Raw genomic sequence first — 71,371 nt, forward strand, 5'->3', positions numbered from 1 at the left:
ACACGAGCGAGAATACCGATGCCACAACCCTCGTCGCAAGCCGATCCATCGAAGAACATAGCCCATGCACGTATGGATAGTGCTGCTATATTGGTACTGATTCGCTCAGCTATGAGATCGGCCAATGCTTGCCCTTTGATCGCTTTCGCAGGCTGAGTACCGGAGATCGAATTCGACAACGCAAACATCCACTTACCCGGTCGGCCTTTCGAGCACGAGGGCCGACAGCATGTGCTTGACGACATCCGACTTGCATATGACGAAGATCTCTGCCGTCAAAAGGATGTGATGCAGCTTGGTGCAGGTAAAGAACAGGCAGAGGCACAATTTCTCGACCTCAGGATACCTTGTCTCCGCGTCCAACATCCTTCTGCTGAGGTAGAAGACGACCCTTTCGACGCCCTCGTGGAGTTGCACCACCACCGAGGCGATGGACGTGTCAGCCACTGATAGGTAGATGTAGAACGGCTTGTCTTGCCGGGGCGGAACTAGCACGGGCGGCGTCGTCGGATACCTTTTAATTTCATCGAACGCCCGCTCGCTGTTACGCCCCCCGGTGAAATTCGTCGTCGGACTTGGTCTTCACCGAGCGCCATAAATGGCTCGATCCGTCCCGACAGATTGGAGATGAACCGTCGGACAAAATTGATCTTGCCAATGAGACGTTGGAGCTCCTTCTTCGTGGTGGGCGGCTGCATGGTGCGCACCGCCTCTTGACTCTTCAGGCCGATTTCGATTCCCCGTTCGTGAACCAGGAAACCTAGGAACCGACCGGCCGTCACACCGAAGGCACACTTCTTCGGGTTCATTCTCGGTCCGAACTTCCGAGTTCGGTCTAGGACGCGCCGTAAATCATCCAAGTGTCCTTCCATGGAAACAGATTTGACTACGACGTCGTCGATATAGATTTCCACCAACTTACCGATCAAATCGTGAAAAATGTAGTTCATAGCTCGTTGGTACGTTGCACCGGCATTCTTCAACCCAAAGGTCATTACTACATATTCAAACAAGCCTACCGCCCCCGGTACTCCGAATGCGGTCTTGTGTATATCTTCCGGAGCCATGAAGATTTGATTGTAGCCGGCGTTGCCATCCATGAAGCTCAACACCTTGTGGCCAGCAGCTGCATTGATCAATGTCTCGCCACGAGGCATCGGATATTCGTCCTTGGGGGTGGCTCCGTTGAGATCTCTCGAAATCAATGGCCACACGCCATCGGCCATCCTTCTTCTCTACGGGCACGATACTCGGAGATCCACTCAGCATACCCGCATGGCTCCGATGAACCGGCGGCCAACATCTTCTCGATCTCTTTCTTGACCTCCTCCGAATTTCGGCTCTCATCCGACGTGCTCGTTGCTGGAACGGCCGGAATCCTTTCTTAAGAGGGAGCCGATGTTCGATGATGCTTCTGTCTAACCCAGGCATCTCTGTATAGTCCCATGCGAAACAATCCGGGTATTCTTTCAGCAGAGCAATCATCTGGTTCCTGAGCTGTGGATCCAACTTTTTGCTGATAAAAGTTGGTCGCGGCTTGTCTCCATGGCCGATGTCGATTTCTTCCAGCTCATCAGCCGAGGTGAACCCATACCCCAGCTTTCCGTCCCCTGTGAGGTCGACGCCAAATGCCGGGAGAGCGGGTGGCGCGGATAACACGGTCCGATCGCTAGAATCGGCCTCCATCTTGATCATCACTAGGACTTGGTGGCGGTGTCGGAGCCGGTTGCGTGGGTCGGCTCCTTCTTCATTCTTGCTATGAGAGCAGCTGCCCTCATCACTACCCTTACCGGGCGGTACCCAAGTTCTACCATCTTGATGCTTGAACAAGTGTCCTGGTTGACCCCGGGAACGGGTTCGTGGAAAGAGCCGATGAGTTCGGCTTCGAGGACTGCCTTGATTTCGTCATGTTTCTTCTTGAGCTCATCGGGCGGATCCTCGTACGTGACCGGAGTGTCTTCCGCCATCTCGGATGTAGATGGCGATGTTGTGGATGTCGAAGGCGGTCCCACCGGCGTGCCGAGAATGTGTTGACGTCGAAACCCCCCGGCGAGGCGGAGACGGGCAACACCGTAGAGCCGGGAACAACTAGGGCTGCGGCTGGCCCCGGTCCCTCGGAGCGACGGCCCGCAAAGCCTCCTCGGTCGCACGCGCCGATGTTTATCACAAGGGCGTGCCACCCGACCTATACCTGGTCGGGAAGGTGTGGATGATGCCTCGCTTAGTTTCTGCGCGGGCACACACGTAAACATTAAATACGAGCCTCGATCGCTCTCGGGTTATCTCGTGAATCGGCTCAAAGAGCCGATCCACCCATGATTCGGACGAGGTGTCCGAATATATGGTGGTCCCGCTTGATCAAGGTAAAGCTAATGAGATCTACGACGATTTAGGGTTTTCACCGCATAATCGGATCATCCTACTCGAGGATTGGGCCTCGCGCTCGCGCACGGTGACCATAAGCCGATCCTAGACAGGGCCTAAAAACCAACACGAGGTTGATCCCCGGAACATCCGTTCTAGGACTAGCGAACGCCACCCTACACGCCGCTGGATCCTCCGAGCCCCTTGTAAGGCCTAACTATTGCGGATGTTAAACTAATCCTTGATGAACAAGGAGCAACCGTAACGGATCAGATCTACCAAACTATGATCAAGCGGGGTGCCGCCCTACACCTAAGATAGGTGTAAGGGCGGCTAGACATGCAAGGGTTGCACTACGAAAGCATGTAATATGAAGAACAATGCTAACCCTAACATGTCTAAGATAACTATGTTGCTCGCCATCAAAAAGGCTTCAGTACGAGCAACGCATGAACAACGTAGGCAGGCTTGTGCTGCCTAGATCGCAAGATGCGATCTAGGCGAGCATGATGCTACCGGTAGAAACCCTCGAGACGAAGGAGTTGGCGATGCGCCGAGATTTGTTTGTGGTTGAACGTTGGTTGTTGTTTATTCCATAAACCCTAGATACATATTTATAGTCCAGCGGACTTTCTAATGTGGGCGTGCACTAAACCGTGCACGAGATAAACTCTAACTTTTAATCTAGATACAATCTACCATAATTAAAGATACATGGGCAATCTGGCCCAATTTCACCGAGCAAGGCCGCTTCAGAGATCTTCAACGTGCAATCCTCCAAGCCCATCCTGATCGCGGCCCACCTCCTGATTTGGCCAAAATCTGGTGATAACACGTCCCCACCGCCCACCAGCAACAGCAGATCGACCCGGCTCTCCTCGCTGCCCTCAACAACCTGCAGCTACCCGGCAGCGATTGGCACATGGACACTGGTGCATCCTCTCACATGGCATCCGATCCCGGTAATCTCCACTCCCTCCTTCCATCCTCATCACAATTTGTCACCGTCGGGAACGGTGCAACTCTTCCTGTCACCCATGTCGGTTCCCAAACTCTTAATACCCTCACTAAACCTCTTTATCTTCACAACATACTCCTAGTTCCACAAATCATCAAAAATCTCATATACGTTCGTCAGTGCTGCATCGATAATCACTGCACCATTGAATTTGATCGTTTTGGTTTTTACGCGAAGGCCCTTCCCAGCGGGATCGTGATTCTCCGATGTAACAGTCCAGGCCCTCTCTACACCGTCAACCCACCTGCCTACTCCGCTGCATTCCTCGCCACCATCTCCCATGACCTCTGGCATCGCCGCCTTGGACACCCCGGCCACAGCTCCACGCCATCTCTACCCACCAGCTTGCCGAATAAAACAGGATCCTCCCTGTGTCATGCATGTCAATTAGGAAAACATGTTAGGTTACCATTTTCTTTGTCGCAATCGTCTACTACTCGACCGTTTGAACTTTTACATTGTGATCTATGGACCTCCCCAGTCCTTAGCATGTCTGGTTTTGCCTATTATCTAGTCATTATCGATGATTTTTCTCACTACTTTTGGAGCTTTCCTATTCGTAAGAAATCCGATGTCTTTGCCACGTTCGTTACTTTTCATGCCTTTGTCACCACCCACTTCAACCTCCCTATTCTAACCATCCAATGCGACAATGGAAAAGAATTTGATAACATTAAACTAAACTCCTTCTTTCAATCCCATGGAACCCTTTTTCGCTTCTCATGCCCCTACACTTCTCAACAAAACGGCAAAGCCGAACGAGCAATTCGCACCATCAAGGATGTTATCCGCACCCTTCTCTTCCAAGCCTCCCTGCCTCCCAATTTTTGGGCCGAGGCCCTCCACACCGCCACTCATCTTCTCAACCTTCGTCCCACCACAGCTCTCCGTCGACAAACCCCACACTTCACCCTGTACGGTACACATCCATCCTATGATCACCTACGCGTGTTCGGTTGCCTCTGCTATGTCAACGTCTCCTCCACTAGTTCCAACAAACTAGCCCCACGCGCCACCAAATGTATTTTTCTCGGTTATCCATCCCGCCACAAAGGCTATAGGTGTCTCGACGTGTCCTCCCGACGCATCCTAATCTCCCGACATGTTACGTTCGATGAACATACTTTTCCTTACGCCTCCACCACACAAACATCTACACCGCCTGCCATCATCGACCCCATAGACCCCCACTTCCTACCAAACCCTGCCACCATACCCACGTCGGCGCCACCACCTCCCACTCCACCCCCTGCCGCGGCAGAGAATTCTGCTGCCGCGAGCCCACGCCAGCCTGCCGCCATCTCTTCTCCTGCCGCGGCAGCCTCTTCCCCTGCCGTGGCAGCTCTTTCCCCCGACTCACCTCCACGGCAGCCTGCCGCCGCTGCGTCTCCTGCCGTGGCAGCGCCGCGGCCCAGCTTTACCCATGTGTACACTCGCCGCCCTTCGGTACCACCACCCATCATCCATCGCACTCGTAGCACCACCGGTAAACTCCCACCTCCCATCGATAAACTCAATATCTCCGCCACCGTCTCTTCCCCTATTCCTCACAATTATCTAGTTTCTCTTCGTGATCCTTCCTGGCGCCAAGCCATGCAGGACGAATATGATGCTCTTCTCCATAACCAAACCTGGACTCTCGTCCCAACCCCTCCCGGTGCCAACATCGTCAGTGGCAAATGGATTTTTCGTCACAAGTTCAATTCTGATGGATCTCTTGCTCGTCACAAGGCACGTTGGGTCGTTCGTGGTTTCACACAACAACCTGGCATTGACTTCGACGAGACTTTCAGCCCTGTCGTCAAACCAGCCACCATCCGTGTTGTTCTCTCTCTCGCCGTGTCTCAACATTGGCCCATCCATCAACTCGACGTCAAAAACGCCTTTCTTCACGGCAATCTTTCCGAAGAAGTCTACAGCCAACAACCCTCGGGGTTCATCGATCCCTCTCGTCCCACTCATGTTTGTCGTCTCCTCAAATCACTCTACGGTCTTAAACAGGCTCCTCGGGCTTGGTTTCCACGCTTTGCTACCTTTGCTCGTTCCATTGGCTTCCTTGAATCCAAATCTGATAACTCTCTTTTCACTCTTCATCGCGGTTCTGACATCGCTTACCTACTTCTCTATGTTGATGACATCGTCCTAACCACATCCACCACTTCCTTTCTCCATTCTATCATCAACACTTTCAGCCGCGAGTTTGCCATGAAAGACCTCGGACCCCTTCATCATTTTCTCGGTATCTCTGTCACCCGCCAACCCCATTCTCTTCACCTATCTCAACGACAATATATTCTAGACATCCTCCACCGTGCCGGCATGAGTGACTGCCATCCGTCCTCCACACCTGTTGATACCAAAGCAAAGCTTCCTGCCTCTACCGGTCCTCCTGTGGCCGATCCATTTCTCTATCGCAGTCTAGCCGGCGCTCTTCAATACATGACTCTCACTCGGCCCGAAATCTCCTACGCCTGTTCAACAAGTTTGTCTTCACATGCACGATCCCCGTGAACCTCACCTTCTCATTGTCAAACGAATCCTTCGCTACCTCAAAGGGACTCTTGATCATGGTCTCACTCTTCACTCCTCCACCTCTCACTCTCTCATTGCCTACTCGGATGTTGATTGGGCAGGATGTCCAGATACTCGCCGGTCTACGTCAGGGTACTGTGTGTTCTTGGGTGACAACCTGGTCTCTTGGTCATCTCGCCGACAGCCCACCGTGTCACGCTCTAGCGCTGAGGCTGAATACCGTGCTTGTTGCCACTGCCGTTCGCCGAGACTTGTTGGCTCCGTAATCTTCTGCGCAGAGCTCCGGCGTCCTCTTCACGGCGCCACGATTGTCTACCGTGATAACGTGAGCGCCGTTTATCTCTCGGCGAACCCAGTTCAGCATCGGCGTACCAAGCACATTGAACTTGATATACATTTTGTGCGTGAGAAGGTGGCTCTTGGGGCTCGCGAGTGCTACATGTACCCTCCAGTTCCCGGTTCTGTCGACATCTTCACCAAGGGACTACCATCTGTCTTATTTCATGAATTTCGATCCAGTCTTCACGTCGGCGAAGCACCGAGTTCAGACTGCGGGGGCGTGTTAGGGAGACATTGACGAGGGATCACCTCGGCAATGCCTACGTATTGTAGACTAGGTTTCGGGAGAGAGCGACGATGGAGATTCCGGGGACGAGATTAGGCACACGACGTACCCAGCTTCGGGTCCCCTCGGTGGAGGATCCCTACGTGCTGCTAGCAATCCAGTATATGAGCATAATATGTTTACATGGTGCCGCCATAGGCGGAGCTATGTTGTCTATATTCTGTCTATCTGTTGTCCTCTCTCTTTCGGGTGCCCTGGCTAGCTTTATATATGCAACCAGCCTAGGGTTTTACAAGAGTCCTAGTCGATTACTTCTTCGGGTTGCCTTGTTGGGCCTTCTCCATATTGGGTCTCCTCCATATTGGACCGAGCCTGGTATACTAATAATGGGTACCCGAAGGGTATGCCCATGTCAGTAGCCCCCGAGTTTATAGGGAAGTCGAAGACTTGCGTAGAAACTCCAAGCATAACCATCTTCGAAGTCGAAGAAATACAAGGCGAGGTCCATGTCGTAGATCATGTGTAGCGTAGATGATGTCGATGATTCTTGAAATTATCGGGTGCGCGGCGGCGCTCCCGATGGGAGTAGCCCCGAGTCTATGGGCAAGTGCTTGCACTTAGGCATAGACTCAAGTTGTACTACTCGATGAAGAACTTAACTATATTTCTGGAAGACTTGATGAAATCCATGTGCTCCCGATGGGAGTAGGCTCCACTCGAGTCGTAGAATCGAGTTGAGTCTACAAACCTTAATTGCCGTAGATGATGTCGAAGTTATCTTTCTATCGGGTGCGCAACCAGCGCTCCCGATGGGAGTAGCCCCCGAGGCTACAGCCAAGTGTTTGCACTTGGGTGTAGGCTCAACTTGCTTTTAATCGACACCACAATTTTTCCTCTTTCTTGTATTTTATCGGGAGAGTGAACAATACTCTCGATAAGAGTAGCCCCCGAGCCTATGAGCAGGTGCTTGCACCTAGGCATAGGCTCAAGTTGTACTACTCGATAAACAACTTGGCGCAACCCCTCTTTTTATCGACTCCAGGCCGTTGCTATTTTTATTTGACATCCATATCTATATTGTACAGGGATAATGGTAATTGGGGCTAGTTCATCCGACGGATCGGGTACTAGTTAACTGCTCTAGTGGCAATCCGCAAAAACCTACTTCAAGATCACGTCCCCGGACATGATCCCGGGATACCGGTGTTAACTCGACGAGTGCCGCTTAAGGTCTTACCATCCGTCGAGCCCCGGTCATGTTTTATCGGGTACCTAACGCGTCCGTTAGGATTTTTCTTCACATCCGTTGATGTGGAAAAAAGTAGCAGAGCGCGAGTCTTTGGCGATGCCACGCCACACAGGACGGATCCCGGGGTCTTACCTTCGCAGAGTTTTGCGGCATTCAGAGATTATTCGCGACTTTGGCGCTCTGAGAATATTTTGTCAAGTGCCTTATTCGGCTGATGCAATGACCCATTTTGCGGGCTCTTCTATTTTTCTCTCGGGCTTGATGAGACAGCCGGATATATTGGTTCTTCTATATTGTCGGGTACATCACCGATGCTCTTGCTCGGAACAAATGACGAGTCAATGGACCCGAAGATTTGTCCACCCTCTTTTTTTTTTTTTTTTTGGGTTCCTCCTTGATGAAAATTTCGTCGAGTTCCTCCTTCAGGAAAATTTCTTCGGGTCCTACTTGAGGACAATTCTTCGGGACCTCCTTGAGGAAAATTCTTCGGGTCCTCTTTGAAGACAATTCTCCGCGTCTTCCTTGAAGATAATTCGTCGAGTCCTCCTTGAAGATAATTTTTTGTCGGGTTCTCTCTTATATACTTTGAATTTTGCTTTCTCCTGCACAAATAAACAAACTTTTTCTATCTTTTCCTTGACTCTTTTTTTTCGCATACGGTGTGAGATGCTCAGATTCAATTATATGTAAAGTGAATATATGCCGCGCAGCCCCCGAGTGTCGGGTGCGACAAAAGTAAACAATAATCAACTTTGTGCAAAATAAAAGAACACTTAGCTTTTTGGACATGACGAAGTCAATGCATGATGAAGTCTTCGAGTGTAGATAAGAAATCTAGCCAAAGTAGAAACTACCAAATAGCAAAAGTGGAGGCCTCGAAATTATTGATGAAGAAATAGCCGAGCCCCCGAGCGTTGCTGAGGTGATGTGATGATTGTTGTGTTGCAGTCGTGACCCGAGGCGAAATCGTTGTCGAGCCCCCGAGCGTTAGGCGTGACGTCGAAATAAGTTGATGGAGTCGCGGCGTCATATTTGGTGAAGCCATTTAAGATGAAGCCATAGACAATAAGATGAATCCCATATGAAGTATTTGAGATGAATCCACATTGAAGATTACGCCATCAAATATGAAGCATATATTGAAGAGGAATCCGCCGATATCATAGAGGATGAATCCATTGACCCGAAGAAAATAAATCCAGTAATAATCATAGATGATAAATCCACTGACCCAGAAATGCGTCGGGTAGTATTATATTGGAGAAAATTAATGATAACCTTATAAGATGAATCCGCTCTCCCAGAAGTGCACTGGGTAGTATTATATAAGAGGACCCGAGTAATAACCATATAGATGAATCCACCGAAAGTGCATCGGGTCAGTGTCATATAACCATAGAAGATGAAACCATTGATAACCATATAGTAAGAATTCGGAAGTGTATCGAGCCAGTATTATATAAGATGAATCCAATAATAAATATATAAGACGAAGCCGACAATAACCATATAAGATGAAGCCGACAATAACCATATAAGATGAATCCACTCGCCCGAAAATGCATGATGTAGAATTATATAAGGAAGAAAAAAAACCAATAATAATCATATAGATGAATCCACCGATTAACCATAGGAAAAATTGAGGTATTTTTCGGGTTGTCCGAACCTAGTGACTTGTCGATATACTATACTTTTTTTCCTTTTCTTTTCGTGTCAAGGTATATTGCTTTTATGATTGGCCTTTACTTGTCGCTGGCTACGAAATCCATATAGGCGATAACTTAAGGCACATCTGCATGTATGGTTGACTCAATACTGTATTGCTTGTACTCGGTATTGTGGAATCAGTTTCCTTGCAAAGTGATTAATTTAACAGGGTGTAATATTCAGGTTTAACTAAACTGAGCTAATAATCACAAGATAAATCAAACAAGCACTCGCTGTGTAAACAAGAAAATCAAGTACTAGCTGCGGAAAAACTTAGAATAATAGCACCTGATTTTCTTCTTGTAAGGAACGATGGTGGAAACAGATTCTCTTCCCTGGGCTTGATCCGTTGTGGTGGCTGTTTTTTCCAGCTTTGGAACTGACTTGATGTGTTCGGAGTTTTGCAACGTGCTGCCGACCGGACTGGACAGCAACTCCCAACAGCAGGAATTCATGTAGTCGTATTTGGAAACCACTATCAATACTTTGGCTTTTTCCCTTTTAACTTGACCAGTCCGGTAGTCGATGAGCTCCATCCCCAGATTTATTTCTCGCACAAGTTCACAGAAAAAAAAAACGATGATTATCATTTACTGTTTAGCCGGCATTAATTTAGTTTATAGAAGAAAAGACCAAGGTGCATGTGATCGAGAGTTTGGTACAAAACTGCAATTACCAACTAAATTATTACAAACTTGTACTAGATTAAAAACTAGTCCGTACCTGGTTTGGGCAGATGGATTAACACTAGCTGGCACGTAGATCTTCACGTGGTAGTCATTATCATCTTGGGACTTGATCCTTGGAGCATGACGCAGCAGTGCGAAGGCCACAAAGCTGCCTTACGAGGGTATTCCATTGATCTTACTTTCTTTGTGCGTCTCCGCTGGTACGATCCGACGAGAACGGAAACAACGATCCGAGCGACGCACTAGAGCACACCGCCGAATCGAAGCAGATCCGTATCAATCCTTTCTCGAATTGACTGCCCGGAATCGTACGTAACACAGGCACGCACGTTTCCGATTTTGCCGCCACCAGGACAATCTCTGATGAACTCGATGAAATCGATTACGCTAGATGCCGATGAGCTTGCTAGATGCCGATATAGATGATGGATCCCGCCCGGATAACGAAATCCGATCGTCGAAAGTCCCCACGGATGGCGCCAATTGACGAGGGATCACCTCGGCAATGCCTACGTATTGTAGACTAGGTTTCGGGAGAGAGCGACGATGGAGATTCCGGGGACGAGATTAGGCACACGACGTACCCAGCTTCGGGTCCCCTCGGTGGAGGATCCCTACGTGCTGCTAGCAATCCAAGTATATGAGCATAATATGTTTACATGGTGCCGCCATAGGCGGAGCTATGTTGTCTATATTCTGTCTATCCGTTGTCCTCTCTCTTTCGGTGCCCCGACTAGCTTTATATATGCAACCAGCCTAGGGTTTTACAAGAGTCCTAGTCGATTACTTCTTCGGGTTGCCTTGTTGGGCCTTCTCCATATTGGGTCTCCTCCATATTGGACCGAGCCTGGTATACTAATAATGGGTACCCGAAGGGTATGCCCATGTCAGACATCCTCCCGTGCGGCTAACCAAGATTAGTTAGGGATATATCTTGTGTAACAATACTTGTAAACTTGACTTGTACCTCAAGTCCTTGTGCATATAAATAGAAACAGAGGGAGAGGAGGCGTGCCATCGAGCAGCCCATTGTTTCAGACTCCACTAGATGGAAATATCTTGTTGGCCTACTCCAAAGAAGAGGTTTCCCGCTTCTATTTAACCTCGACATTAGGAAAGTCTTCAACTCCATTAGATGGAAATATCTTGTTGACCTACTTCAAAAAAGGTGTTGTGACTTTGCTTACCACATATACTTCTAGGGTCATTCTCAATGACTTGGCTCGCACTCCCATCTCCCATGGCCGCGATTTGCGTCATGGAGATCCGCTATCCCCACTTCTCATTGTCATTGCCATAGACCCCCTCACACAAATCTTGGAAGAAGCCACGACACATGGCGTCCTCCATAGGCTTCGTGGTAGCGGTGTCATTTTAAGGATTCAGTTTACGCGGATGATGCAGCGGTGTTCATGGCGCCAATAAAAGAGGATATTCAAAAGTTGGCTATGATTCTTGAGGAGTTTGGGGATGTTACCGGTTTGTGCAGTAACTCCAAAAAATCTCCGGCGTCCCCATTCGTTACGCTCACATAGACCTCGATGGTGTTCTTGCGGGCATCCCCGCGACGCACACTTCCTCCCCTTTGAAATACTTGGGGCTACCTCTCTTGGTTTGGTGCCTCAGTAGGGTAGACTTTCAACACCTTGAAGACAAATGCGCCGGCAAGCTTCCGACTTGGAATGGGGAAGCTTGTTACCACCGCCGGTCGTGCGGCCTTGGTGAATCCGACATTGCCTTTCAAGCTATATACTACATGACTCCACTTGTGATACCGCCGGGAACTATAAAATTCATCAACAAGATTGCGAGAGCCTTTCTTTGGTCCGCTAAAGACACAACGACCGGTGTAAAGTGCAAAGTCAACTAGGAGACGGTGTGCTGCCCAAAAAATTTTGGTGGCATTGGGGTGCTTAATATGGATAGGTTTGCGACGACGCTTAGACTTCGTTGGCCATGGCTTGAGTAGAAATACCACCCGAAAATTTGGATGGGATCCGGGAATCCATGCAATTAATGAGAAGGATATGTAGATTTTCTGTGACGCAACTACTATCACGCTTGGTAATGGGCGCAAAGATCCATTTTGGCACTCCCCATGGCTACATGGGAGGAAACCAATTGAGATCCTCCCCTCATCTTTGAGATGTCCAAGAGGAAGAATTGGAAAGTTCACCAAGCTTTGCATGACAACAATTGGGTGAATAAGATCGACTTGGAGAAAATAATCAACTTCGAGCAACTTAGGCAATTCGTTGAGCTTTGGGGACTTTTTGACAACATCCATTTACAAGAGAACGTAGAGGATGATATTGTTTTGAGGCTCACGACCAACAATGAGTACACTTCAAAGATGGCTTATGAGATTCAATTCTTGGGCTCTATCACCTTCAACATGAACAAAATGGTGTGGAAGGTTTGGGCACCGTCAAAGGTTAAATTCTTCACTTGGCTTGCTACGCTAAATAGTATTTGGACGGTGGATCGCTTGCAAAAGCGTGGCTGGCCTAATTGTGATCGGTGCCCGCTTTGCAAGCAAACTTTTGAGACCGTTGATCATATCTTCATCCATTGTCAGTTCTCTATTCGTCTTTGGGACGCTATCAAGGGGTCGATTGGCATCCCCACCATACATCCGAGGCAATGGACGAGTCTTTCTATCTATGGTTGGTGGAACATGATGGCGGGTGGCATTTCACCGGATAAGGAGCCATCTCCTCACTTGCTTTGTTGGTCACTTGGGAGCTATGAAATCAACGCAACGTGAGGGTTTTCCGCAACAAGAAAGCACCCTTGCATATTGTTCTAGATAGAGTTAAGAGTGAAGCTCGATTGTGGATAACCGGGGGTGCAAGGCATCTGGGCAACATTATGCCGGGAGAGTAATAATAATAATAATTGTTACATTTTTGTAAAACTCCATGCTTAATCAATAGATTGATGTAAAAAAAATAAAAAAATGCAATGTTTATTTTGGCGCCGATGTTCGGGGATTATGTAGACGGGTAGATGAGCGGAGATGGACATGGATCATGCATAAACAAGCCAGCATACGCCCACGAAACAATAGTGGGTAAGTTTCTTTCTTTTTTTTCGAATCAAGGCGTTTTTTATATTACTCAAATCGTTACAATCTTTCTCTAAGAGCATCTCTAACAGAGCCCGTAAAAACGCGAACCGAAAAACCCGAGTTCAATGCACCGAACTCGTGTTTACGTGCCGGAAAATGGCAGGCGCAGCGCCTGCGGGTTCCGAACCAGTAAAAACAGGGTTTTTCATATGCAACACATAGAACAATGTATCTTAATTAATCAAATAATCATCCAAATTATTACAACACATAAGTAATTGTCTGAACCAAATTATTACAACAGTTCTGGGAAAATTGAACAAATGTAAAATGTCTCAATGAAATTACAACAACTTCGGGAAAATTGGACAAATGCACAAATGTCTCAACAATGATACATGTGACAAGCAAATGAATGGAATGATAGGATTAAAGGCGACGGCCATGTCGCTGCCAGTGGTGCATCTTCAGATCATAGACGAGCTGGGCATGGGTAGTGGAATTCTCAATCTGCCGATGTGCCTCAAGGAAAGCTTCAATGCGATCCGGATTGCGTTGGGGTTCCACTCGGGTGCCAACATTGTCATAGAAGCAGGGCAAGCTCATGTCTCTTTCATCCTCGATAATCATGTTGTGAAGAATCACACAACATGTCATGATGTTGACAAGGGTTTTCTTGTCCCAAAATCTGGCTGGGCCACGAACAATGGCAAACCTTGCTTGCAAAACACCAAAAGCTCTCTCAATGTCCTTGCGAGATGCTTCTTGAGCCTTGGTAAATTCAGCTTCTATTCTATCTTGGGGATCCTTGACAGACTTAACAAAAGTTGCCCAATCCAGATAGATGCCATCGGCTAGGTAATAGCCCATTGTGTACTCATTGTTCATGACCTTGTAGTTGCAAGTGGGTGCTTCCCCATTTGCTAATTTAGCAAACAAAGGAGACCTTTGCAGGACGTTGATGTCATTGAGTGTCCCCAGCAAACCAAAAAAACAGTGCCAAATCCACAAATCTTGTAATGCTACGGCCTCAAGGACAATGGTTGCATCTTTGCTCTTGCCACGAGCATCGTCCATGCCATGCTTTTGGATAATTCTTCCATGTCCAATGCATACAATCGAGACTACCAAGCATTCCAGTGCCAACCTCTTTTCTCATTTATCTCCATCAACCGTTTGGTGTCATCCTCGTTGGGAGCTCGGAGATACGTAGGCCCGTACAACTTGATAATCATACGAGCAAACCCGCGGATCGACTCCGTGGTAGTATCTTCGCCAATTCGAAGATACTCGTCGGTGTAATCCGCAGGGATGCCATACGCAATTACCCTCATGGCAGACAGAGATCTTTTGGAAAGCGCCGAAACCCATCACCCCGGCGGCATTCCTACGTTGCTTGAAGTAATTCGAATGCAATTCGCAGCCTTTTGACGATTCGGACGAACAAGCTACGCCGCATGCGATACCTCCTACGGAACGGATGGGCAGGATAGGTAGGTACCTCGGCGAAGTAGTCCTCCATCGAGCTGCTCGTGGCCGAGGAGGCGATTCCGCCGGATGTGGTTCCGGCCGAACACGGAACCGCGCCTCCGATTCGGCGAGCTTCGCGCGGTCCTCCAGGTCCTTGACGGCGAGGAGGAGCATGGTGGCCTCCAAGTCGTTGTCCTGGAGCAGCTCGTCGAGGTCGGAATCGTCGGAGCTCGACGAATCCGACAGATCGAAATCGTCGTCCGAGCTTATCCTCGATTCCGACGGAGCGGCGGCGGCGGCGGCGGTGGGGGCGGCAGCCGGAGTTGGGCGAGGAACAGCGGACGGGGTGCGGGGCGACCGGCGCTACCTCCGGGTTGCGGGGCTCGGGCGAATTGGGCGGGGCGGCGGTGGCGGAGTGTGGTGGCGGCGCGGGGAGCGTGGGGGAAGGAGCGAGCGAGCGGTTGCGTCGACCGAAACTTCCAGCGCGCCCTAGATAGGGATCGAGCGTTCGGTTCGCTCGATCGACCCCTACAAATACAGGCCGTTTTGAGTTTTCGGTCTCGGCCCGAAAAAAGTTTTTCGGTTTTGGCTCTTTTACGATCACTGATCGGCGCCGTTTATCGTCCCGAACCTGTAAAACGGCGGTTATTTTTCGGTTTTGGCCCGTTTACGGGCTCTGTTAGAGTTGCTCTAAGATACCACACGCTATAAACCGAACCAAAGGCTACACCTTGTACAAAATCGATCGAGCATGAAGCCCATATCTCGACCAACGCCGATCACCTAAGCGAAAAATGACAACTTCACCAGAAACCAGCGGATTGGGAGACTCCCCAGTCCAGAACCAAGCGCGATTTGCTCTCTCTAATCTAATCCGTCCGTCGCCGTCGTGACAGCACGGAGATCGCGGAGATAACGGGCAGATTGGGTGAGGCGTTCATGCCGGTCTTTATGGGTCGCTTCTGTACTGCAGGTTCAGCTACTACCGTGTTGAGTTCCACCGGCTTCTTAATTGGTTTCTCGTCCTTCAAGTCCTTTGCTCGTCGCGACGCTTCGCCCGGCTTCTATTTATTTTCCTTCCTCTTCCAGCTCGACGAGATTAAGTTTTGTTATCATGAGTCTCTACAAACCATCGTCAAGCTAGCAGCGATCTCTTTCGCGGAACCATTCCGCCGTACGTTTTCTCTAATCGTCTCCACGAGGGCCGGAAAATGACAGGTTCGTATAATCATATACTTCCTCCGTTTCTTGATAATTTTTGACATAAAAAATAAAAATCGCATATTTAGAAAAAATTACACCATGTTTAAGCGGGATTATCCCTAGATAATTAACGTGAGAAAATATAGAACTTTACACAAGCTAAGGAAACGTCCTGGAAAACTTGTCCAAACCAGTGGCACGATGCAATACACCTATATTCTAGTATTTTTTCCTCAAAACATTATATATCTAATATCTAGAAACGGAGGGAGTACTACTTCACACAAACACGTATGTATTACTCGTAAGTAATCAACAGCTGCCAATGGTTTTCTTGAAAAAAAAATACTACTATTATAAGAAGAAAACGTGTCGAGGTCAGCTGCTGCCTAAGAAACGGCTCACCGGCCAGCACCGGCCATAGTACTATGCTAGTACATACAAGTCGCCGTCTTGCGACGGGCGTTGGCTTTGAGAATTGAGAACGTATCGCACGATGTGTACGTCGCCGAGAGGGACAGAAATACCGATGCCGGACGCCGTGCTGTCTGGCCAACGGCCACCACCGCGTATTCTTTGACAAAAACCTTGTACTCCCTCCGATTCATATTACTTGACACTAATATAGATGTATCTAGACATATTTTAATTATAGATACATCCATTTTAGTGGCAAGTAATATGGATCGGAGGGAGTAGGAAAACTGATGTCTCGTCTCGTACTGGCAAAACTATTTCGGAAACCTATGGGTTCGGGGCCAATAAGAATATTGTTGAATTTGTGCACGTGGACGCCAAATAAATTTAACTCGCCATCAAGAAAAGTTGCCACGAATTTGTTAAATGCAGAAAAAAAACTGAGGTAGGTCGATTTTTAAAAAATGATGAAAACATTTAAATAATCGAAAACATTAATAGTTGCCACGAATCTTATTCGCACGAGTCTCTTAAGTCAAGACAAAAGATGTTTTAAATCAACTATGAAGATACCTCACTAGACCTATGGTTAAAATTGGTGGTAATAGAGTCCATAACAAAAGAAAAGAAGGTATCCGCACTATAAAAATAATCGGTAATGACTCGTGCTGACTCTTTTCATGATTCCACCGGTAGTTACCATTCCATCCATACTTAGGATTATGATGTAGTTGTATGCGCAAACTGACATCTTCTAACAGGGTCGGTCAACCACAATTTTTTCAATTGAGCAAACATGTCCTCATAACCCTAACAAAATACATTGACTGAAAAGAAACGACTAGAGTTGGTTTATGTCACACCCCATGAACCGGCGAAGTACCCTCAACCCAACCAAGGACATTGTTTAGAGCCGGGTTTTGTTAGATCAAAAATTAAATATCGCAATTAGAAAGAGTTGTTTGCAAATATAGTAGATCTAGCCCCTGTTAGTATTAAAAAAGGTTTTGCCCAATGTTTATTAAAACAATCATAATTTTCTCATATGAAGTCCGTTTGACGTATGATCATTCAAATTGTTCAGAAAAAACACGCGTATCTGAAAGTTTTCAGCAAAAAATTGCCGTACCTTAGACCATCTCCAACTCCCATTGGGTACGGACATATGTTGTCCGTCGTGGTCCGCGTAGGCCAAAAACGAGGCGCAACATCCGCGCAGGCCAAAACGAGGCACACCGCGCTACCGCAAACAGATCGCGCGCGTCGGACGCCTCCTAGCCCTAATTTGGGCCAGGTTGTCGACAGCGCGAAAATCGCGCGTTTGGGGAGAAATTGTCTGCCTCAGGCATGCAACCCTCCACACTTCTCCTCTCGCTTGCACTCTCCCCACTCTCACCCCCGTGTCGTAGCTTGATCCATGGAGGCCGCAACACTCGTTGACGAGGCCGTAGCTCATGACAACGCCATGCACGACTCCGCGGTTGAGGCCGTGGTCATAACTCCCGTCGCCCAGGTGAAGACACCGCCCCGTGAGTGCGGCCCTTCAAGAAAAGCCACCGTCCCTGGCGCGGAGGACAAGACGAAGAAGGCGCTCACGTCGGGGAGCGTGCAGGGGAGTCGAGGAAGAGAGCCAACCGTCGGGTGAACGTGAGGACCAAACTAGGGTTGGCGTAAGCGGCCACCGCCTAGGCGCGCGTGAACGCTGATGCCCTAGCGGTGCAAGTGGCGCTCCTGGTGGGCGGCTAGGTGCTGGACAACGCGTCGGCCACGAGCTGTGGCTCGATCGCGTCGAAGCTACCGATAGTCATGGGACCGACGGTGTCCCGGTTGTCAAGGGATAAGTCACCAAAGGTCGGCGAGTCGTTCTCGGCCGCGGCACCGCTCCAGAACATCGACCTTGAAGTCCCGGTGGTACCGGGCAAAGAAAGCACGCAAGGCGGCAGTCTCCGGACGGTGGCCCCATCTCCCACAACATGCTCGACGAAATTGTGATGCGCCCCAATTCGCCCTGGCACCCGATATGAAAACATTTTTCGCTTCCTTTGTTTCCTTCGTCGATTTAACAGTCCTGACATGACCCCTTGACATGTTTGGCAGTCATACTTTGATGGGTTCGTGACCATGGAGATCACCATGGCGGACATGATCAATGGAGATGGAGGCACCGAGACGTAGCATAATGCCGCCTAAGGTGCCATGTAGGCTGCCCCTATCTCCATCGACGATGCCCCCTTGTTTGAGGACGAGCACACTCAAGTCGCCAAAGGAGCATCCCGTTGAACCGGGAACTTCACCGAGTATGAGGACGCGTGCCTTTGCAAGGTATGCATGGAAGTTGGGCAAGATCCAATATGTGACGCCAACAAATGGGTGGTGTATTCTGGAAGAAGATGCACAACTACTTCCACAAGCACAAGAATTTGGGCGATACCCCTTTTGTGAGCGACCGGAGTGAGGCCTCGCTCATGAAGAGGTGAGCGTGGATCCAAGAGCAGACCACCAAGTTCAACGCCGCCTATGATAAGATGAAGACGCGTAAGGTGAGTGGTCTTTGCGTTGCCGACTTGATGCCAATATCATGGCGACCTCCTTGACCGACGACATGGACCCATCTCATCGGGCATGGCCCGAGAAGAAGAATATCATTTTAGCTCGGGAAATGTGATTCGTGTATCGTACTTTTGAAACTCCGGTATTGCCGACATGTTGTACTTGAAGTGTTTGTGTTTGAACTATCATTTTGAGCGAATTATTGGAAAGTGTTCTTGGCTCTCGAGCTCCAGTGCTCCCGCCATTTAAATAAAATAAAATATATTTTTACAAGTTACTAAAAATCTGAAAATAATTGGAAATTGTCAATGATACATCTCACAATCATGCAGAATCTTAACCCGAAATTCGTTTTATTTTGCGCTAGACTGAAATAACAAAATCTGATATGTTTGAGAGATTTGAAAATGACTACTCAGATATACACTTTTTTCATTTTTGTGAAGATTAGAATATAAAGTATTTGAAGTTGATATTTTACATGTTTGTCTAATACAATATTGACTATATAACGATTTATTTTCAGAATTTTTTGAAACTTAAAAATATGATTTTTATGTTTTAAGAAAAAATAGGATCACTGGTGCCTACGTGCACCAAATCTCTGTCTTATTTGCTATTTACGCCGAAACCAGTGCAAGGTTTCAAAATAGTTTTACCTAGAGATTAGATGAAAGGTATTTTAGCTTAAATCAAAAAGTCAGATTTTGCTATTTGCACCCGCCCGTGTTGCGCTTGGCCACACAGACATGCCTACTGTCGGCTAAAGCCGTAGCGTGCACGAGAGAGAATACGCGGTATGTATGTACATGTATGATCAGAAGTGAGTTCTCTACATTCGTACAGCCAGATCAAAACATCTCGAACTGTATGCAAGTATACTAGAGTAACATATCCACCACGTGGATTTGAATTCGATCATGGTCCATGTCAGAAAATGGTCGTCGGGCGAGTCCATCGTCCGTCCGACTGCAGGAGTGCAGGTGCACCCAGCAATAAGCACCATTTTAAATGGGAGGCCCCGCAGTTAAGCTAATCAGTCGTTGGAAGGTAATGACGATGATGATTTCCAGACTAAACTAAACCCGCAGTATCTCTCTGTCTCCTCCATTCCTCTTCCTCCGCTTCCGGTACCACTACGCCGTACTCTTCCTTCCCCTTTCCCCTTCCTTCACCAGTTTCTTTCCCTCCGTTGCGGCCGGCCGTCGGCATCAAGCTCGCAGCCGAATCCCGCAATCCAATTTCGAACTCGCCACCGGCCAAAAAAGGAATCCGTCCACGGGATCGAAAGCAACAGCGCAGGCCCGATCCATCCAGCTTTACTAAAAGCAGGAGGTCGGGGCGAGGGCATTAAAACCCTACCGGAATCGTGCGGAGGAATCCTCCGGCCAGTTTGTTTCTCTCCAAGCCTGGTGGCAGCTGAGTGCTCGAGAGGATTCTCAGGTCGTCGGACGGCGGCGGGCTGCGTTGGGAACCTGGTTCTGCCGGCGGTTCTGGAGCCGCATATGAGGTGAGGATCCCGGTTGCTGTGTCCTTTCTTTATAATGATGCTTGGCCGTGTTATTTTTTGTGCAGTAGAATTTTCTGTGGGGGGAAAGGGCGGCGGGATCGTAAGTTTGGATTTTTCAATGTGATGAAGCGGTGTTTTTTGGGGGCCTTCGGATGTAAATTTGGTTTTGCGAGGGCTAATCACGGTCAAAGCTGTTTTTTTTTTGTGTTTGATATGAGTACCTCCTTTATTTTCTTTGGATTTTATGCAATTTTGGGAGGCCTTTTAGTTGCTTGCGTAATTTTCTCTATTCGTTAATCCTTAATTTGTCGGTTGCTAGCTAGAGAACGTGAAGTGAGAGTACGAAAACAAAACATGGAGTGAGAAAAGCGTATACGACATGTCTTCCTGTCCCCAAATTCGTTCCTTTGAAGTCTCATCGACTATGTTTCTAGTTAGTTAGTTAGTTGGGTTGTATTGTCAGGTTGTTATAACGTTGTCCCCGTGCTGCTGGTAAGAAATTTGTACTCTTCCACACAAATCAGCACGGATTTTGTCATCGCTAGCCCTGAATCCATATATTGTAACCCATTAATTTAGCTGGCTCTTTGCTCAAATTCCATCGATAGTACCTTTAACAGTAGAGCTTAGCCTGCTCCCTGTCTTTGGCTTAATCCTGTTTCTTGTACTCACTGGAAGATGCCAATTCAGTAAGTTTCGATGAGCTAGATACTTTTGCCTCGAGCTAGTTGTTTGCGCTGAGACATGATCAATATATCCTCAGCTAGTACATGGTTTACTGATATTACAAGTTTATGTTGTGTAGCACTGAAAATGTGTTTTCTTCTTCTGATCTGTATCAGAGTACCACATATGACAAGGGTCATCCATGACTCGGGAGAAGGCATGCAGAAAGAGGCACTTGATATGGTGTCGTCCGATGTTAACTTCCCCAAGGGCCATTTTCCAGACTACAGGATTGGGCCAAACAACCAAATCATTGACCCAGAGGAGACGCACGAGGTTGTACCTTTAAAGGAGATTGTCGCCAAGGAAACAACGCAGCTGCTAGAGCAGCGAAGGCGGCTGTCCGTGCGTGATCTCAGGGAGAAGTTTGAGAAGGGTCTGTCTGGTGCCTCGAAGTTAACTGAAGAGGTATGCTAACCAATCGAAGTAGCTCAGTTTGTACTGACTTTTGTCAAAAATATGTATCGGGAGATCCAGCAACACATATTTGAAGGTTTTTGAAATTAGCTATAGATTGTTCACATGAGACATGGTTTCCCGTTAGAAATTTGGAATGCTTTCTTATGAAGAATGATGCGGAAGTGACACATATACACAAGTAAAAATATGTATGGTTAGTCGAAGTATATCCGATGGCTGAATGTATTTGTTCAATTTATCTGTCAGTGACCAAATTAAGGAGTTGCTATCAGACTCTCCCTAACAGCATCAGTGCCTCCACTTCTAGAGCTCAGTTTATTGATTGAATCCTCTTTTCTCATATATTCATACTTTGTTTATAGCTCAGTTCTTTCCTGAAGATGCTTCCTTTTCAAAAGAAGCACATAATTTCAAATCAAATGGATAAACACTTGGGTGGACATCATTGTACTATTGGCATTTTGCCTTCCTAACTAGGAGAAGTATCACATTCCGGTCTTAGTAATTTTGTCCCAAAGAAATTCCATTTTGAAGTTGTTGCTTCATGTTTCAGGCGAAGAGGCGAGACACAGCTTCACTGGATAGGCAGGTTCTTTTGAAGAAGCTCAGAGATGTTTTAGACACTTTGAAAGGCCGGGTGGCTGGTCGAAACAGAGATGATGCTGATGAAGCTATCTCACTGGTTAATCACTTCTACAAATACTGTGGTGCCAATATTTGTATTCTAATATAAGCTGCTTTTGTAATTTAATTAAGAGTTAAGCTAGTTTCACCCGTAAGTGCTCTTTCTAAGCTGGCATTCAGCAGATAGCATGAAACAAAGGCAAAAATCTTATAAGCAATTTTTTGCAGTACTTCATATTAGGTGCCAGCTGCCAACTGTAATTGTGCCATGTTGTTATTTGTGTTTATATTATACACTTCTCTTAGGTCAAACATTTCTTTGCTTGGCCAAGTTTATAGGAAAGAAACAACCTCTACTATACCAAATCTGTAACATTAAATATATTTTCATATTACATTTATTTGGTATTTTAGATGTTGATATCTTTCTCTAAAATGTTGGTCAAACTTTACAAGGTTTGACTTAGAAATTTTTTATATGCCTCTTATATTTGGAATGGGGGAATAGTTTATATACGATGCTTTGAACGTTTTGAAAATACTAAAATTTGTAAGTTTTTTTAATGTCTATGAAAGCTATATATATACTATGTATTTGCAGTACGAAACCCATCATATATCATATTTAATTAATTTATGCTTCTTTTTTACTCTTTGTCTATACCGCCTCCAGTTGTGATGTTCTTGTTCTTTCTCATGTTACCTTTTGTTAGAAAAAAGGTTACTACTTGATTTTGACATGCTATGTTCGAATCAGGTGGAAGCACTAGCAGTACAACTTACTCAAAGAGAAGGAGAACTAATTTATGAAAAGGCTGAAGTAAAAAAGTTGGCTAGCTTCCTCAAGCAGGTTTACACCATTTGTTAATTATTGAATTGGTTACTTGCACATGTTTAAACTGTTCACTGAGTCGGATCCGGAGCGTGAAATATGCTTGATGCTTCATATGTGATTAATATTTTGTAAGCCATGTATATGGTAACATGTTCAATTTTAGTGTAGACATGGTTCAAATGGATAGTATGAAGGCGTTCTTTTTGGGATACTAGAACTCATAATGCATGTAGTTTGAAAATAAATTTTTTCTGTTCATGAATCCTTTTGGTTGTGGTAAGAGTAAGACTATTAGAAGCCTAGGAACATCTGATGTTCTTTTAGTTTGAAAATAAAATAAATTTTGTTCATGAATCCTTTTGGTTGTGGTAAGAATAAGACTATTAGAAGCCTAGGAACATCTGATGCTCCTTTACAGAATGGCCTGATCTTCTTAGAAAACTTAGCACAATGGCCTAATCCAACCTTAATGTTCACAGTTCACTAGAACTATATGGTATGTATGTTTGAGCTGTTTTCTGTCTCTCAGGCCACAGTAAGAAATCTTCTGGGGATTTTCCACTAAATACCTGTAACTCTGCTGTAATATGCCTCCTAGGAGGATTGTAAAACTCTATCTTTTCAATGAAATGAAACGCAAAATTCTTCACGAAAAAAAGAAATCCTCTGGGGAAATCACCACATGTCCTTTTATCTCAAATTTTTATATATTTTATGAGTGGAGACTAGGGGCCTGTTTGGTTTGCATACTAGGTTTGCCAAAATTTTCCACACATGGCTAAGGTTAGGTGAACAAAATGGGCGCCACACTTGAGAGTATCTTGCCACACTTTTCTGACTTGATGACACATGGGACCTAGATTGCATGAAAAAATGTTGCTACAAGTGTGGCTGCAAACCAGACACGGGGCTTGCCTAATTTGTGGTGTGGCAAAGTGTGGCAAACTTCGTATACCAACCAAACATGCCCTAGAGTTTGTCACCTTAATCATGTACTGTGTACTGTTCATGAGGTTGTGACATGTCTAAGTTAAGGAAAATAGTCCTATTTTTCACTTGTATGAGCTACATCAAATGTTCATATTATTATATGCGATGTTTGACAACAACTTGATTAATATCTATTAAGATGCCATCATTTTTTTTGCGAAACAAGATGCCATCATTTGCTAGCACTATGATACTGTTGTCTTGTTCACACGCAAATAACAATGTTTTCATTGGCCTTTATAGGCTACTGAAGATGCACGAAAGGTGGCTGAAGAGGAAAGAGCTCTTGCACTTGCTGAAATTGAAAAATCTCGAGCTGCAATAGCAAAAGTGGAGAAAGCACTGCAGGAGCATGATTCAGCATCAACTAGCAGGGAGAAGGAGGTGCTTCCATAACTAATAATGATCTTGGATGTTTCTTTAGTGTTATTGAACTTCCTCTTATGTAGTACATTCGGTGCACTCAGCTTCTGGCGATGCAAATGCACTGACATGAGATTGATGCATCCTTTTGATGTGAGTACTTGACACGTTTATTCTAGATCTTAACTATTTTTTCCTAATCAGGAGATAGAGGAACTTAGAAAAGAGATCCGAGAGGCTAGACGAATAAAAATGCTACACCAGCCAAGCAAGGTTTGTTTTGCATCATTGGTTGTATGTATGGACTTACAGTTTTCGTTGTTATGTTGATCTCTGATGATACTGCTCCCATTTATTTTGCCTTTTCTCTATCAATTTCTGATAGAGTTTTTCTTCCTTTTTAGTCCTAATTTCCAGTCTTTTTTTCTCCTCTTCTCCTTTGGCTGTCCTTTTGTTTCTGTTGAGTTTCATATCTAGGACCCCAACTTGCTTGGGAAAAAGGCTTTGATGTTGCTGTTTAGTCCTAACTCATAGTCCTACAAATTAGCATGTATTTTCTACTCAATGCTCTATTATCTCTGCTACTTGTACTTCCATGTATCTTGTAAATCAAATTAAGCATTTTATGGAAATTTTGCACTCATGTACTTACTAACATCGTAACAATTGTCATGCACTAATTTGCAGGTAATGGATATGCAGTTTGAGCTTCAGGGATTGCGGACACTCATATCAGAAAAAACTGAGCTTTGCAATCAGTTAAAGAAAGAGGTAAATTCCTGGCAGGACAGGCTTTTTTTTTTGAAATGAAGTATTCATATGATTTGAGGTAATGTTGAGCTATGTGAATCACCGAGCCACTTTTACATTCAGCTTGCCATGATCAAGAGGCTTGAACAAGATAGCTCTAAACTCTTTGAGCTTGAGGGTTCCAATACTCTTGGATCACAGTTCCATATCATCCCTCGAGTTGATGGTGCTCCAGACATCTCAAGCTGTCCAGCACAGTGGTACCGTGTAATTTCTGGAGGCAGCAGAGAGCTCATATCGGGTATGTAAGCAGATGAATAGCTCACAGAGCTTGCTAGACTTCTTCCATGGCCATTGAGAGAAACAAACTCATCTGCAAGCAATCTTTGTAGCAAATCAACTAAGTTCCATTAGAATGTTTACCTTTTTGGATCATAGCTTTTCTTGCTTTATATGCTTAGGTTTTATAATTCCCTGCTGCAGGAGCAACAAGACTTGCATATGCTCCAGAGCCATTTGATGTTGGCCAATTGTTGCAAGCGGAGATAGTTTTGAAAGCAGATAAAGTTACAGTTCAGACAGATGGTCCTATAAATCCTGGTTGGGCCTTTCTGCACTTCCCTTTTAACATGTCATATCTCTGTGCAATATCAAGCATTAACAAGTTCCGCACATCCCAGACCCAATATTTACTATTCCAACTCATGGAATTTACTTTTTTCCCTAAATTTGAGCCTTACACTAATTCAATTGTTTAAAGTAGAGGTTAATAACCCAAACATCTATTTGACCAGATAAGGTGTAATCACCATTTGATCTGTCTTGTTATGTTATTACCATGATCTGTCTTGTTATGTTATATGAATTTGTCTCATGTTGCAATTTTCCAATAGCCCTGCTTGTTTAACTGCATGTTTGTCACACAAACAATCTTAGTCATTGATATTTGATAGAACCTTGTGTAAATGACTGACCTGTTGTACTTTGAACAGCTTCAGGTCTGGAACGATATGTGGACTCGCTAATGAAAAGAACAGATACCGAGTTCACTGTATGAATCCTCTTTGCCTATATGATATCAGTATACAAAACTCTTTGAGTAGCCATCTTTCATTATTTTACTAAAACACATTATGGTATCCATATCTATTTGGGGGGACTGGTTGGATCTGGGGGATCCTAGACTAAAAAATTAACTACCCCAATATTCCACTTCTAAACAAGACCTTCATTTTCTTCCCTCAATTCAAGTAAAATAGGAGTAAAGTTTATCTGCAGTTTGGCATGAACGTTGGGCCAGCTATGGAAAGGACAATTTTGTTATTTGTAGCAGGAACATCCACCGATTTACAAATTTTATTATTAACCAGTGAATTGAACATTTTCTTAATATAATTTAATTGAAGCTTGCATCTGTTCTGCTCTGTAGGTTGTAGTCACCCAAATGAATGGGAATGATTACTCATCGAACTCTGTCCATGTATTTCATATTGGAAAACTGAGAATAAAGCTTCGAAAAGGAAGATCTACAAAAGCAAGAGAGTCATATTCCACCACAATGAAGGTAAAGTGAAAGCCTTTCTAAGTACAGGTTCCGAAAGTATACATGTAACTGAAATGACGTCTACTATGTTCTAGTGTTTTGCTTCCCAGACTTGTTTTCGGCTAGATAGTAGCAGTAGATCTGCATACAATATCTTTAATAACAATGCTTACCAGTTTTGCTTCCTAGCTCTCCTAGGTCTCCTGATTGTATTTCTGAAACAAACAAGGGTTCCATATAAGTTTGCGGAAATTTAAGCATGTTATCTCATCATTGGTCCTTTTCTGTTACGGATTTATAGAACATCGAATATGCAATTGATTGGAACTGGCAGAGAATTTCACCATATATCTGACAACCTATCTTATTCATTGCCAATCTTCAGCTGTGTGGAAGCCGCGGTGGTGGTAATGCTGCGGCTTGTGCAGTTTTCTGGCAAGCTAGGAAAGGCCTATCCTACACATTAGCTTTCGAAACCGACAGGGATAGGAATGCTGCAATCATGCTTGCTCGGAAATTTGCTTCCAATTGCAATGTGAGTGTGTTTTTGTATAAGATGTCACATTTAAGTTCATTGTGCTGAAGAATCTGCTTCACTTGTATGAACTTAGGAAGGAATGTGTTTACACCTTTCATCTGCTCAATGCAGGTTGTTCTCACTGGACCGGGTGATCAAGTACATGGTGGCGGCTGACGAAGTAATTATGCCTGGCTTGACAACATTGTGCATGTAATTAGATTGTGAATTTGGGTGCTTGTCTATTTGTGTTTGTGTGAGAGTAGAGGTTGTACACGAGGCTTTCCCTTTTCAACACGTCCTGTGAAGGCAATCTTTTTATTTGCCTGCCTGCAGCTCTAAAGATGTGCAGTACACGTTGATTGATTTTATCTTGTGTATTACATATGTCTGACACTTGAGAAAAAAAGGCTTTCAAGTGTAGCCCAGGAGCTTTCCCTTGAGTTGTCAAGAAATGTACAGATCAAAGAGAACTATTTCATCTATGATGTATGTATTTCTTGTCCTTGCTGCGAGTAGAATAATTGACATTTCTTTTATTACAGTTTAAGGTATATGATGCCACCAGCATTTGTTTAGGTAGGAGTAATTAATAAAGAGAATGTTGTAAAAAAATGCACACATCATCTGCAAGCACTCTGCTGTATATATCTTGAATGCCCTAGAATATTAAGGTTTACCTTAGACCGAACATATTCTTCTGTTACGAAACACATTCTTTAATTCGGAGTCACTGACGTAGCTGGTCAAACCTGCTACGGAACGGAATCTCTCTGAGGTGTTCAAAATCCATGTGAGAAGGATAGTTTGTGTATGTAATGCAACCGTTACTACAGGACAGCGCATAGGCCACTGCGGTGTACGAAGCTCACGCCTCACTCCGAGACGTTTGTCACATGCAAGCACAACGGAAGTGGACACATCCGCAAGATATCTTCAATCCAAAGCCACACTATCACTGGGGCTTTTGTCAGTGCGGGTTGGACCACGATTTCACATGCCTCTCAGTTTCAGCCATCGGTAGTATACTTGCTCGGTGGACTGAGTAAATGAAGGTTTGAAACTCTTTTCAGTTGGACTCGTGATTTTTTTTTGAGGTAAAAGTTGGACTGGGGATTTAGATTTTTGAATCTCAACCTGATTTCCTGTGTTAGGTGTAATTTCTACCCAAGGTGAAGCAACCGATATAGGTAGTGGGTTCCATTTTTTTTACATGGTATTTTGTGTCCTTCTGAATGGCACATTTGACCAGGGTTAAGAATTACGAGTCAGAGAAACATGGATACATGACAGAGGTGTACCACCTCTCATGGTCAATAAATCTAGATTCCAAGATATATTGCGGATACATGAAAACCAAATTGTAATCCCCAACATGACAGAGGTGTACCTAGAGTGAAAATAACCCATCATCGCTCTGAAAAATTACAATTTTTAATCGACATTTAGGGGGGAATCATACACTAATACAAATATAAAAGAGACCAGTTTTGACCAAGTGCCATGTGCACCCTGTAGCATAATCTAGGTACGCCCTGATCCTATGAAGTTGGTTGCAGTAAACACAAACGTGCAAACAGTAAACTCATTTGATAGTCAAATACACATAAGTTAAACGTGTGACTAAGTTTTAAACCACCCGATCTTCTAGTAATTGGAGGACATGAGGGGCCGATGGTTGAGGAAAAAATCGTAAATCTCCATCACGGGGGAGCCCGTTCGGTCCAATGTGTGCAGGAAAAATGTTAGGTTTAGTGCCACATCGAAAGATTAATAGATTAATGTGCAGGACAAACCTAACCTATCAGGCTAGTCTTTTGGGTTGAGTGACGGTTGAGGCTTTATTTGGTTGTTGGCTCCGAGATAATGAGCTAGTAAAAAAAAAAGAGCCACACTATTCTGTTTTTTTTTTTTTTTTTTGAAACAAGAGCCACACTATTCTGAAATATGGTGATTTGGATAAGTGACGCTTGTGAGATGGCTTCATACTACACAAGTATAACTAGTAGTTTTTTCTTTCTTGCACATGGAATGAGTGTAAAAACATCTAGAATTAGTTGTCAGTATAGTGTTGGTTGGTATCGACAACAAAAACTGTTGGCGGTTTTCAAACTTTTTTTGCAAATAGTTGAAGTTTTCCATATTCTTGAAAAATATACGAAGAAAATCATGTAGTGCCCTTCGCAACCTAGACCATGTGTTACACGAGTGTCAAAATTATGTGCCAATGTCTCGAGAAACAAAAGAAGCAAAAAAAAAACGATACCGCAATGAAGTCGTCAAATCTTTCGTATATACGAGATCTCCCAATAACTCTAGCCGTTGAATTCTTACCATGTAAAATGCAACTCCAGCATAGCACGAAACAACTCATCCGATTGAACCAATTATAGGAATATAAGCAAGAAAAAGGTCGCCCCCTTTCCAGCTGCTAGGAAGCAACCCCAAACGGCTAGTTTCCGGCCCCGTCAATCTCAGCCGTCCGATCCTCCGCTCCCTACCGTTGATATCCGAAACCCTGCCGACCGTTGGAGCCGCTCCTCCTCCGCGCCGCCGACCAGACGCCGCCCGTCGTTATATCCCCTCCCTTCCGCCAGAAGCCGCCCGTCGTTATATCCGCTCCAAGATCGCTAGTGCTTAATCCATCCATCCATCACGCTCACGCCACCGATTAACCAAGGCAAGAAGGGAGAGAGAGAGAGAGTGACGCAAGAAACGCCGTAGAGCACGCCGGAGCCGTGGCTGCGCTCGCCGGCGGGGAAGAGGGGTCGCGGGTTGCGCGTCTCCAGTCGTTCTTCTCCACCGTGCTCTCGGGGATCTTTGGCCAGGGCGAGGAGGAGATGGCCACGCGCAACCAGAACGTCGCTGCCGCTCCGCAGCAGCAGCAGAACAGAGGTGAGCCCCAACGGATCTTGTTCTCTGGCGTGTGGTTCTTTGCCGGGGTTGGGTTCTCGATCTTCGGGGGAAAGATGCGTTCTTGGTTTTTGCTCCTTCGGCTAGATGATGAAATCATGTACGATGGATTGGGTTTTGGTGCCGTGCTCGCCTTGAATCTTGCTTGGTTCTTCGTTTGTTCCGGCCAGTTTCTTGAATCTTGTCTGATTTCGCTTCGAGCTTCCCGATTCCTCTTTCCGATTTCTCTTCTATTGGTCTGCGGCTTCCGAATAGGAATTTGATGTCGTTTTTCTCCCCAATTTCTGAAAAAAGCTCAGGTTCCTTCACAGTTTCTGTTCGATTCATTGCTCAAGAATCTACCTTCGATCTTGGTCTGAAGCTTCAGAGTAGAACTTCTGAAGAAAGATTTCGTTTTGGTGTTGATATGGCTTTTCTCGTTCTTGGTCTGTCCGACGAAGGAATCGAATTTCTCATAGTAATATTTTTTCTCGTTTCCGCGCTGCAGCGCTAGGTGGTGGTGTCCCCGCTCCGGGAAAGCAGAAGGCCGCCATGGCTGGCAGACCCGAGGCCAACAAGCCCCGGCGGGGCGTCCTGCGCGACATCGGCAACTTCGGCAACGTCCGCGTGCCCGAAGGGTAAGCAGGAAACGGACCCGTACCAGTATGATTTCCCCTTATTTCTGCCAAATTTTCCACTCACCCGTTCTTGGAAACAAACAGGAAGCCGCAGCTCCAGGAGCCGGTGAATGCTCACCGCCCCGTGACGAGGAACTTCGGTGCTCAACTTATTAAGAAAGCGCAGGAGAAAGCCAAGGTAGCGTTCCTGCTCCGTTCCTCCTCTGTACTGAAGCGCTAATTTGATCTCGTTAATCAATCGTTGCTTTGCTGCTGCAGAATCCGGCGAGGCTGACCAGAGTCAAGCTCGCCCCTCCTCCTCCCGCTGAGCACGTCATCGAGATCAGCTCCGACTCCGACGTGAGCAAGTCGACGGAAGGCAGCGTCAGCTCCGTCCGCAAGCAATCAAGGAAGAAGGTGATCACCACCTTTACTTCTGTGCTTTCAGCACGCTCCAAGGTGCGTCATCTGTCCCTCTGTCCCTCAAAACACTACTCTGTTCGAGCACCATGTCTGATTGGGGTGCCATTGCAACTGCCAGTACGCGGCTCGGGAAGTGATCCAGGACATCGACAAGCTCGACGGCGACAATCAGCTCGCTGTCGTCGACTACATTGAAGATATCTACACGTTTTACAAAGTTGCCGAGGTAATCTTGTGGCCTGCTTTGTGTCAGTGTCTGCAAACATTGCGGTGATCAGTATCTAAAGGTTGTCATCTTTCCTTTCTTGTTGCAGAATGAGTGCCGCCCCTGCGACTACATCGAATCCCAGGTGGAGATCAACTCCAAGATGCGAGGCATCCTCGCTGACTGGATCATCGAAGTGCATCAAAAGTTCGATCTCATGCCGGAGTCCCTGTACCTTACCATGTACATCATCGACCGGTACCTCTCGATGCAGCCCGTGCTTCGGAGGGAGCTGCAGCTGGTAGGCGTCTCGGCCCTGCTGATCGCGTGCAAGTACGAGGAGATCTGGGCTCCTGAGGTACTGACTAGACTGAAGAACTTGGATTAAATTGCACTTTCAACTGTCCATCATGTTCTGATTATATTGTTGTACACTTAATCTGCAGGTGAACGATTTCATCTTGATATCAGACAGTGCCTACACCCGGGAGCAGATACTGAGGATGGAGAAGGCTATTCTGAACAGGCTTCAATGGAACCTGACCGTTCCTACACCATATGTCTTCCTTGTGCGCTTTGCAAAGGCGGCGTCCTCCTCTGATTCGAAGAATGATAAGGAGGTAAAGACTGAACACACCATAAGTAAATTCAGATGTATTTGCAACTGAAAGTGAGTTTGTGTGCTGAAGAAGTTTCTCTGGCTGCAGCTGGAGAACATGGTGTTCTTCTTTGCTGAGCTAGCGCTTATGCAGTACTCGATGGTGCTGTCCAAGCCCTCCATGGTTGCTGCTGCTGCTGTCTACACAGCCAGGCTCACGCTTAAGAAGACACCTCTGTGGACCGACACGCTCAAGCATCACACTGGCTTCACTGAATCACAGCTGCTGTAAGCATGCACACCTAACTTTACCGAATTCTCTTTTTTTGCTTAAATGTGTTATGTTCACTGAATGCAGTACTGATGATTTCAGGGACTGTGCAAAGATCCTCGTGACCTCGCACTCGACTGCCCCTGAGAGCAAGCTGAAGGTGGTCTATAAGAAGTACTCTAGCGAGAAGCTGGGAGGGGTTGCCCTGCGCCCACCTGCAACTGAAATCTGCAAATAAAGAGGATTTCTGGAATCGTTTTGCTTTAGAGTGTCTGACATTGGATTTGTTGGTTATTTCTTGCTTTTAGAGTGCAAGGAGTGTTTAAAAACTTTCAGACAGTTGCTATGTTGTTTGGTCACAAGTCAGGATATTATCTGACTTTTGACAACTACTATTAGGATTTCGTCTGCAGTTCCTGCCACTTGTGTGATAAATACACCTTAGATTTGGTGTATATATATGTCTTTCTGAATTGTATGGTGACAGTTCTGAATAAGCTTGAATGGTGAACTCCCAAGTCTCTGTCCCAAGTTATTCATATTATTTGACTTTAGATGATTACTTTACCCCGTACTTGAGAACCAAAAAAAATTTAGGCAAGCAGCAGGACTTTGCTGCGGAATCAAAATAAGCATTAATCTGGGAAGCGTGCCAACTCCCAAATTTCTCCTAAAAATATGAACGATATGCAACTGTTCTTGAGAACCAAATTTTTAGCAGGCTTACACTGGAAAATTCTTTGTAACCTGAACCAGCTTATGAAGTCTGAATGAAGTTTGTAGGTTAAATAAATTCGTTTTGAGATACAACTGTGTTGTTCTTTACAGTTTAAATTAGCAGTTCATAGAATAGACCAGGTTATTAGCTGAAGGTTCCAGATTCGACTTTTCACTCTTAGCTTGAATATCCTTACAATCAGAATATTGCACTAATCAGAATATCCTTACAATCAGAATATTGCACATATTGCACACTGTTAGTGCAATATTCTGACGAAGCAAAGCTTGCAGACTACTTTAACTCCGCATTTCTGTGTGACAGATCAAAAAAATAAGCATTAATCTGGGAAGCGTGTGATTCTAAGCAAGCTTACAGTGGAAAATTCTTCATAATCTGAAATAGCTTATTTTTTCGAAATGGAGACAACCACTCCAGCCTCTTCATCGATTGATGCATGCGGCTATCTGAATCAGCTTATGACGTCTGAATTTTCTCCTCTGAAGTTCTGAATGAAGTTTGTAGGTCAAATAAATTCGTTTTGAGATACAACCGTTATTCATAATTCGAACCTTTGCACACTGTTGTTCTTTACAGTTTAAATTAGAAGTTTCATATAGAATAGACCAGCTTATTAGCTGAAGGTTCCAGATTCGCCTTTTCACTCTTAGCTTCAATATCCTTACAATTAGAATATTGCACTAACAGTCTGACGAAGCAAGCTCGCAGGTGAAAAAAAGATCAGTCTTAGCTTGAATGATGAATTGGAGGTTTGCAGATAATTATTTTCCTCCGAGTATGATGTTTTGGAAGTTTTCAATGGCACTGATTGAGTCTGTCCAGGCTTAGCTTACAAATGCCACTAGCAGTGTGTTCAATAAACCAGCTTATCTGATTATGTTGGCTTAGCTTACAAATGCCACTAGCAGTATGTCCAATAAATCAGCTTATCTGATTATGTAGCAAATACTTTGCAAAATCCTCATTAAGAGTACCCAAAGACACGTCAAAACTAATCGCACAATAATTTATGTATAGAAATGCTACATTTCAATCGATGATACAAGACTAATGTCGATCAAATGGATAAATGTTACATTTCAAGCACTAGTTTCAGAACATTGCTGATTGAGTTCCGTACATTGCGATGAGCATACCATTTCCATCAATGAGCTGAGATTGTTGTATGAAGATCCACCCTTTTGAACTGCTCTAACAGAAACCTCTTTCCACTCAAGGGCATGTCTTCTTATTGCCTCTGTGTCAGCTTCATCACTGGTCATCAGCTTCTTAATAGCCTTTGCAATCTCCTCGCTCTCAATCAGACGATCCTTATCAGTCCAATCCCGCAGTTCCAGCCCAGTCTTCCATTCTTCAACAATTAGACGGCTGTCAATAGGTTGATCAAAGAACAGTGGTAGGGTGAGCATAGGTACACCAGCAAAGACAGCTTCAAGCGTCGAGTTCATCCCGCAATGTGTGAGGAAACCACCAATCGAAGGATGGCACAAGACCTTTAGCTGGTTGCACCATGCCAGTATCATGCCCCTATTGCTGTCGCCGACAAGTTCTCGCACACCAGGAGGTTGTTCACGAAGAATCCATAAGAACCTAACCTTGCTTGCTGCAAGTCCCAGCGCGATCTCGTCAAGCTGAGAGGCTGACACAGAGAGAAAGCTTCCAAGGGAGACATATAGCACCGAGTTCACGGGTTGAGAGTCCAACCAGGTGAAGCAGTCTCCTCGACTGGCAAGCTCTCCATTGGACTTGGAATGCTGGTCTTCAAGGGTCATGTAGGGAACGCAGGGCCCAATTGGGAGAACTGGACAGGGGAGTGCTGATCTTAGGGAGTCGATGACACTGGCCTCAAGCTCGTACATAGTGGTGAATAGGAGGCATTGTGCGTTCCTAAGGCTGGTGCCAATGCACCGCCCCACTCTAGCCTCGCCACGTCAGCTTTTTCCCCACTCTAGCCCCACTCTCACACCACTCTCACCCCACCTTGCCAATGCATGGGCTATAGTGAGCCCTCTCACTTCTCTCTCCCCCACATCACCATTTCTTTTCCACATTAAGTTATTTCACTCGATTTTGTTTAGACATACAAAATAATGCAAGAAATTATTTTATTCAACTTAAAATGTTACCAATTACATAATAATTAATAAAATTGCATAACTGAGCCGCTTGGAATCTGGTTTTAATTAATAAAAAAATTAAAATAAATTAGAGGTCATTTGGTTTTACGGTTCAAATGTTATTATAAAAGAAAAGAGAAAAGAAAAAAAGAGAAAAAGAAAAAAAAAAAGGGGGCAGCAGCCGACTAGGCCGACCCAGCCCAGCTAGCACCCCCTCGTCCCTAACCTCCCTCCCGCACGAACTCGACGCCCCCTCTCTCCCCACTCGCCCGCCCGCCTCTCGCCCACCCCGCCAGCGCTGCCGCCCCGCTCCCGCCTCCCTCCCGCCGGGCGAGCCTGCCACCGCCCGCCGCTCCCGTCCCGCCCGCCTCCCGCCCGCCTCCCGCCCCGCCGCGGGCGCTACCGCCCCGCCTCCAGCCCGCGTTGGCACCGGCCTAATGCTAGAGACAACTGTGAGGACATGCTTTACTGTTCTCTCGTTGTGAATTAAGGGCTTGAGGTCAGATAAGGTTATTGAGCTTGAAGCCAGGCCCGGTATAAACTGATCGAGTCTCTGCTCAGATTTCTCTGCAGGAAAACAAAAGATGAATGAGCAATGTTGCAAGCTGCTGCGTAGATTTTATCTAGAGTACTTCAATGATTGTAAAAATAAACGCCAGTAATGGAAACCATGTGATTGTACTACGTGATATGAATTTTGGTAGCCTTGGACATTGGAGTAAAACTGGCTGAGGAAAACTGAACAAAACAATTTCCTATTTCTGCTTAGACCAATTGGGTAGCTAGTTTTGAGGCTTGCTCAGTTTTGGTTATTTGACCTATACATTGAAAATGAATGTCTATGTCTGTACAACTACTGAAGCGTGTAGCCTGCAAACAGAAATTAAAACATAAATTTGGTGTATCCTCCCAGTAATAGCATGTGCTACGAATTTTAAAAAGAAGTACTATATTTGCAGAGTTACACGTGATTAACAAGTCATTTTTCATGTTTAGCGATGTTTTATTGACCCCGCTAGCCCATCTTTGCCCCCAGGAGTCTGAAACGCCTTTGAGTGTGCACATAAACAATGGATCACACTTTAATCAGTAAGAAGTAATCTGTGTATGCTGCTGTTTAGCATGTACTGTATCTTTGGCAGAGTTATCATGTATCCATAGTTTATCTGAATATGTACTGATAAATCAGACAAATCAGACAGTACCAGATGCAAACCCAACAGGTAGAGTTATGAATATTGAGTGACATCAGCTTATCAGAAATGGTTGGAAGCAGCACGTATTGGAAGAGGAACCTGACCTGCTGTGGCCCCGGCGGCGGGGGCGTGCTCGTCGGTAAGGCACGGCTGGAGGCAGTCGAAGTGCTGGTAGGCGTAGAAGAAGGAGGCGGACATGGGGAAGAGCGAGCAGACCGGGACGCCCCTCCGGTTGCCGACGCCGACGACCCACGGCACGTAGCTGTCGGCGACGAGCGCGGCGACCGGCGGGCCCTCCTCCTGCTCGGTCTCGAGGAGGTCGAGCAGGCGCTCGAAGGGCGCCTCCATCTCGGTGGCGACGGCGTCGAGGAAGCCCGTGTGGTCGGCGGCGCGGCCGTGCTCGGAGGGGATGACGTTGGGGATGGCGCGCAGGCGGATGCCGGCCGGCAGCGGCGCGGCGGCGGCAGAGGAGGAGGAGAGGATGAGGCCGCGCCACTCCTCGGTGACGACGAAGGTGACCTCGGCGCCGCGCGCGGCGAGGAGGCGGGACAGGTTCATCATGGCGTTGACGTGGCCCCGGCCGGGGAACGGCACCGCCACAATGTGGCAGCGGCGCGGCTCGTCCGCGGCGGCCATCTTGTTCCGCTGAGTGCTGTGCGGGTGTGTGACTGTGTGTGCGGGGTTGTGGTTGCGCCTCCTCACTCGAACGCACGAGCAAAGCGTGCCGTGTTGCCAATTGCGGCTCTCGTGCTGGCGACTTTGGACGGGACCCATTGATTTCAAGTAAGACAAAAGAAACCAGAGCAACCAGCCAGCGTCTCCACCGCATTCGTTGGCATCTAAGGGTGTGTTTGGTAGGTCGGGTGAACTCAGATTTTCCCATCCTAACCCAGATTTTCTAGTCTTTTCTTGTTTGGTAGGTCGGCTCGGGCCAACTCAACACTGCCCACCTCGTACAAAATAAGCCTCTCAGCCCTGCCCAGTTGAGAAGCTCAAATCGAGCTTCTCAACTCAGCTCGGCTGAGTCCATCCCGCAAAATGTCTTGGGCGACCCACGAGTGGCCTCACAGCTGCCCACCCCGCCCGTGCCAGCCTGGCATTTCTCTTCCCCTCCCCCCGTAACCCATCTCTCTCTCCTTTCGTGCGGAAGACCGGCCCCGTGACTGCGCCTCTCCCCGGCCGCCGACGACTCCATCGAGCACCTCATCTTCCGGCGGGCGCCCTCTCTGCCGCCTCGCCCTCCTCTGCCGCCTCTCCGTCCGGCAAACGAGCAGTAGGAGGAGCTCGGCCTCACCGGCAACCGTGCAAGGGAGGAGCTCCACCGGCAACCGAGCAGGAGGCGCAGCTCGGCCTCACCGCGCAAGGAGCAGGAGGGGCTTGGCCTTCTGGCGGCGGCTCCTCTCGCCACCACGGCCGCGAGCCACGGCGCCCTTTTCATGCCGCCATGGCCGCGAGCCACGACGCCTCCTAGCGCCTCCTCGCTCCGCGACCGCGAGACCACCCAGCACCGCCCCTAGCGCCGCCGCCCAGCGCTGCCTCGCGCCGACGACCAAGCTCCACCATCTCGCGCGGACAACCAAGCACCGCCGGCTGGTTCATGGAGAGAGCTGATACTTGATTGCTTTTTATTTTTCCATTCAAGGTTCTTTCTGTAAAATTTCGGACCTCTTTGCAAATTGTTTATTTCTGTAAAAAAATGTATGAGTTGAGCTGAGCTTGTCTCACCAAACAACATCTTGCCTCAGCGTGGGTGAGCACACCCGAGCTACCAAACATGACCTAAAATCTCAGCTCAGCTTGTGTGGAGTCAGCTTGTCTCACTTGGGAAAGTCTTTCTGTAGTGACACAGGCTACCAAACACACCCTAAGGGCATCTCCAACCGGGCGCGTCGGGATGGGTAGAAACGGACAAAACCGCGGCCCAGCGCGCGGACCCATCCCTAAAACGGATGGCCGCGGCGTCCGGGACGACCCAAACCCGGCCAAAATCTTGGACGAGTTTGCGTGGCCGCGGACGCGAAAGGCTGGTCGCTCGCGTCCTCCCTTGTCCGCCCCTGGCCCGCCTGTCTGCCTCCCAAAACACAAGCCAGTCGCACACATCTCCCCACCGCTCCGCCGCCACCCACGGACCGGCGATTTGGGAGCGCGTCGACGCCGGTCATCGTCGTCGAGACGCCGGCAAGCGGGGCGGAAGCATAGGTCGAGGTCCCGCGCTGCTTTCGCCGCGTCGTAGCAGGGTCGGAGGACGCCGCCGCCGGCGCTGTTGTCCTCTCACCGTCGCGACACCTCCCGCCGTTCGCAGCTGCGCCGTTTCCGCTGGAGGTGAGCTCTCCTGCACCGTGTTTCCGGACCGCACGTCGTGCGAGACGGCCGCTTCGCGGGTCCCTACGAAGCATTTCGATCGCCTCCGCTCGCGAGGTGTTCGTTCAAATGCTCGAACTAAAATGTGTCCCTTTTCAGATCATGGTGGACAGCGACGACGAATACTACTTCAAGAACTTCATCGACACGTCGTCAGAAGATGAGTCCGACGACGAATTTTTCACGGATGTTGCGCTGCTCATCCACGAGCACATTGTCTCGCAAATCCCCGTGCACCGGGGGTCCTTGCTGGGGCGCGCGGCCGCCTTGGACCGCAAAAGAGAACGCGGCCACGACCAGCTCTTCACCGACTACTTCCAACCTAAGGCATTGTTCACGCCGGCCCTGTTTCGCCGGCGTTTTCGGATGTCCAGGCCGTTGTTCCGCCGGATAATGGACGGCGTCAAGGTCTACGATGACTACTTCTGCGCGAAAGTGGATGCAATTGGCAAGGTAGGCCTCTCTTCGTACCAGAAATGCACGGCAGCGATTAGGATGCTCGCATATGGCGTTGCCGGTGATTTCGTAGATGAGTACACGCGCATGAGTGAGTCTACCGGTTTGGAAGCGATGTACGGGTTCTGCGGAGCGGTGATCGGTTCGTTCGGAGAACGGTACCTCCGGCAACCTACTTGCGAGAGGACACAGCTCGTCTGTTGTCAATCAACGCTTCCAGGGGTTTTCCTGGGATGCTTGGCAGCATAGACTGCATGCACTGGGAGTGGAAGAACTGCCCCTTTGGTTGGCAGGAGGCATACAGCGGCCATTCTGAGGGGTGCACAGACACATGGATTTGGCACTCATTCTTCGGAATGGCTGGCTCGCACAATGACATCAATGTGCTGCAGCGCTCTCCGGTGTTTGATAGGCTAGCGTACGGTCAGTCCCCTGATGTGGGATTTTGTGATCAATGGCCACCACTACACCAAGAGGTACTACCTTGCTGATGGTATTTATCCACCTTGGGCTACACTCGTGAAGACAATTCGAAACCCCAACTCAGAGCAGGAGGCAAGGTTTGCCAAAGAGCAGGAGGCAGCCCGGAAAGATGTCGAGCGGGCGTTTGGCATCCTCCAAGCTCGTTGGGCTATCGTCAGACACCTCGCCGAGCCCGGGATGTGCAAACTCTGTGGGAGGTGATGACCGCTTGTGTAATCATGCATAACATGATTGTTGAGGTAGAGCGGGATGATTCACTCTTTGATAATGACTGGAAAGGCCAAGGAGAGTTGGTGTTATCACCAGAATTTAACCGAGTCAGAGGTGGGCCGCAATCAAGATGGGCTTAAGGAAATATACATGGAGAATTATGTGAATCGGCCTTTTATACCAAGTTGGGCTTAATTGCCCGTGTATCTGTAACATATTAGATCGCATTTTAGTTTAGAGATAGAATCTTACTCGTGCACGGTTTAGTGCACGCCCACATTAGAAAGTCCCCTGGACTATAAATATGTACCTAGGGTTTATGGAATAAACAACAACTCACGTTCAACCCAAAACAAACCAATCTCGGCGCATCGCCAACTCCTTCGTCTCGAGGGTTTCTATCGGGTAGCGACATGCTTCCTAGATCGCATCTTGCGATCTAGGCAGCACAAGCCCCACGTTGTTCATGCGTTACTCATGCTTGAAGCGCTTTTGATGGCGAGCAACGTAGTTATCATAGATGTGTTAGGGTTAGCATTGTTCTTCGTTTAAGCATGCTTACGTAGTGCAACCCTTGCATATCTAGCCGCCCTCACACCTATCTCGGGTGTGGGGCGGCACCCGCTTGATCATTATTTAGTAGATCTGATCCGTTACGATTGCTCCTTGTTCTACAAGGATTAGTTTAATATCTGCAATAGTTAGGCCTTACAAAGGGGGAGGATCCGGTGGCACGTAGGGTGGCGTTCGCAAGTCCTAAACGGGATGTTCCGAGGATCAACTTCATGTTGGTTTTTAGGCCTTGTTTAGGATCGGCTTACGAGCACCGTGCGTGGCCGCGAGGCCCAACCTGGAGTAGGATGATCCGATTATGCGGTGAAAACCCTAAATCGTCGTAGATCTCATTAGCTTTATCTTGATCAAGCAGGACCACCAAGTATTCGTGCACCCCGTACGAATCATGGGTGGATCGGCTCTTTGAGCCGATTCACGGGATAACTCGAGAGCCGATCGAGGCTCGTATTTAATGTTTACATGTATGCCCTGCAGGAAACTAAGCGAGGCATCCCCATCACCTTCTCGATCGGGTATAGGTCGGGTGGCACGCCCTTGCACTTCGCATCGCCGCGTGTGACCGAGAAGAGCATTGCGGGCCGTCGCTCGGAGGGGTCTCAGCCAGCCGCAGCTCTAGGCTCTTCCCGGCTCTACGGTGTTGACAAGGCCGCTGCCCGCCGGTGGGTTTTGGCAGTCAACAGTTGGTTACTCCTCATCAAGGTGCTCCGGCATCATTCCAGGACATTCTTCATGCGCACCATGAAAATCGAGATCTAGCTGTACACAACCAGCTTCAGGCTGATTTGGTCGAGCACATGTGGCAGCACGTAGGCAACAATGCTGCAAACAATAATGATGAAGGAAATCCTGAAGCCTAGAGCATTTGTATCGTTTTTTCATTTTATTTGAATAATACTTTATCCTTGATTACATGGACTATGTAATGTGTAATACATTTTGAGCATTTGTACTATTTTATATATTCTATATAATATTTTTTTGCGTTTTTCTAGTGAATTTACAAGAAAAACATACCATAGGGCGCCGCGACCCAAATCTGCCGCGTTGCAGCGCGCGACCCAAACGGACGCGGGGCTCCGTCCGCGCGTCCGCTCGGGCACGCAAACGGCCCAAAACGGACGGCCCAGCGCGTCCGTTTGGGTCGCCCGGTTGGAGATGCCCCCCACGACCCAAACGGACGTGTATAGTCGTCCGATTGTGGTCGTTTGGATCGACCTCCGGACACGCGGACAGACAATATGTCCGTGGCTTGTTTTGGTTCCCCAACGCGAACAGACCCAAATTATTTCTCTTCCCTGTGAAGCCATACTACTACTTGGGCAAGAACATGCCCGGCGAGCTCCGCCCCGCCCCGTCGAACCTCGGCCCCAGCAGCCTCCGTCCCCGCCCCGGTGACCTCCGCCCCACCCCGCCACTTCCCGGCGAGCTCCGCCGCGCCACGGGTCTGTTATCACCAGAATTTGACCGAGTCAGAGGTGGGCCGCGATCAAGATGGACTCGAAGAATATATATATATATATATATATATATATATATATATATATATATATATATATATATATATATATAGAAGAAATACGTGAATCGGCCTTACATGCAAAGTTTGGGCTAGTTTGCCCTTGTATCTGTAACATATTAGTTTGCGTGTCGGTTAGGAGTTAGAGTTTTACCCGTGCACGGTTAGGTGCACGCTTCAGTTAGAAAGTCCTTTGGACTATAAATATGTATCTAGGGTTTATGGAATAAACAACAACCAACGTTCAACACAAACAAATCTCGGCGCATCGCCAACTCCTTCGTCTCGAGGGTTTCTCCGGTAAGCACCATGCTACCTAGATCGCATCTTGCGATCTAGGCAGCACAAGCCTGCCCACGTTGTTCATGCGTTGCTCGTGCTCGAAGCCTTTTGATGGCGAGCAACGTAGTTATCTTAGATGTGTTAGGGTTAGCATTGTTCTTCGAATTACATGCTTTCGTTATGCAACCCTTGCACATCTAGCCGCCCTTACACCTATCTCGGGTGTAGGGGCGACCCCGCTTGATCATAGTTTAGTAGATCTGATCCGTTACGATTGCTCCTTGTTTCATCAAGGATTAGTTTAATATCCGCAATAGTTAGGCCTTACAAAGGGTTGGAGGATCCAGCGGCGTGTAGGGTGACGTTTGCTAGCCCTAGAAAGGATGTTCCGGGGATCAACCTCGTGTTGGTTTTTAGGCCCTGTCTAGGATCGGCTTACGGTCACCGTGCGCGAGCGCGAGGCCCAATCGTGAGTAGGATGATCCGATTATGCGGTGAAAACCCTAAATCGTTGTAGATCTCATTAGCTTTATCTTGATCAAGCAGGACCACCATATATTCGGACACCTCGTTCGAATCATGGGTGGATCGGCTCTTTGAGCCGATTCACAGGATAACTCGAGAGCCGATCGAGGCTCGTATTTAATGTTTACGTGTATGCCATGCAGGAAACTAAGCGAGGCATCATTCACACCTTCCCGACCGGGTATAGGTCAGGTGGCACGCCCTTGCGATAGCATCGGACGTGCGACCGGGAGGCTTTGCGGGCCGTCGCTGCGAGGGACCAGGGCCAGCCGCAGCCCTAGTTGTTCCCGGCTCTACTGTGTTGCCCGTCTCTGCCCGCCAGGGGGTTTTCGACGTCAACACATTCTGGCACGCCCGGTGGGACAACCTTCGACATCCACAACATCGCCATCTACATCCGAGATGGCGGAAGGCACTCCGGTCAAGTACGAGGATCCGCTCGATGAGCTCAAGAAGAAGCATGACGAAATCAAGGCGGTCCTCGAAGCCGAACTCATCGGCTCTTTCCACCGAACCCGCTCCCATGGCGTCGGGTGGAAGGGTTTCACACACTGAAGGCGCACTTGATGGAGTGGACCTGTCCGCCCCGTCGGAAGAACGCACCGAGTCGGCTGCGGCAGGAAATCAACTACATGGTGGCTCATTCGCTGCACCGCCACTGCGAGAGCCCGGTGAACACTTTGGAGCGTGTCGCTCGCGCGTGGTCCGGAAATCATGAGCCACCGGTATTCTCCGTCGGGACCAGCTACGGGGACTTTCAAGGGAGAGATGCCACTCCAGCCCCAGCCGTTCGCATGGGCAGCACCGGAGCTGCCGAACTCATCGGCATACGTCGTCTACAAGATTGGTGGTGATCCTAGTGACTACCAATTCCTACCTGAGGCACCCAAAGAGATCCCGCACGGATACGCGGGCGCATACGTGCCAGATTGCAATACCTGGGCACTCTCGAACCAGGTTGCGACGGCGGGGGCCTCTCGGAACGAGCGAGGAGGAACGTCGGGAGCCGATCCGAGAAGCAATCGTGGCTAGCTAAGTACGCCACTCCGACAAACCTCCAGAGCCCAACTCCTGCAGGTTGGCTTAGAACCGGAAAAGCAAGCATGGCTGGTTAAGTATGCCACCCCGGCGAATCTTCGGGGTTCGACACCTTCAGCCATCACGACGGATCAGATTTGTGCAATCTTGAAAGATCGGTTCGGCATGATGCCGAAAAGGAAGACGTTCGGCTACACCAAGCCGTACCCCAACGACTACGAACCGATCCCGCTACCACCCAAATATCGTCTCCCGGACTTCACAAAGTTTAGTGGATCGAGATGGTTCCAGCTCCATCGAGCATGTGAGCCGATATTTGGCACAGCTGGGCACGATCTCAGCATCGGACGAGTTGCGTGTGAGGTTCTTCGCACGATCCCTCACGGGATCGGCTTTCGGGTGGTACACATCGCTGCCACCGAACTCCATCCGGACTTGGAAGCGAGTTGGAAGAGCAGTTCCATGAGCGGTATCACTCGGAGGCTTCCGATGTTGGTATTGCCGATCTAGCGCAAGTACGACGAAGCGCGGGGAGACGAGTGTCGGAATACGTCCAGCGCTTCGGGACCATTAGGAACCGATGCTTTTCGGCTCATATAAGTGAAAAAGAAGCAGTCGAGTTGGCGGCGGTGGGTCTCTCATCATCGATCAAGGACGTGGCCTCCCAAGCAGACTACCCTTCATTGGCGCACATGGTGCGAAGGCTGTCGGCATATGAGCGGCGTCACCCGGATGTTTACCGAGGACAAATTCAAGCGTGCGGTGACCCCGGTTGAGGCGGACGAGGATGAAGGTGCTGCGGGAGATCGAGAGGTAGCAGTGGCTGAATGGACTCGAGCGACGGGCCCCGTGACCTGCAAATGGGTGAAGCCACAAGGCCCTCCAAAAGGGTTCGACTTCGACGTGACCAAGACCGAGCAGATTTTTGATCTCTTACTCACGGAGAAGCATATAAAGGTACCCGAAGGCCACAAGATCCCCACGGTACAAGAGCTGAACGGAAAGCCATACTGCAAGTGGCATAACACGTTCACCCACACCACCAACGACTGCAGGGTGTGGCGGCGGCAGATCCAAATGGCGATAGAAAATGGACGGTTAATTTTCAACCGATACGCCATGAAGGTCGACACACACCCCTTCCCCGCCGTGAACATGGTGGAGTATACTTACCATGGAGGGTGCCAGCCGGATTTCTCGTGCAAAATCAACATGGTAGATCTTGGGCACCACTCTGGTAAGGACGGAGATGAGGGCAGCTGCGCTCATAGCAAAGATACAGAGGAAGCCGCTCCACGCGATCGGCTCCGCCAAGACGGCAAGCGCTACGTCACAGAGGGAGAGGTGAAAAACATAAGGTATCAACGACCTCTCTCGACCACCTCCTCAACAAGTATGTGAGTCGGTATGACCAACGCCGGCGATACAACGACGATGATGAAGAAGATCGTCGACTAGGGACGACGGGGAGACGTCGTCGGCATGATCGCGAGGAGGAGGAGCACGAGCGCCGTGCCAAGGAAAAGTTGGGGGAGCGAGTCGACAAGGATAGGCACTGGGACTGTCCCTTCTTCAGACACTGCTGGGATTCAGGAATGAGCCGATTGCCCACAATCGGCAATTGCCCAGAATGCAACCAGAAGAAGAAGGAGACAGCCAACGTGTCCGTGTTCAAGCGCCTAGGGCCTCTCCCGCCACAAAGCAAACGTGTTGAGTCCCCTCGGTTGGAAGATCTCGAAGATTCAGAAGACGAGGGAGAAGAAGAAGACAGGTACCACCGGCCAAGGTGGTGCCCTGATGGACTCAGCCGTTCCCAGAAGCGCAGGGTTCAGCGATTGCGCGGCCTAGAGGAAGCCGAGAGGTTATACTTGCACACATTGAGGAAAGCAAGGCCTGATCTGGCTGCGAAGGTTCAGCGAACCCTGGATGAAGCGGGTCGTCCACGGAAAATGGAGTGGCGCCCCAAGCAAAGGAAAGCCGATGATGAAACATCGGCTGGCACAAACATGGTGCTCGTTCTTCCGACGAAGCTTAGTGCTCCACGATTATACGATGCACTCAAGGTGGACGACAGCAAGCGCACCAACATGATAAAGTCAGAGATTGGGCTGGTTTTATCTACCGGCCTGAACGAGTAGCAAGAGCACGTCAATGAGCAAACGTGGCGAGGCTGATCCTTGTGATCGGCCCCAAAAAATTTATGAAGGGACATCACAAAACCTTCACCGAGCAAGCAACGTGGAGGCCGATTCCAGCAATCGGCCAAAATTATCCTCATCATCCATTCTGCCTGGGTTCAACATGTTATCCAACAGAGCCGATACCATCAATTCTCTTGACAGAATCGGCTCGGGGGGACACCCAGGTGGATAAAACACGAGGATATGCAGTAAAAGTGTCTCATCTTTTGGTGATGGGTATTGAAGTATGGGGGCCGATGCATAAGTCAGCCGTAAAAAATTCGAAAAATTCGAAATTTTTTAAGCACAGCCGATGCAGCAGACATCGACTTAAGGATATAAAGCCGATGCATGGCCATCGACTCAAGAGGTATAACGGTTGTAATCAGAGGATCAATGGAGCAGGAAGTGGGCCACGAAGAGAGACTCTAATGGAAGAACTCCTCAATGGAGTGGTTTAATGGCTCAGATCCTCTCTTCAGGAACAATGCCAAGAGCAGCCTGGACGTGCAGATCAGGTCAAGGATGGATTGCATTAGATCCGCCAAAGGAAAGGGGCCGATCTGGCCGGCAAGGTGCAGGAAGAACTGAAGAAGCTCGGGGGGCAGCTCACCCTGAAGGTTCTCTGCTCTGGAGAGCCGATTTTGATGGGAATCGGCTGGCTCTGCATGATAGTTCTCTCAGACATGGCCTAGCCCAGGTCCATCTGTCTGAATGGCATGCCCTCGTATCTGTTCGCCTTGATTGAGACTCGGGGGGCAGCTGGCCTGATGGAGGCCCCGTTTTTGAAAGCCGATTAGGTGGCCATCGGCTAGTCCTGCGCAGCGATTTTCGTCAAAGGTGATGATCTGGCGGAACTCAAGTTCATTATTCGAGAAGATGAAGGGTAATTCATGAAGACTTGATGCGTTGACATCGGCTTATTGAGTTTTGACCAAGATTCCGGTCACCCTGTGGTCGAAGAGAGAAAGGGCGGATTACGAGAGACCGATGCGTTGCCATCGGCTCAGTGAGAATCGGTTCAAAAGAAATCGGCAAGACCAAATTGGGGAAATTTCTTCATTAATAAACAGGATTTCTTACAAAGGAAGAACTGATTGCTCAAAGAAGGAAGAACAAAAGAAGGGCCTATTGGCCAATCTACTACGGCTAGGCCTATACTGGTAGATCCTACTCTATGGGCCATCACTGCCCTCGTCGTCGTCCTCGGCACTCTCATCGGCACTGCTGCCGATGGGCTCCTCGTCGCTACTCCCGTAGCCCTCTACGGGAGCTTCATCCCCGTCTTCATCGTCGCTGCTGTCGTCGTCCCACCACATGCGGAGGCGTTTCGCCGGCGGGTAGCCCTCGAGGGAGTCGTCGTCGGCGTCGTCGTCTTCCTCTTCCTCTTCTTCAGAGGTGGGGCAGCCGTCCCAGGGGAACCGGTTGTCCTCGCTTTCTGACTCCAGTTCCCCGTCGGCGAGGAACTGAAGATCTTCATCCCCGCTGGTCAAGGACTTGTCGTCCTCGGACCAAATGGAGGAGGCGTGGCTCTCCTCGTCCCATTCTTCTGGGGCACGGATTTCCGGCGGCGTCTCGCGGGAGGAGTCGGACCCGTAGGAAAGCTCGGAGGAGGAGGAAGAAGACATGGTGGCACGGAGGGTTTTTTGGTGCTAATGCGAGGAGGACGAAGGAGACGCAAGCTGTTTAGAACTGCTAAATAAAGGGGATATGAGAGAGATTCAATGCCACGGCAGTTTCCGAGGAGATGTTGCCCAACAGGAAAGTTTTGCGGCCACGTGGAGAAGTGGAAGGGGCAAGGCATCATGATGAGGATTCTGCGGCAGTTTCTGCTCTGCTACGACACGACCCGACGAAAGAAAAGCGTAATGATTTTGGAAATGTCATTTCCAAAACCAGGGGGGCATGTGTTATCACCAGAATTTGACCGAGTCAGAGGTGGGCCGCGATCAAGATGGACTCGAAGAATATATATATATATATATAGAAGAAATACGTGAATCGGCCTTACATGCAAAGTTTGGGCTAGTTTGCCCTTGTATCTGTAACATATTAGTTTGCGTGTCGGTTAGGAGTTAGAGTTTTACCCGTGCACGGTTAGGTGCACGCTTCAGTTAGAAAGTCCTTTGGACTATAAATATGTATCTAGGGTTTATGGAATAAACAACAACCAACGTTCAACACAAACAAATCTCGGCGCATCGCCAACTCCTTCGTCTCGAGGGTTTCTCCGGTAGCACCATGCTGCCTAGATCGCATCTTGCGATCTAGGCAGACTAAGCCTGCCCACGTTGTTCATGCGTTGCTCGTGTTGAAGCCTTTTTGATGGCGAGCAACGTAGTTATCTTAGATGTGTTAGGGTTAGCATTGTTCTTCGAATTACATGCTTTCGTTATGCAACCCTTGCACATCTAGCCGCCCTTACACCTATCTCAGGTGTAGGGGCGGCACCCGCTTGATCATAGTTTAGTAGATCTGATCCGTTACGATTGCTCCTTGTTTCATCAAGGATTAGTTTAATATCCGCAATAGTTAGGCCTTACAAAGGGTTGGAGGATCCAGCGGCGTGTAGGGTGACGTTTGCTAGCCCTAGAAAGGATGTTCCGGGGATCAACCTCGTGTTGGTTTTTAGGCCCCGTCTAGGATCGGCTTACGGTCACCGTGCGCGAGCGCGAGGCCCAATCGTGAGTAGGATGATCCGATTATGCGGTGAAAACCCTAAATCGTTGTAGATCTCATTAGCTTTATCTTGATCAAGCAGGACCACCATATATTCGGACACCTCGTTCGAATCATGGGTGGATCGGCTCTTTGAGCCGATTCACAGGATAACCCGAGAGCCGATCGAGGCTCGTATTTAATGTTTACGTGTATGCCATGCAGGAAACTAAGCGAGGCATCATCCACACCTTCCCGACCAGGTATAGGTCAGGTGGCACGCCCTTGCGATAGCATCGGACGTGCGACCAGGAGGCTTTGCGGGCCGTCGCTCTGAGGGACTGGGGCCAGCCGCAGCCCTAGTTGTTCCCGGCTCTACTGTGTTGCCCGTCTCTGCCCGCCAGGGGGTTTCTGACGTCAACAGGGTCGCCAAGGCACAGCGACCTCCGCCCCCGCCATGCCCTGGCGAGCTCCGCTCTGGCAGTTCCCGCCCGCGTCGACCTCCGCCCCGGCCGCGTCGACCTCCGCCCCGGCGAGCTCTGCTCCGGCAGGCCCCGCCCGCGTCAACCTCCGCCACCGCCCGTGCGTGCCCGCTATCCCCATCTCCAGCGGGAGCCATATCAGAATCGTCGTCTGCAGGCCTCCGTCCCCGCACCGGCCCGGCGGCCTCCGTCCCGCCCGTGGCCGTGCCCGCCCCCGCCTGGTGAGCAGGCGTGCCGCGCGACGCGGCCGTGCTCGCGGACGGCGGCCGACGGCGTGGCGGGCGGCGCGCGTCGCGGTGGCGGGCAAGGGCGGCGCGGGAACGGCTCGGGAGGGTCCAGCCGGCCGCACGCGTGGGAAGGAAGCGGCGTGCGCGGCCCCTGCAGCCGGCGCGGGCGGCGGAGCTTCCTCGCGGCTTGGCTCGGCGGCGGCGTGACCGGGCGAGGCCGGGGGCGCGCGTGGCGAGGCCGGCGACGGCTCGGCCATGGCGAGGCGCGGCGCGCGCCCTGCGAGGCCATGACCTCCGGCATCCGCTCCCTCCTCGCCGCGGGCGCTGCCCCGTTCGCCGCGGGCGCGGCTCTATTCTTCGCCGCTGACCTCCCCGGTGATGGCCGCTCCCACGGCCCCCGCCCGCCAGGCTCCAGCTCGCGCACCACAGCTCCGCTGCACCTCTCCTTCGTCGGCAGCAACTGCAGCGGGCGGAGCTTCCTCGCGCGGCGTGGGCGGCGGAGCTCCTCAGCGCGACGGCAACGCTCATCACCGTTTCGGCCACGGCGACCTCCGGCAGGGACGAAAAAAAAGGGGCCATGCTTAGCGACGGGATCCTCCACGCGAGCTCGACGGCGGCGGTTGGCCGGCGAGCCTATTCCGGTGGGGAGCGATGGCAATATCCATGGCAGAAGAGAAAAAGAAGGATAGAGGAGAGAAAATGCTGTGCGGGTCTGGGTGTGTGGCTGCCATGTGGGGTTTGGGAGGACATGCGCGGATGACCAGAGACGTCCGCACGCGTCCGGCTCGCCCCAAATTGCTCCTAAATTTGGTCCGGCTTTGGGTCGTGCCGGACAGCACAGCAGTCCGTTTTTAATATGGGTCTGCGCGTTGGGACGCGTTTTTACCCAAACGGACGAAAGTGGTGTCCGTTTTTCGGTTTGGGTCTCCGGGTTGGAGATGCCCTAAGGTGTCTCTAGCGAGCCGATGCCATAATTTTTTTCCATTGATAAACCTAGAATTTACATTAATAAAAAATACATAAAAGGTTAGAACTTAAAAATTGCCAGCAAGGCCTGCTAAAACGTAGCTATGGGCTACTGCTCGTCGTCGCTGACGAGGTCGATAAACTCCGTCGTCCGTCATGGAAGCTGGTACACCGATGGTGGAGGGGGAATGGGAGCCTACGACGACTGCGTCCATGCCGTCGGTGGCGCAGGAGGTTGTGGTGCAGGTGGCCACGGATCCCAAGCCGTTGAAGGAGCAGGAGTCGGCGCACGGTCATTGGAACGTGTCGGTGTAGCCGGAGGAGTCGCCGGCCTCCCCTGCGTGAGCGCCGACTCGCGAAGCTGGATGGCGAGGCCATCCCACATAGCGAGCTCGTTGGGATCGCTATTGGCCAGTGACATGGCAATGGACTCCTCCTCGCTAATGTCCGGTGGCTGGGTCTCCGGATCCCACGTCGGCCCACCGTCGTCGTGGTCAGTGTCTCCATCTTAGACATGGCCGTCCGACGAGGTCTCGCACCCGGCCTCAGCGGCGTCGTCGACCGCGTCCACGTCGCCGTCGTCGTCCTCTTTGTCGTCTTCTTCCGCGGCGAGCTCATGGTCGAAGTAGTCGAGGTTGCCGAGGTATCCCACTCGGCGGCGCGCGTCGAACCCCCACGTCCGGAACGAGATCCAGTTGTAGGAGTTGAGCATGTATGCCGGATCTTCTCGGCGATCGGCCGACAAGATGGCTCGGCGGTGGCGCACCTCATCAAGGCGCTCCCAGCCCTCGTGTGGCACGGGAGGGATCGGCACACGCTTAGATTTGAGGTACCAGCCTCCTCCAGGTAGGCTAGCATCCGGCCATGGCACCGGCCGATTTTTCTCCTAGAGGCGGTACGCGAACTTGATGCGAACGTATCGCCCGATCCGCGATTTCTTGCCGGACCGCGAGCCGCTAGCCTTGTAGCCGTTCTTCGTTATGCGGAACGGCCAAGACTTCCCGATGGCGTCAGTCAGGTGGATACGGTGGACTCTGGCAATGGCGTGGTCGAGAAAATGGGTGCCGCCAGCGGACCTTAAAAAGGCTCGGACGCCACCTCGCCTTCAATGTCTTGCCACTTCGACGCCGCCCACCAGCGCACGTGCGCGGAAGCGAGGTGTGCCATTAACGCGGCCCTGAAAAGCTGCGCACCACCCGTAAGTTATGCCGCGCTAACGACGAAGCATCTTTGCCGCTGCCAAGCATGCCCGTACGAGAAGCGTGCGGACGACCGCGCAGTCCGCGCAACGTCCGCGCAGACGCAAAACGTACCGTATATTTGGGTTGCATTTGCGTCTCAGTGGACGGGTCAGTTACTATGCGTCGAGCCGCTGACATGGGGTATAAACGCATTTTCGGTCCGCGCTGTCGCAAACGGACGCGAACGAGATCGCCCTGTTGGAGATGCCCTTAGAGCATCTCTAGTAGAGCCCGAAAAAACGCAAACTGAAAAACGGCGGTTCAGTTCACCAAAAACATGAGTTCTGACGAAATTCGCAGTGGCGCAGAATAGAACCCGTAAAATGGAACTGAAAATAGGAATTCGAATTGGCGCGAGTAATTTGAGGCGATGATCATAGTTTATAGATGACATAGATGCTCCGATTAAGCATCAATACTTACATATATAGTTCTTGCAATTGACATAAATACTGGTACACCGGCAACCTTAACCTAGCTAATAAGCAAAATGCGGCCTATTTCGAGCTATGGCGCGGGCGGCGGTGCCGGTGCTGGCGGAGATTGTCGGCGGCGTGGAAGTCTTCACGCGTAGTCCTTGTCAAGCTCGACTATTTCGAGCTTGACCTAGCGGACGCGGGCCTCCCGGCTGGCCGCCTCGTACTCCCTAACCTGGCGGATAGCTTCGGCCTCCTCCTGACGGAAGCGCGCCCTCGCCTCAGCCGCGCTGATGGTGAAGGTCTGCGCCATGACAGTCTCCTCCTCGTCGCTGCCGTGGACGTAGTCCCCAGCGGAGAAGGTAGGGGACCGAGCGGGGACGAGGTCATCCTCCTCGCTGCTCGCCGCCACGGGCATCCGCGATGCGCGGCTAGATTGCCTGGAGGAGGAGCCCTCGCCTTGGTTGGCGAAGCGCGCGAGCTTCCCTGGGGGCGTTAGCCCCTAGTTCGTCCAGCGGCGAGCGCTCCTCTTGCGCGCGCCCTCGCTCTTCTTCCACTTGCGCCGCTCCGCCTCGGTGCGGAAGACGGGCGGACGCGGCAGCGAGTCGCCGCCGCCCAATCCCGCTGCACGGCCGTCGGTACCTCCACGGGAGGCCGTAGCGTGGCGGCGGGGGGGATCGGTGGCTGCTTGCGCGTGGATTGCTCGTCGGAGATTGGCGACTGGCGGCGGCGGAGGGAGACGAACGGCGGAGAGGAGTAGGGTTTGCGAACCGAACTCCCCTCTGCGAACCCTTTTAATAGGGGCCGTGCGGGGAGTTTCTCGGCCCCCAGAACTTCGTATTCGGGCCGGCCAATGTATTCGGGCTCTAATCTGCACGCATTTTGGTCCGAACCCGTAAATCCGCCGGAAAAGTTCAGTTCCAGCGGGATTTACGGGCTCTGTTAGAGATGCTCTTAAGCCAAGCTAAACGTTGTTGTTAGCACCAATTTTTGGCGGGTAGCCGATTTTTTTTTAGCATCAATCCTGTTTTATTCAAAAATCAAAATTCAAAGAGTACAGGAATATTCACGCCATTAGGTCTTGTTTGGTATTAGAGTGTTAGTGGAAATTAGTGAGGATAATACTCTAGAGTATTGGGTAAACCCCTATCGATTTAGATAAATCTAAGACATTTTTTTATGGATAAAATTGCTAGTAGTATAGGTCTCTGAAAGTAAAAACACAAAAGAGAGATTACCTGTTTTGCAGAGTTATAACTAAAATAACGAAACCATTGAAAAATCTCAAAAAATAATATAAAACATGGATATAACATTATATAAGATGCAAATATGTGACTATGTGAGAATATGTGGCAATAAATTACAAAGTTCATACATGCATTTTACTCTAAGACATCTTTTTATGGATAAAATTTCTAGTAGGAGTAGTATTTACCCAAGAGCTTATACATTTTGTGGACACTTTTGTAGTCTAAATTTACAAAGGAAAACAGTAATGCAACTGCAGTGTATACTTGTTGACATCAGCGATGACCTCATCCATATAATCAGCCGCATGGGCTTTGGGGTTAATTTCTTGCCGTTATGTTTCCGTTCGGTTTGATGTGACATGTGAGTTTGCAATGAAGACATACTGACACATCTTAGATTAATAATAGTAGAGATTATTCAGTCGGACGAATCGGAGTAACATATTCGATACTCTGATGAATTCATTTTTAGAAATCAAAAGCAGAGAGATGAACTCCGTGTAACGATGCTCTCATGAATTATAAAAGCCACCCTCGGCTTCCGAGCGTGTCCCCAGATTAATAGTGTTCGAGGACATTGGAGTGAACAATGTAATAATAAATCAGATAAAAAAGTGACCACGTCTCTATCGTCGTCGTGTTATACAGCACAAATTATATAACTTACAACTTGTTGCAGCAATGGGTCGCACTCCACCGATCTCTCTCTGCAGTTTGAGAGAGAGTCAAACAATGGCATCGATGGCGGCAGCTCGGCACGTGGTCGCGCTGCCGTACCCGGGGCGCGGCCACATCAACCCCATGCTCGTCGTGTGCCGCCAGCTCGTGGCTGCGGACGGCGCCCTCACCGTCACCGTCGTCGTCACGGAGGAGTGGCACGGGCTTCTGGCGTCCGCCGGGGTGCCCCCCACGCTGCCGAGCAGCATCCGCCTCGCCACCATCCCCAACGTCATCCCCTCCGAGCACGGCCGTGGTGCCGACCACGCCGGCTTCATCGAGGCCGTGTGTTTCAGGATGGGGGAAACCGTCGAGCAGCTCCTCGATCGGCTGGAGCGGAGGCCGTTGGCTGTGGTGGCCGATACCTACCTGCCGTGGGCGCTAACGGCCTGCGGGCGGCGCGGGATACCGGTGTGCTCGCTTTGGACTCAGCCGGCCACGTTCTTCTTGGCGCTCTACAATTTGGACCTGTGGCCGCCGGTGGACGGCCGGCACTCCGACGAAGGTGAGTAGCTGTTCATTTCAACATGCTCCGGTATTTGTTTCAGAGTGATATGCAAGAACAATCGTGTAATTATGCTAAGTTTGTTTGCAAAATGCATCGCCAGTTCGTCCTTCAGCTAATCGTACATAACTGGTGTACCACTTGCATCCTTTGCAGAACTAAGCATCAGGTCTCTGGAGGAGTATGTCCCGGTCGCGTGTCTCTCGTCGGTAAGACTGTCTGATCTCAAGATCTTCCGCGCGTGGGAGCGCCCAATGAAAATAGCAGCGGAGCTGTTCGGCAACGTGCGCAAAGCGCAGTGTGTCCTCTTCACCTCCTTCCTCGAGCTTGAACCCTGCGCCATCAACGCAGCAGCAGAGTCGCTCCCATGCCCCGTGTATCCAATCGGCCCTTCGGTCCCGTCCATGCCGCTCAACGGCGACAACAAGATCCACGACGAGGAGCAGCGTAAGTGGCTGGACGCGCAGCCGGAGAACTCGGTGGTGTACGTCTCGTTTGGCAGCTTCGTCGCCATGCCGCCCTCGCAGTTCGAGGAGATCGCCATGGGGCTGCGCGACAGCGGCGTCAGGTTCTTCTGGGTCGCCCGGGACAGGGCCGCCGTTCTGCGGCAGACGTGCGGCGACAAGGGGTTGGCGGTGCCATGGTGCGAGCAGCAGAAGGTGCTGTGCCACCCCTCCGTCGGCGGCTTCCTCAGCCACTGCGGGTGGAACTCGGTGCTGGAGGCCGTCTGCGCCGGGGTGCCATTGCTCGGCTTCCCTGTTTCGTGGGATCAGCTGGTGAATGCGCGGATGGTCGCCGACGACTGGAAGGTCGGCATCGACCTGAGGGAGCAGAGAGGCGAGGATGGTACCGTGGGCAGGGCCGCCATCTCTGCTGCCGTGAGGAAGCTCATGGATTTCGACAGTGGCGTTGGGCAGGAGATGAGGAGAAGAGCTGCACAACTGCGCCAGGTTTCTCGGAGCACGGTCCAGGAAGGCGGCTCGTCGCATCGTTCTTTGAACGGTTTCTTGCAGGATCTCGTGGAGTGGAAAGTGGATGCAACGGAAACTTGCTGATTTTTTTTCTTCATTTAGTCAGTGAGTGATAGAAAAGAACAAGTTGTTTACGGATCCAAATAATGTGCTGCAATAATAAGCTCAGTATTTTTTATAAAAGAAATATATTAATAGGGCGAAGATATCTATTACACCTAATAACGTAATATCTCAATAGCAGTACGGATGCACACATAAAAGAAACTGAGAAATAAAAGTTTCGCTACGGCATTTTAGCTCTAGCACAACAATACAACCACCACTAAGATAACACCTTAACTTCATGTTATCCAAAAGCAACATCTTGAAAAAGGGTGCAGTGCACAAGCGCCGTCGTCGCTCGATCAAAGATCTTAGGTTTTTAGCCTGAAGATAGTTCCACTCAGAAACAATGTCTTCAACAAAGTCATTACCAAACACCTCAAATTAAGGCTAGATCTTGGATTTTCATCCTGCAAGGTAAAACTCTGAGCTACACTAGTGCTGCTGCCCCCACTTGCATACTGCTGTTGCGAAATTCAGAACATGAAGCAAATTCCTCAACAACGCAGAGACTCGAATCTCCATTGCTAGTCCTCAAATTCGTCCTTCATGATATTCTCCGCCTCAGACTTTACCATGGACAAAAATGTCACCTCAATGGAAACAAATAATATAGGTTTGCGCCGCTCCCTTCAGAACCAAAAGGTCGGAATAAAAGCATGGGTGCGCACGACCAAATATCACCTGATTCAGCAAACTCCAGTCATAAGGCGCACTAGGGATTCACCGGCGGAGCCTTCGGGAATTCAAGACACCATCTAGATCAAGAATGACCGGCCTTAGGTAGTTATTCATCTTCACACAAGAAAAACCCTAGGAAACCACCTTTATTCAAAATCAGAGCCATTAGCCCCCATGCCACTAGCTGGCAGCCGAGGTGACGACGAAGTGACGGGACGAAGAGGAGACCGGCAAGACACGCACAGCTAGATAGCTGCCCACAGAGCCGTGAAACAGCTAGCCGCGTCACACCACGCGAACGTGGCCACCATCGTGGAACGGCCATGCCCACTGGGCCCAGACCGGGCCTAGATCAACTTGCATAGCCACTGAACTAGGGCATAGGGCAGCCCCCCACAGGCCAAGACGTGCAACCGATCTCCCCGACGATCCCCTAGCACCTCGACGCCTACTCCTCCGCACCACCAGGCCCACCCGACGCCGTGTCTCACCGCATGAAGACACATCAATGACATGTCGCCCTAGAAAACACATAGGAGAGAGGCGGGCACCTACCTCGCTGGACTCCGGCTCGCAGGAGAAACATAGGGTTAGGTGCACTACAACAACACATGCAGACCTAGAGGTTTTAAGCACCGAGGTACACGCCTAGTCGTTGTGCTCGCGCTAATGCGTCAAATAAAAGCCGACATAAACAAGTAAATAACAATGTCAAGAAATTGCAGATGCCGCGATATTTTTTCTCTCACGACACTTAGGGATCCGCCACACACAATTATACACAACATAAATGCTGAAATTGTCTCACATTAATTGATAGCGCAAAATTTACTACCGTGATGCAAATAAGTGGCCCGCATATTCATGTTGTGATCCGTTTGCGGCACATAAACTAATTATGATTAAAAAATCATACAATTAATTGATCCATTTCTTCATTCAGAAAGCATACATTTCATTAGGATATAAATACCATTAGGGTTACAACAATATAACAATGCAATCACTTCCCAAAAGAAAGGAAAAAATAATAGAGTCCAAGGATATGTGGAGAAATTAGGGCCTCCCTGTTCTGTTAAATTCTTTACCAATGGTATAGTGATGGCGGTGGCGACATGGTCGATGTCCTCCGCGCTTGGTACTATGATGGCGGCGGCAAAACGAATGTCATCTTTCGCACACGGTACTATGAAGGTGGCGACGGCATGTGCGCCATCCTCCATGAGCCTTACACCGACGACGGCGTCCAGATGCCCTCGATTTTCCATGCATGCTTGGATCTTAAAGAGACAACAGACAAATTAAAGAAAGAACAAGATGAAATACGTCATGTTTGTGGATTAGATTAACAACATACCTTGGACTCGGGAACACAGGTGGAAGATTGCGACATGGAGGCAGTGCTAGATCGGGAGATAGTACCTGACATGGAAAACCTCCACGGTTTTAGCTTTCGCGGCATCTCCTAGGCACGACAAGAGTGAGGAGGGCGGTTATTACCAGAGATGAGAGTAGGTGAGATCTGGTTTTCTTTGAAATGATGGCCCGATCTAGGGTTTTTATTCCCAAGCGGTAGTCAATAAAGGGGAATGCAATAGCGTATGAAGTGAGGAGTGGGGAGTGGGAGCAAAGGGGATCCTGCATTATATAGGAAACGGGGTTGTAAGGTAGGAGTTTGAATTTCTTTATGATGTCTAGAATAATTTGGCTACCTACGTGGGCTGCGTTTTCACATAGGGCTCATATGAACCCCAAGCAATACTTGGTATATGTGGGCCACACAAGTCAGCGGGAAGTGCTGGAACATTCTTCAGTTTTGAACCAATTATGAACCGTGCTTAGAATAGACGGCGCAATTATTAATGCCTCTATTCTACCATGACACTATAAAGAACCTGGGTTTCCTGCAATCTGCCACACGCCGATGCTAGATTATGTGGAGCCCATAGGATCTGATGCAGCTGACGAGACATATTCCAAGGTGGATTCGCCCGGATCTTCTTCGCCGTGTACAATAGCAGACGAGTCAAAGCATGTAGATATGCTCATACCAGTTCTAGCCACTTAAAAGTACTCACGTGGATCTAGTAGGAACTAATGGCGTCCTTGATCGTGGGTGCGGGCATCTCTCTGATGACCTTGACACCGCGGGTCCAGGGCTCCCTCATCCGTTGGTGCGGACACCTCTCCAACGACCACGACCGTGAGTGCGCGCACCTCACCACCGCTCTGCATAATCCACCCGCGAGCACACCTTTGGCTGTATTTGTAAGACTTTTTAGTTTTTCGTAGATTCATTCATTTTTGTTTGTATCTAGTCTGCTTTTATTGTGTAAATTCACTTATTTTGGTCCATACCTTTTCCACTTGAAAATGTCTAAACGGTCTTACATTATTGAACACATGAGTATTTCTTTCGACTATATATGATAGGAATGTTTATCGTGAATAGATTTATCTATGTTAGTTTAGTTGGCCGATGACAGTGGCAGCTTCTGATTCTTTACAATGGCATTAAACTAGCTATGAAAAACAAGCGTAACAAGGTACCTTGTTCTTATCCGCATGTGCCCTCCACCATGAGAGGTACACTAGCTAGTGAGACTTGTATGTTGTAATAACATGTACATGTACATATGTCGAATAATATAACTAATGAGGCTTAGTTTCAACTCCATATTCCTGATCTACCAAAAAGTATGGCCTTTGCTATATGTTTGGCAATGGTCTCGATATGATTAGATCAAGAAGGATAAATCCAAGGCAGTTAATCAGAAAATACAAACCCTAGATTCCTTATTACGTTTGCACCATGAGTAAGACCACCATATGCAAGTCAATAGGTTTAACAAATTTTATTTTAATTCTTTCAATATTGTTGATATCATGTTACGTTTGATATCATGTTACAAATTTTCTTTTAATTCTTTCAATATTGCACCATGAGTAAGACCACCATCTGCAAGAGCACCCTAGATTCCTCATTACGTTTGCACCATGTGATAACATAGACTTGGATACTGAATGGTTGTTAGGATATCTTGATACGTTATTCCGTAACTGGGTAACAGTGAAGGTGGTCTTGAGGTATGACAGAAAATTGTCGTAATTCTATGTTATGTCAAGACTGCGCCAACTTATGTATTAGTATGTTCGCCATTGTTTGGTTGAACAATGTGATTAAGTCGTTAGTCGCATTAACATCAATAATACGGTACGAGTAAAAGAGTACATGTAGAGTAACGAGAAATTGAGGTTAACATAATAGTTTCACCTTGGGTTATGTAAAGTATCGCGAAGCAATATGAGATGTTCAGATACATAATACAGAACGTTCACACATCTTCATGTTATATGTGGGGATTGTTACATCTATCAAGAGCACGTCAACAATTATTGTTGCCTAAAGTGTTCTCGACATATCCAGATATATTCGAACCCCTAGGGTTACACACTTAAAGGCTGAAGCGACGAGTGTGCGGAGGTGATTGATGTCGATTTCCTCGTTTTTCTTGGCCAAAAGTTCCGCAGCCTTCTGCATGTTTTCCTTTGGAGTTGTGAGCGGCTGCTGATTAGAGGGAGTTGCAAAGGTGATCTTGCGGGGGCCGATGGCGTCCCGTCGGATCTTGTCTGCTTCCTTGTGAGCGTCCTTTATCATGGACTCCCAATGTTCTCGGAGTTTTTTGGCCTTCTGCAAAGAGTCAACAGCTTCACGCTCTCTCTGGCGGAAACCATCCATTGCTTCTTGAGCCTCTTGCCTTTCTTCCAGCATCGCCGCTGCGGTGGTGGAAATTTTCTTGGCGGTAGCCAGCATCTCCCTTCTTGTAGCTTCTAGAGCTACTGGATCTGCGGCTTCCTCCGGAGTTATAGGCTTGTTGAGGACTTCTGTGAGAATTAAGGCTCCTATGCCTGCTTGCTCCACGAGTTCTTCTGAGGTCAGGTAATCCTTGCTCTCGGAATCGGAACGTCCTGCCTTCATGGGGTCGGAAGGAGTTGCTTCTTCGTCGGCATCCTCTCCTAGCCCAGTTATGGTCGCAAGGACCTCTTTGGGCGGAGCTGATTCCGCCTCAGCTTGTTCTTCGTCCTCCAACTCCTTCGTGAGGCGGTTGTACTCTTCTGTGTCCATAGTGGAGGCGTCATCGGAGATTGGACTCAGATTGCCCAGGATCGACTCTTCTTTGTCTCCGGCATCCTCCTGCTGTTGGGGGGCTTCGCTTTCTCCGACAGCCTCTTGCTGTTCCGGGGCGTTGCCGGCTCCGTCAGCCTCATCCTGCATGGGTGTCTGGCTTCTTACTGAGGAAGAGCGGTTCCAGCGGTATGTGCGAGGAAGTGCATGAAGTGATACTTTTGCTTCTCTAACACCTGGGAGACCCAGGTGGATCTGCATTGGTCTACCACCTTTGTTTCCTGCTCTGGGGAGGATTGGGTGGGTTTTGAACTTTCCAAATCTAAGCTGGAATCTTCCATAGGAAGTTCCTGCATCTCAGATCGGATCTTCGCGACTGCGTCCTGCTCAGCGGCGGTCGCGTCAGCGTTACTTACCAGAGCGTTTCCGTCGGAATCGACGGTTTCGCCGATGAAGATGTGAATGCCGCCAATTGGGAGGATGGAGAGCTTGACGGGATCGGTCCTAGCCGGAATCCAGCACTCGTCCCGTGGGACGATCGGAAGTTCCCGACGTAAAGGACACGACCCACAGCGATGGATTCGTCGTAGCTTCCCATGGCGGAACCCTCCCGGTTCCGGCCTCCTGACGCCGCTGGCCCCACGGTGGGCGCCAACTGTCGTTGCCTATTCGACGGTACCCTGGAGGAGGGATCCTCACGAGGGGGAGAAGAAGTAGGGGCCATAGGGCGGAGAGTCCTCGGGACGGTGGTACGCGATTTACCCAGCTTCAGAACACCTGCTCGAAGACAGGGCCTACTGCTGCTTGTCTGGAATTATGTGGGCGCTTTCACGTTGTTACAATGAGTTGTGGTTGTGCCTCTAGGGCTCCCGGGATCCGGCTTATAAAGGCGCACGGATCTAGGGTTTACATGGAGAGTCCTAGCCGGATTACAGGTTGCCTAACTACGGTACAATGTCTTGCCGTGTACGTCAAGGATCCGCCTTCCATCTATGTCGTACTGGATCCGGGTTCCTCATGGGCTTCCAAGGATCCGGCCTCCTTCGTAGGTCGGTTGGGATCCGGCTCCCTGATCCTGGGCTGAACTTCATCCTTCACGATCAACAACAACTGGGCCGCCCGATGGGCCACATGCCACATCACCATCAGTGGGCCACCCGGGCTTGCCGGATCTAGGCATTGTCGATGGTACACCCACGAAGTATACCCACAACAACGCCATTAACGGTGCACAACAAAAAGGCCAAGCATATTGACACAAGGTTGGCCAAGAGTACAATAATTGGAAGCTTCACAATCCCTTCTGCATCGTCAGCAATCGCAATGAAGAATCCACGAAAAACATATGGGCCTACATGAAGCAAGAGACGACAAGTTCTGTGCCGCGATCGACTATGAAGTTAGCCACCCGAAGAGCGGCACAAGCGTTCGCCATTCCATCCATGTACTTGTCAAGTTCTAATATTTTGCATTTGTAGGTGCCCCGTACCTTGGAATGCTTCAAAGACAAATGGACAAAGGGCTTCCACATGGTCCATTGTTGGAACTAGTTGAAGGACTCTCCCAAGTGGAAGATAGGCTATGCGGCCTACAAGTAAGCCATCAAGAATGGCACAGCTACGATCATCGTCAATGGCGAAGACAATGCCTCAGGACAGAATGTGCTTCCATCTCGTCCCAGGGGCCACAAATCCACCAAGGCCGATCTCGCCCACGAAGCTTCAGCCCTTGCGTTGAGTGAGACCTTCAAAGCGATGCTGGCCAAGTCTTAAGACGCCATGGCCAAGCGGGACGAGAAGACAACATTGGGCGTAATTCGTGGCACTGATGCCGCGCTTTTTATTACCAAATTTGATCAAAATTATGCACACTTGCAATGGCTGCATTTGATGGACAAAATGAGTCTGGCCGCTGGGGGCACCCCGAGATGCAAACGGACAATCTCCGCAAGAAGCCTAATTTGGCGTCCGCGATCCGACGCAAACGGATGCACGCGGTCAGTTTTTGCGTTCGAAATGCATAGGGCCGCTGGAGATGCCCTAAGAGCAAGTACAATAAGATCTAGTGGCTCTAAGGATTTAAATATTGTATTTATGTTTAACTGGAAGAAAGAGAATACGAGAGAAGACACGAGTCAGCTGTAACACGTGCTTCTAGATACCTTGTGAAAGTGAAAAGTAGGACATGTAGTATTAATAAAGTATTCCATCCGATTCATATTACTTGCTACTAATATAGATGTGCCTAGAATTATGTTTAATAAAAAAAGAAATATGTTCTTTCCATGACAATGTGGATTCCATCAGGTATCATACACCTAACATGACACACAGAGGCATTAAGATGCTGGAACAATGCCGTTTTAGATTTAATAAACGATATTCTATTATATTATTGATGGAATTATCAAGATATCTTATGGAACAGAGTGAAACACAAACACACACACATTAAATATCTTTGTTAAAACGAAAATTTACAATGAAGGTCTTCGAATATGTCTCTAGTGTTAATTTTAGATAAACCAACGAGTAGTTCTATTAAGACTTGAGACATCTCAAACGAAAAGAGAGAAATAGTTGTAAGAAAGAGAAAAAGACTTGCGAGATAGGCCTTAAAACAAAAGACTCAAGAGACAGACCAGCCGCTAGTGGGCTGAAAGCACTGGATTTCGTAACACTTGAGCCCATATAGGCTTCTTCTCCATGGTTGCTGCTCAGGACCATTTTTCCCCTTCTCTCCGCCGTTCTTGCACACGCCGCTCAAAACCATCGTCCCCGCCGCGGCGCTTCCGGCGGCGGTCATGGACACCCGGGTGTATAGCCGCACGCACCAGATGGCGGTCGAGTTCGTGCACAGCAAGGACGAAGTGGAACGGCTCTTCGTCCGCACCTGCTCCCTTGCACTCTGCACCCTCCCCGCCCCACCCGTCTCCGCCGACGCTCGCCTCTTCGCCCTCCTCCCCCACGACGCCGTCGACCGCCTCAGCCGCCTCCCGGACGTGTTCCTCGGCAACATCGTCTCCCGCCTCCCCATCAAGGACGCCGCACGAACCGCCGCGCTCTCCCGCCGCTGGCGCGGGGTCTGGCGCTCCACCCCGCTCGTCCTCGTCGACGCCGACCTCCCCGTCGCCTCCGCCGTGGCCCGCGTCCTCGCCGAGCATCCGGGGCCCTTCCACTGCGTCCACTTCACCAGCGACTACACGGAGGACGAGTTCCATGGCCTGCTCACGAGCTGGCTCCAGATCCTCGTCAGCAAGGGCATCCAAGAACTCGTGCTCGTTAACGGCCGCCGGTCGCCGCTCGACCTCGATCTCCCCACCACCTTCTTAGGCATGGCAACCCTCACCCGCCTCTACCTCGGCCGCTGGAAGTTTCCCTGCACGGCAGGCCGCCCGCGCGCCACCTGTTTCCCTAACCTCTGTGAGCTCGAGCTCTACAAAGTCCTCTTGGAGAGCAGGGATTTGGACTTCATCCTCGACAGGAGCCCCGTTCTGGAGACGCTCCGTCTCCAAGGCAATCTGTTAAAGCTTCGCCTCCGCCTTGTCAGCCAAAGCCTCCGGTCCGTGCAGCTCATGTTGTCATCCTTTGAAGAAATCTTCGTGGTCAACGCCCCACGACTTGAGAAGCTCTACCACTCAGATCTCTGGACACCTGATGGCCACTGCACCAAGATCAAGATTGGCCATGCTCCCAAGCTTTACTTGTTGGGATTTTTGGATCCAAGAAATCATGTCCTAGAGTTCGGCAACACCATCATCAAGGTGCTTGATCTTTTAATTTGCTTAATCTTACATCATCAATGTTAATTTGTGGTCTTTCTTATCTTAATCGGGTGAATTGTGATTGCAAATGCAGCCTACGACAAGGGTGAGCCCAAGCACCATGGTACCAAGTGTGGCACGCCTGGCTATGCAGGTCCGTTTTGGAGTCCGCAATGATGTCAAGATGATTCCTAGTGTCCTCAGATGCTTTCCAAATGTTGAGAACCTCGACATCATGGTGAAGCCTCTGACGCCTATTTTGCCATTCGTTTGTATCATCGTGTACTAGCATTATATTGGTAATTGCAATCAATAGCTGATGAACTGCATGTGCATTTTACTTGGTCAAATTTTTAGTCTGCAGAAACTGATCAATCTGCTGGCAAGCTCAACCTGAAATTCTGGCACGAGTCTGGTACCATAGAATGCATCCAGTTGCGCATCAAGCGGCTCAATTTCTATGCTTTCCGAGGGGGTCGAAGTGAGCTCGCATTCCTCAAGTTTTTCTTTGAGAGCGCACTGGTGCTGGAGGAGGTGGTGATTGTCTTGGCCGCTGATTTCACTTCGATAGAAGAGGTGGATTCCAAAGTGGAGCGTCTCTGGTCCATGAAACGGGCCAGTGAAGCCTCCATAGTTCTGGTCACTGGCTCTTCTGATCCTCAAGGAAGATACATTCGGAGTTTCAAAGGACGTTCTGGCTTTTATGTTTCCGACCCTTTTGGTAACTAATGAAGTCACAGCAGGTGCCTATGCATTTGATCATGCAAAGTAAATTGCTCTAGTAGTCGTTCATGTTCTGTTGTCCCAGTATGTACATGCAAGACACCTTTTGTGATTTGTTTTTAGTGTTTTTTACGGTACCCTGTCCTGCCTCTGTATGTCATTTGTGACTTTGGATGACCCTGAGCCTAACTTAAAGTTGAAAGCATGTGTTTATTCATCTTTAGATCAGAATTCTGCAATTTAGAATGTCAGTTCAAAATTATGCTATCTTCATATATCAAAGTATTGCAGATCTTACCTATCCTTTGCAGCTCAATTGGTTTATAGATTGGTATAAATTAGATTTGAGCATATTTCTGGTATTAGTTGTATCTTTGAATTTGTCACATTCCATCCACGCTCTGGATGGGGACTCAATATGAAAGAGTAGCTATATTTGATTGCTTATAAGTATGCTTACCTTGATTAACACAACCCATATACTGGACCATCGTTTTAAGTGCACAGAACAAGTTGGGCATAAGAGGAGCTTCAGTGAGTTGTATGCATTGCTAATCATCGACCACATATTTGTATGCACACCGAGCCTGATGCATAGCCAAATGTATGATGTATGCTCTATATGTTTGTGCAAAGTAACAGGTTAGTAGATATCCACTATAAAAACCCATTTGTATATCGGGGTTATCCTTGTACTTAATGTTCCACCTATTTTCTGCTGACTGTAATAAGGTAAGGACAAATTATAGGGTTGCCTTAACGTCCTATTATGAACATTTAACTGAAGCACCACTTACCAAAATTCCATCTACCGTCATCTATCATTTATCAGTACGCATTATGTAAGATCATGATGAATTCAGATCAGCATATATATACCTTTCCTATTAGGAAATGTCATGACATTGGTTTCTTGTGACAAAAATTACAAAGGTTTCACAGAGTCCACATAAGAATTTGTTCCATCTCTGCAATTTTGCTTGATATGATGAGTACTCCGCCGTACGAACAATGTTCTTAGGTATTATTGCTCATTTTTTCTCAGCGAAAAAAATGGATACTGGCATTGCTATATACCTTACCATCCAATTACGGAAATCATGAGTCAATACGTTTTAAAAATACAGTGTTATCTGTGTTACAACCTTAGCAAAAGCTATTGAGTTGTCTCATGCTGAAAATTTGGGTGTTAAAAATATGATGATACCCATGGTCATTTTATTTCTCCAGGGAGAAAAATTGTGATGTCCACTCTAAGAACTATTTTCAGAACAATTCTCTTTCACAACCTTCTATCTTATTCTTAACCAAGCATATCATCAATCCAACAAAATTTATATCGATGGAATTGTACCCTTTGCTATCCTGTGAGACTTATCCAACATTTGTTCTGATATGAACTGTATATCGGAAATATTGAGTGTCAGTGTCATTTTTTTAGATGAACCGTACATGTAATTTGTCATTTTTTTTACATGAACTGTATATGTAATCTGTCAATTTTTTTTGTAAGAACTGTATATGTAATCTGTCATTTTTCTATATGAATTGGATATGCCATAACAACGCCCAATGCAAGATGGCGCGGCGAAGTGCGTGTTTCCTTGTGGTATGATTAACTTCTATAAAGCTTATAGTCACATTAGTTGATCGTGTTTCCTCGTGCACTACTTGGTCGCGACGAAGAGCACCAATTCTCATATCATGTCTGGACTCTGGAGTACCTCGCCATACGAAGATTGTTCTTAGGTATAACGTTGCTCATTTATTTTTCATCAGTATGCAGACAGCGATACTGACTTCGCTACATACTAGTATCATCCAAGTATGGAAATCATTAATCGATACGTTTTAAAAATACAGTGTTATCTGTGTTACAACCTCAGCAAAAGCTATTAAGCTGTCTCATCCTGAAAATTTGGGTGTTCAAAATATGATGCTAGCCATGGTTTTCTTAGGCCATCTCGAGCGGCCTGATCCATTTCAGACACCGAAAGTGTTTGCTGTGGACATAAAAATCAGCAAAATTGATCCTCCTGTCTGTTTGCAACAGAGGTAGCCCCAACAGGGGCGGCGTGATTTTTTTGGACTAGCATCATCAATGGAGGATTGCGATTAGGGCCAGTCATCACTACCATCGACAATTACCATTTGTAGTGCTCGGCTGGGCTATTCCCGCGCGCGGGAACGACGCCGCCGGGACGAAGGGCAAAACCCTAGATAGAACCAATGGCAGAGCACGACAATACCTGGAGCTGGCTCAGCGAGATGGTGCGCTCCCGCTACCCCGGGGACCGTGCGTCAGCTGAGGTGGCCGCGAGAGCGGTGTTCAAGACAGAGGAGACCGACGCGTACGTCCGCGACAACGAGCTCTACGAGCCGTATGTACAGGACATGGGGGTAGAAGGCGGGAGGCCCCGGTGGCGGCCCCCATCACCAACAAGCTGGACCGGGTGACGCAGCAGGCGGAGAACACGTCGCACACAAAGCGCCCCAAGGAGCAAGGTGGGTAGTGCACGAGGCGCTGCTCCGCGAGATGGCATCATACGGGCGCAAGCCGACACCGACATGGCGGAGGCCTGGCTGACACGCAAGGTGGCCGCGGGCGCGTGGAAGAACCTGTTGCCGCCATCGCCGCCACCTGACCCACTCGCTTCATGGTCGAACCTTCGCCAGGGCTGTCGAAGGAGGAGCTGGCTAGGGTTTGGGAAGGTTCTAGCTGTCAGTGCGAAGTGGCGCTTCGGGAACTGGTGGGCCTCCGAAGAACGATGGGTCCCCATTAATAAGGATCGTGTGTGGGTGGAGTAGTCTTCCTGCCGTTGCCTCGCCTCCCTCGGTCACCGGAGGTGGCCCCGCTCTTATTTTCCAAGAGGACGAGCGTGGACTGCGCGCTGTCCGCGCCCATAGCAAACCCAACAAAAAAAATGGCTAGAAATGCTGATCAAGGGGGCACAGATAGAATATAAGGTTAGCTTTCCTTTTAACCACGCGGAACAACAAAGAATATGATATGTCCGTTTGGCGTTGGCTCGTCGAAGATGCCCACTCTAAGAATTTTGTTCACAACAATTTTCTCTTTCACAACATGCTATCTTATTCCTACCCGAGCATCATCAGGGCATCTCCAGCGACGCGACCAAAATGGACGTTGAGCGACCGTTTGTGTCCGCTATGACCGGAAATACGTCTGGGCCCTGCTCCAGCGGGCGACGCAAAGTGACCCGATGACGCAAACCTGGCCTAAATATGCGCCAGGTTTGCGTCTCCGCGGACGCTCCGCGGTCGCGCCGAGTGTCCGCCGAAAAAGACGTAGGACCCGCGCGTCAGTGGCAGGGAGGCCGATATTATTCCCGCCAGTGGCCATTCCCCGCGCGAAATATCAAACTAGACCGGCGCGAGCAGTCCAGAAGCGATGGACGTCCTCGCCGCCGCAGCCACCACCATCGATGCCAAGCAAACCCTCGCACCCGCCGCAGCCCCACACTTCCCCGTAGCCACGACCATAGCCACAATGGAGGCTGCAGCTCCGGTGGAAGCAAAGCGGGCCGCCACCGGTGGCCGGGAGGCAAGCGGCAAAGAAGGTGCTCTCCAAGGAGGAGAAATGCGTCGAGGCCGCGAAGCGTCACGGCCGGCGCAAGAACCTGAAGGAGAAGATTGCCGCCGCCGCCAACCAGCAGGTGTGGCAGATGCAGATGAAAGTCGGCATCGCGCAAGTAGTCCTCCATCCGAGCTTATCAGATGGCTACATGCTCTTCAAGCGAGAGGGATCGCCGGCGTCGCTCCTCCGGCCTCGTCGGTGAGCTCGACAGGTTCGCAGCTGCGTCCTGAAACTCCCGCTCCCTTGTAGGGCCACCCGGCGTCGCGGTTCGGCTCCGGCATGGCGCCGGTGCAATTCAACAGCGCGCCGCTGCAGTTCAACGGGGTGCCGGTTCCCGACTTCAACCGGACGCCTAGAAGCGGTGACTCATGCCCGGGCGCGACACACAAGACGCGCCAGCTGCCGGAGGAGAGGATGCCGGAGCCCCGCAACCTGTTCAATGATATGACAACGCCTGCCCCGACGATTTACGACCCGGTACGTGAGCTCTCTCAATGTGTGCAATTGTCGTGTATCATTCGTCTGACGTGCGGTCATTCGTAGGACTATTGGAAGGATCGCCATGAGACAGACATCCAGGCCATGATCTTCGGCGGCGGCTTCGTTGGCGACGACCGGGCCGGGACATGCCCGCAGCATGAATGGGCAGCGACGCAAGATGCGGAGGACATCGCTAACGCACGGCTGTTCGCCACCCAGGGCACTGTAACACAGCCAACACCTGTGTGCGTCGACGACTTTGACGCGACGCGCCAACAGAGCCTGTCCTCACCACGGATAATGCTACCAAGAAGAAGGGGGAGAGCCACAGGACACAAGGATTCATCGACGAGGACAAGTGTCTGTGCGACGCGTGGCTGGCAACAAGCCATGACTGCATCAATGGTGCACAACAAAAGGGCAAGGTATATTGGGCCAAGGTCATGCAAGAGTACAACGAGAAGAAAATGCACCCACCGTACCACATCCCAAGCCCTCGCACGGAAGAGTTTCTCGAAAAAAGATGGAACTACATCCAACAAGAGACAAGCAAGTTCTGCTCGGCCGTCGAACATTGCAAAAACATCCCTATTAGCGGCGCTGGCGTCATATTAGTGGTAAACAAGAGACAACCATGATCATTCTATTTGATGTGCATCATTCTATGTACATCATTAGCGGCTTTGGCGTGATTGCAGGTATCCCGGGCCTTGGAGAGGTTCAAGGCAGTGCATAAGAAGGGCTACCATATGGTCCATTGCTGGGACAAACTCAAGGACGCACAAAAGTGGAGGACAAGCTTTGCGGCTGTTATCACCAGAATTTGACCAAGTCAGAGGTGGGCCGCGATCAAGATGGTTTGAAGAAATATATATATATAGAAGGAATACGTGGATCGGCCTTTTATACCAAGTTGGGCTTAATTGCCCGTGTATCTGTAACATATTAGATCGCATCTTAGTTTAGAGATAGAATCTTACTCGTGCACGGTTTAGTGCACGCCCACATTAGAAAGTCCGCTGGACTATAAATATGTATCTAGGGTTTATGGAATAAACAACAACTCACGTTCAACCCAAAACAAACCAATCTCGGCGCATCGCCAACTCCTTCGTCTCGAGGGTTTCTATCGGGTAGCGACATGCTGCCTAGATCGCATCTTGCGATCTAGGCAGCACAAGCCCCACGTTGTTCATGCGTTGCTCGTATCGAAGCGCTTTTGATGGCGAGCAACGTAGTTATCATAGATGTGTTAGGGTTAGCATTGTTCTTCGTTTAAGCATGCTTACGTAGTGCAACCCTTGCATATCTAGCCGCCCTCACACCTATCTCAGGTGTGGGGCGGCACCCCGCTTGATCATTATTTAGTAGATCTGATCCGTTACGATTGCTCCTTGTTCTACAAGGATTAGTTTAATATCCGCAATAGTTAGGCCTTACAAAGGGGGGAGGATCCGGTGGCACGTAGGGTGGCGTTCGCAAGTCCTAAACCGGATGTTCCGAGGATCAACTTCATGTTGGTTTTTAGGCCTTGTTTAGGATCGGCTTACGAGCACCGTGCGTGGCCGCGAGGCCCAACCTGGAGTAGGATGATCCGATTATGCGGTGAAAACCCTAAATCGTCGTAGATCTCATTAGCTTTATCTTGATCAAGCAGGACCACCAAGTATTCGTGCACCCCGTACGAATCATGGGTGGATCGGCTCTTTGAGCCGATTCACAGGATAACCGAGAGCCGATCGAGGCTCGTATTTAATGTTTACATGTATGCCCCTGCAGGAAACTAAGCGAGGCATCCCCATCACCTTCCCGACCGGGTATAGGTCAGGTGGCACGCCCTTGCACTTCGCATCGTCGCGTGTGACCGAGAAGAGCATTGCGGGCCGTCGCTCGGAGGGGTCTCGGCCAGCCCGCAGCTCTAGGCTCTTCCCGGCTCTACGGTGTTGACAAGGCCGCTGCCCGCCGGTGGGTTTTGGCAGTCAACACATTCCGGCACGCCCGGTGGGACCAACGTCTACATCAACCACATCGCCATCTACATCCGAGATGGCGGACGGCACGCCGATCACCTACGAGGAGCTGCCCGACGAGCTCAAGAAGCAATACAACGAGATCAAGGCCACCCTCGAAGCCGACCTCATCGGCTCTTTTCAGAGAACCCGTTCCCATGGCATCAGATGGAAGGGATTCTCACCGCAAGGGGCACTCGATGGGATAGACCTCTCTGCCCCGTCGGAGGAACGCACCAGGGGACTGCGGCAGGAGATCAACTACTTGGTGGCTCACTCGCTACATCGCCACTCTGAAAACTTGGTCAACGTGTTGGAGCGTGTCGCTCTGCGCGTAATCCAGGAGATCATGAGCCACCAGTACTCGCCGTCAGGACCAGCTCTCGGAACTCATCAAGGAGAGTTGCCATTCCAGTCCCGTCCACCGCTGCCATATGCGTTGGCAGCACCTGCTGAAGTGCCGACTACACCGGCATTCGTCGTCTACAAGATTGGTGGTGACCCTAGTGTCATTTTTTTAGATGAACCGTACATGTAATTTGTCATTTTTTTTTACATGAACTGTATATGTAATCTGTCAATTTTTTTTGTAAGAACTGTATATGTAATCTGTCATTTTTCTATATGAATTGGATATGCCATAACAACGC

General features: G+C 49.1%; 3 protein-coding genes and 1 pseudogene across 3 annotated transcripts; 3 read left to right on the forward strand and 1 right to left on the reverse strand.

The window, feature by feature from the left end:
• Positions 1 to 20,193: 20,193 nt before the first annotated feature.
• On the forward strand, positions 20,194 to 27,620 carry LOC124660049 (stomatal closure-related actin-binding protein 1). Its single transcript, XM_047197846.1, has 13 exons — positions 20,194 to 20,347; positions 21,190 to 21,481; positions 22,047 to 22,175; positions 22,875 to 22,967; positions 24,186 to 24,326; positions 24,510 to 24,578; positions 24,993 to 25,076; positions 25,179 to 25,356; positions 25,539 to 25,655; positions 26,048 to 26,106; positions 26,485 to 26,619; positions 26,984 to 27,133; positions 27,248 to 27,620. The coding sequence occupies exons 1-13, from the start codon at positions 20,343 to 20,345 to the stop codon at positions 27,290 to 27,292; spliced, it is 1,497 nt and encodes a 498-aa protein (XP_047053802.1). The 5' UTR covers positions 20,194 to 20,342; the 3' UTR covers positions 27,293 to 27,620.
• A 2,335-nt stretch (positions 27,621 to 29,955) lies between these two features.
• Positions 29,956 to 32,362, forward strand: LOC124660050 (annotated as a pseudogene).
• A 1,408-nt stretch (positions 32,363 to 33,770) lies between these two features.
• LOC124662903 (UDP-glycosyltransferase 87A2-like) lies at positions 33,771 to 36,809 on the reverse strand. Its single transcript, XM_047200684.1, has 3 exons — positions 36,278 to 36,809; positions 35,412 to 35,544; positions 33,771 to 34,747 (listed from the first exon to the last, which is right to left on the reverse strand). The coding sequence occupies exons 1-3, from the start codon at positions 36,807 to 36,809 to the stop codon at positions 33,940 to 33,942; spliced, it is 1,473 nt and encodes a 490-aa protein (XP_047056640.1). The 3' UTR covers positions 33,771 to 33,939.
• Positions 36,810 to 53,775: 16,966 nt separating this feature from the next.
• LOC124668342 (UDP-glycosyltransferase 87A1-like) lies at positions 53,776 to 55,380 on the forward strand. The gene is made up of 2 exons (XM_047205504.1): positions 53,776 to 54,265; positions 54,422 to 55,380. The coding sequence occupies exons 1-2, from the start codon at positions 53,776 to 53,778 to the stop codon at positions 55,318 to 55,320; spliced, it is 1,389 nt and encodes a 462-aa protein (XP_047061460.1). The 3' UTR covers positions 55,321 to 55,380.
• The last annotated feature ends 15,991 nt before the right edge of the window (positions 55,381 to 71,371 follow it).

Source organism: Lolium rigidum, chromosome 6 (genome assembly GCF_022539505.1).
Source record: "Lolium rigidum isolate FL_2022 chromosome 6, APGP_CSIRO_Lrig_0.1, whole genome shotgun sequence".
Lineage (NCBI taxonomy): Eukaryota > Viridiplantae > Streptophyta > Magnoliopsida > Poales > Poaceae > Lolium > Lolium rigidum.

Coding starts and splice junctions, on each gene's coding strand:
- LOC124662903 (XM_047200684.1), bottom strand. CDS start 36,809: ATGGCCGCCGCGGACGAGCCGCGCCGCTGCCACATTGTGGCGGTGCCG. Junction 35,545..36,277: donor CGCCGCCGGGGCCACAGCAG/GTCAGGTTCCTC, acceptor GTTTTCCTGCAG/AGAAATCTGAGCAGAGACTC. Junction 34,748..35,411: donor ACAGTTGTCTCTAGCATTAG/GCCGGTGCCAAC, acceptor CACCAGCCTTAG/GAACGCACAATGCCTCCTAT.
- LOC124660049 (XM_047197846.1), top strand. Junction 21,482..22,046: donor CCTCGAAGTTAACTGAAGAG/GTATGCTAACCA, acceptor TTCATGTTTCAG/GCGAAGAGGCGAGACACAGC. Junction 22,176..22,874: donor CTGATGAAGCTATCTCACTG/GTTAATCACTTC, acceptor TGTTCGAATCAG/GTGGAAGCACTAGCAGTACA.
- LOC124668342 (XM_047205504.1), top strand. CDS start 53,776: ATGGCATCGATGGCGGCAGCTCGGCACGTGGTCGCGCTGCCGTACCCG. Junction 54,266..54,421: donor CGGCCGGCACTCCGACGAAG/GTGAGTAGCTGT, acceptor CATCCTTTGCAG/AACTAAGCATCAGGTCTCTG.